Source organism: Phaseolus vulgaris, chromosome 1, assembly GCF_051622355.1.
Source record: "Phaseolus vulgaris cultivar YP4 chromosome 1, ASM5162235v1, whole genome shotgun sequence".
Taxonomy (NCBI): domain Eukaryota; kingdom Viridiplantae; phylum Streptophyta; class Magnoliopsida; order Fabales; family Fabaceae; genus Phaseolus; species Phaseolus vulgaris.
Genome location: NC_143498.1, coordinates 18,549,509 through 18,621,597, shown reverse-complemented (window position 1 = coordinate 18,621,597; position 72,089 = coordinate 18,549,509). Strand labels below are relative to the sequence as shown.

The 72,089-nt window shown below is 37.2% G+C and overlaps 1 protein-coding gene across 2 annotated transcripts; it reads right to left on the bottom strand.

Moving 5' to 3' along the window:
* Nucleotides 1–56,793: 56,793 nt before the first annotated feature.
* On the bottom strand, nt 56,794–61,040 carry LOC137813652 (Tetratricopeptide repeat (TPR)-like superfamily protein). Of its 2 annotated transcripts, none has more exons than XM_068616018.2 (2): nt 59,123–60,980; nt 56,794–57,356 (listed from the first exon to the last, which is right to left on the bottom strand). In XM_068616018.2, exons 1-2 carry the CDS (start codon nt 60,852–60,854, stop codon nt 57,343–57,345), a joined length of 1,746 nt encoding a protein of 581 aa, XP_068472119.1. In that variant the 5' UTR covers nt 60,855–60,980; the 3' UTR covers nt 56,794–57,342. The 2 variants fall into 2 exon arrangements, with proteins under 2 accessions (XP_068472119.1, XP_068472118.1); XM_068616017.2 differs by lacking the exon at nt 56,794–57,356 and adding an exon at nt 58,576–59,016 and having other exon boundaries at nt 59,123–61,040.
* Between the last annotated feature and the right edge of the window lie 11,049 nt (nt 61,041–72,089).

The window sequence follows — 72,089 nt, the reverse complement described above, 5'->3', positions numbered from 1 at the left end:
AAAATGGCTTTAATCTTCATCAATTTTTGTCTGCATGCAAACCTGTCCACAACATCACTGCTCTTGCTTTTTTTTCATTAAACTACTAGAAAATTATTGAATAAAAACCAATTTTAGAGACAAAAAATAATTAGTTACCATATTGACTAATTAGATACTAATTTATAGACTAAAAAATTATTGGTATCTAAAATAGTTTCTAAATTTATAAACTAGTTTCTAATTAACATTTAATTGGTTAATTAGTATCTAATATTAACTACCAAGATTTTAGCTACAAATTTTAGAATTTGAATTAGTTGGTAGCTAAAATCTTGTTAGCTAATTAGATACCAATTTAGAAACTAATTTATAAATTTTATTAATAATAGAAACTACTTTAGATACTAATACCTCTTTTAGTCTTTAGAATAGTATCAAATTTAGTCAATATAGTGACTAATTATTTTTTGCCTCTAAAGTTAGTTTTCATTTAATGATTTTCTTGTTGTTCTTCTTTGTGTTTGATTCCATTTCCTTGTGCATTTAGGTTTTCTTATTTGTTCTTAATCAATTCATGTCAATTGTTACGTTGTAATTTTGCTTAATTTTGTCAATTTGATACAAGTCTTCAACTGTATGCAAATTGTTTGAAAAACTGTTTCTAGCGCACACCTTGTGTTTGTGATAAGTCCTTTGCATATTTTCTAAGTTTAAGCTTTGGTGCCTTTTTGTTGTCACATTTTTCAGTCTCTAAACTTGCCATTTGTTCATTAGTAAGTCTCTTACATCAATTCCTTTACATGTCTTGTAGTTTTGTTCATTAATTCATTGGATTCTTTAGGATTCCTTCATTTCCAGATTTGTAATACTTTGACCTAGTTTAAAATTTTATTTTGAACTCATTTTACGTCCAAACATTGTGGATATTTTTATCTGAGAGCTTTGACATGTTGAAAATATCTAGCTAAAAGGGAATACTGAATAACAAAATACAAAAAAAGATAAAATTCATAAAAGCCAAGACGTTTTGTGCTGAACCATATTCTAAGCGAGAAGACTTTTGCTCTCGGTTTTTCATTTATTAGTTCAATGCCTCTTTTATTCTGAATTTTTTTTTGCAAATATATTTATTATTTTTTTAGGAAGACATGGTTAAAATTTGGGACCAAAATTCGTTATAGAAAAATTTATGTTCTTGATTCAACATTGTTAGACCGCTATTTTAATTAGCAAAAGTTGAATGAGTCTCTATAATTAACTCGGTTTGAAAATTACTGCACCTTATTCATTGTTTTTTTGCACTGAAAGTTTTACCACATATTGCTTATTGTGTTACCTTGTTTTGATTAAAATTTGAGCATCAAATTTGTAGTACAAAAATCGCAATAATATATAGAACAACCACTGCCAACGTTGAAAGTAGGCTTTATTTCTAGTAACTAACGCCTTGTTATACATGAAATTGTTTGATTTGTTTCTCAGTGAATACACATCTGTTTGACCTCAATTTGTTGAGTTTTGTCACTTGTTAAGTTGAGATTATAAGACAAAAATTTCACCAAAAAAACACTTTGGAAAAATTATTACAAATTCTATATTAGTTCTTGCTAATCACTGTAGATTTTCTTGTTTTGTAATCCATTCTAGAGTATTTCATAGGTTCCTTTGGATTGTGCTAGCTTTTATTTGTACATTTAATTCTTGATTGTCATTTTTGGACTTCATTTTCTTTTTTTCACATCTTATTCCCTTTGAGTTAGCCTTTCAAATTTAGTTTTTCTTGTGTTTTTCTTAGCTTCTTGGTGGAAGAATTTGGTGAATTTTGGTGCACACAGAAGATTGTTCAGCCAGCTTTTGGAGGTGAACCTTTGGCCTTGTGGATCTTTATCAAAAGGAGACGAAGGACCAAAGAAGATTCAGCTTGTACTTGTTGAAGTGCCACACCAAACACAAATTTGAAGCTAAGTTTAAAACATTTCAACAAACAATTTGCCTTCAATTAATTTTATTCATTTATTATCACAAAATTTTGAGTAATTTTGTATTTTGTATAATTTTATTTACTTTTCAGCTGTTTGGGAAAATGCTCCAAAGGCAATCCCAATAAAATCTATAATAATCAACGTGTATTAGTGTGTCAATGTGTAAGTAAGCTCTAAATGTTCACTGCAAGGTCACTATAGGACTTGTCTGGTTTTAATTTGCCCACTTGCATTTATATTCTTTGCTTTATTTTCAGTATTATATTCATTCCTTTAATTTTCTTGAATTTTACGTCTCTGGGATACGTAGGGTTTTTCTTTTCTTGCAACTAGTACACATTCTTTTGGTCTTAAGATCATCCATGCATTCACACACACACTTTTTTGTTTCAAAAGTGTTTTAGTCGGTTGAGTTTAATGACCGTACTCTTTCTTGTTTTAAAATTGTTTCTATTTTAGCTTCTATAAAGGGGTGAGTTTGTTTTCTGAAAAAGGTTCCGATCATTGCTTACACAAAATACACTTTTACAATTTTTTAGAGTTCAAGAGTGAGTTGTGTTTTTGAAAGATGATCCTGCCTGTTGACCAGAACGTAGGAGCTTGCCTCGTCTCAGGATCGACTTGCGCACCGCTTCAAACGTCCGTCCTTCTCCAAGATCCACTTCAAGAACCTGCAAAAGAACAGAGCGGCGCCGCTGCGGCCGATCGCACTCCAACGCCCAAGTCAGTAACCGAACCACCAAATACTGAGAGCAAGAACGCTCGAGAAACCTCAAGGAACCGTGCAATGTTCTCTCTCACAGTGTGCTCTAGAACTCGCAAGCGTAAAGAGTATAATCTGAACGTGCGTACCTCAGAAAGTTCGTTGAGAACTCTTATATACCTGGTTACTTTCTCTCTCCTGGCAGTTACAGACTTGGACACGTGGCTCGCATCTAGTCGTACACGTGCCTTCATCTGGAGCCTCCTTGACTTGGGCGCTGCTTCTACTCTCGTTTCGCTAAGTTACCTATGCATGGTACTGCCCAGTACATAGCTAACTTGGGAGCGCGATCTCTACTGGAACTGGCGAGTTAGGGTGCCTTCGTACACCTTCCCTGTGGTCTCGTCGACCGCCTTCATAATCTGCACGACCTTCATCTCTGGCGATGTGCTTTCTCTGGCGATCTCCAATCACTAGGTCGCCTGAGTTTACATCTGGCGACTTCATCTCTAACCTGGTGATCGCCGGTTCTGGTATGCTGGAGATCGGAACACGCCAACTTAACAACTGGCGATTTCACGAGCCCCCCGACTTCCTTCCCTTCTGCCAACCTGGCGCCTTGTCAACACGCCTATACTGTAGCTGGATGCCACGTCATCACTTCCGACTACCAGGGCGGTACACAAGCCCCCCAGTCTTAAGCGAAGACTTGTCCAGCGAAAAGACTAGAAGAGTCACGTCAACACCGGTCTACGTGGCACTGACGCAGAATTCCAAGCGGTTGTACCTTCTGCTTCTCTGACGCTCCACCAAACCCCTCACCCATCGTTCGACACGTGGCTTCATCAACGGTTACCTTCAGTTACCGTTTGCGCTTCCCAAACCCATTTCGAAAAAACTCTTAAACCCATTTTCACTCCACACTGTTCCATCACCTTTCTTCGTATTCACAAACGCTCTAACTTCCTCCTGCAAAAAACTCTCAACGCTTTCCAACATTCTGAATCACCATCATCCTTCATCGTCTTCCTGATCATCAAAAGGTACCTACTTTCCTTCTTCTGCTGGTTTTTCTTGCATTTTAACCGATTCACATCATCCTGTAACTGTCTGGTGCATACCCTGTGGGTTGCTTTTTCCATTTCTCCTTCTGCGTAACTTAGGGCTTCGTCAATCGTCGCAACGAACCTTCGTTCGTTCGCTTTTCACCCTTCTCCCACGATCGAGTCAGCCTCTGCGAACCCTGATCATTTTTCCTTTTCTTCTTCCTTTGCAGCTTCGAGAATGACCCGCTCAAAGATCACCCCGAATCCTCCTCCTTCATCGCGACACCCCTCTTCTCAAGCACTCATCCCACCGCGAGCACGCGGTGCTTCATCTTCCCAGGCTGAGAGGCCTGCACCTTCCCGCCCCAACCTGGCCCAGGCGACTCCACCTATCGCCGGAGGAGCCCCCGTTCCCCCGCCAGACTTCGAAAAACTCTACCCCTGGGCCAACTCGACCTTGTTGAGGGAAACGTCTTCCGTGAACACTGCTGGAGCAGTCTTGCGGTTGACTAAGGGGGATGAGCCTCACCAATCATTTCATAAGGAGCACGATGAAAAGATGATAGTGCTACCTTGCCCCCCCGATCTGCCCGTTTGTGCCGACGATAAGGTGAGCGCTGACGGGCCCTTCTGCTTCGTCTACACAACCTTATTCAAGAAAGTGAAGCTCAAGTTCCCTTTCACCCGTTTCGAAAGGGAGCTCCTTACCGAGCTCAACATTGCCGCCGCCCAGCTTCATCCCAACAGCTGGGCGTTTGTGCGAGCGTTCCAAGTGATGTGCGACCATCTAGGGTTGCCCGCATCCGTAGACGTATTTCTATTTCTCTTCGAAGCCAAGCACCCAGGAGACCGCCTGTGGGTTAGCTTGAATGCGATTGCTGGGAGGTCAATCTTCTCCATCTTCCAGCAATCCTATAAGGACTGGAAAGGGAAGTTCGTCCAAGTGCGCCGCAACGACAAAGACGACTCCCTACTCGACGGCTTCCCCTTGTACTGGGTGGACAAGGGGAAAAAAGAGTCCAAGAGCTGCTTCAGGAGACCCAGAAGTCCTGATAGCATGGGAGCGTTGGACAGAGATCTCTGCCTTTTCTGGAAAAGGGTGGCGGATGCCAACATCACCTTCCTTACCACCACCCTGATCTGCTTCGAATTCTACGAGGACCAACTCGAAATTCGAATAGGTTAGAACATTTAAACTGTTGTTTCAATACTGCTTCTGTTTAACTGTTTCTGGGCGTCTTGTGCGTTATGCGCAAGACTTTGGTTTTGTTTTTCTGCACCGATCATCTGCTTTGCTGCACACTGCCTTATGCACTTATTTTCTCTTTGAGTTAACCCATGCATTTTCGTTCTATGCAGATAACATGTTGGGCAAGGGTATGCTCGCTGAATTGAGGGCGCTCGCCCGAACCCACGGATTGGCGACGGGCTCTCAAACAGTGCCAAATTCCATGGTGGAGATCGCCGCCACTCAGGGCCGATCGCCACCTAAGGGCCCGGCTCCCTCCGACGTCCAACCCGCCGCCCAGCGAAAGAAACTTGTCCTCAAGAGGCCTAAGAGGAAAGCTCCCCAGATAGTCCACGAGGATGAGGAAGAAGATGACGAGGTCACCGAAGATGGCCTCGTTACAAAGAGGAAGAGGGTGACACCTTCTTCACCACCTGCCCCGCCCCCTCTTCCAACCTCAACACCGCCATCCACACCTGCTCCGCCTCCAACAATGCCATCTCCACCAGCTCCCGCCTCCCCAGTCCAAGCCATTCCATTGGCAACTACGCCACCTGCGGTCGAGGCCGCCGAAGACAATTTCTTGGAGGACCCCCCAAGTGCCTCCACGCCACATGTATCAGCTGGAGGGGGTCCTCCCTCTAACGCCTCAGCTGCAGATGCCGCTCCAATCGGGGATGAGGTTGCCCACACCTCTCCGATTCTGATCACCGAGTCCCCGACGTCGCCACCACGAGCAGAAGCACCCATTGAAGAACCAACTAAAGAGGGTGGCGACGGAAACCAACAACAGGCCCCACCAGCGCCTCTCCAAGCAGCAAACCTCCCTCTCGAGGTCACGAGGATGTGGGAGCCTTTGTCTGCTAAGCTGAAGACGATAGCGGAAGACATTCCCGCCATCATAACTAGGGCGGTGCAGAGCTCCACCAGGAAGCTCCAGGACGACCTCTTCAACCTCAAAACAGAGAACAACACCATGAAGGTTGAGGTGGAGAAGTTGTCCTTCAACTTGACGCTCGCGGAGATTGAACACTCCCGAGTAGAAGACGCAATGAGCACTGAGCTCAGATTGGCGCGCAAGGAGGCCACTGATCTCCGCCATAAGGTGCAGCAACTGGCTCAAGAAAAGATTGAACTGGAGAGCAAGATTGTGCCTTATCGCGTCAAGGTGGCTGACCTGGAGGCTCTCATAAAAACTGACGCCGCCAAGGTGAAGAAATTGGAGCAAAGGTCAGCCGACCGAGAGACCCTCCTTGGACAGGTGGAAAAGGCGAGGGATGACGCCATGGCTGAGCTTTCTGAAGCCAACAAGAAAAAAGGGGAGCTGGCCGCCGAATTGGGACAAGCGCAAGCAGAATCCAAGAAGGTTGCTGAAGACCTTCTCCAGGCTCAAGAAACCAATGAACAACTCAAGAAACAAGTTGAAGAGCTGGAGCAGCAGAATAAGGAGCTGAAAGAGCAAACTGAAGATCTCAAGAAACGGATTGAGGAACTTCAGAAACAGATTGAAGAACTCAAGCTGAATCCTGCTCAAATTCTGGCTGCTGGATTCGAAGCTGCGCGGGAACAATTTGCCTGCTTGTTCCCCGACCTGGACCTCAGCATGGTGTCTCTTGATAACGAGGTAGTGGATGGAAAGGTGGTTCCTGCTAAAGACTAATCGATTCTCTCCATCTGCTACCTTCGTGCCTTTCCCTTGCATATACTTCTGTAATAAACTCGTATTTTCTTGGACATGTATTTTTGAACTGATACTTTACTTAATGAAGTTACTTTCGCATTTCTTCTTGTAACCTCTTCGTCTACCTTTAACTTTCCTTGCGTGATTTACTTCAACGAAATAACTTAGCAATCTCGTAGGCACGATCTTGTACTTAGCTGTTTCGAACCATCTCAACTTCGAATAATAATCACATTTATCAACTCGTAAACTTAAGGCAACGAACCTTAGCGTAAAATGATACCTCAAGCAATGGACTTTAACTCAACCCCTGGCTTTATAACGTCGCTACACCCGATCTGCTTCATCAAAACGGGTTTTTGACTTCTCTCCATTGCTTGATCGTTTCCTGGTCGCCAGAGACTCTTGGCAACACCAGCTTCTTCCTGCCTTCACACCTTGGCCATTGCTCTTTCATCTGGGGGTAGAGGCGCCTTTCGGATCCTTCTCCACCTCCTTATGCTTCAGAGCAAGAGACCGAGTGGCTAGGCGTTCTCTTCGAACCTGCCTTAGCCACCCTCAGAACTTCTTCCACCCTCTACACCATACCTGAACTCGTTCGAGACGAGAAGGATTTTATCTTGCCTGAACTCGCTCATAGGCGAGAAGGTCTTTAACTCGCATGAACTCGCTCATAGGCGAGAAGGTCTTTTGCTTGCCTGAACTCGCTCATAGGCGAGAAGGTCTTTAAATCGTGCCTCTACATTGCCCCAGGGGTTACATCTTCTCGCCCCCAGAAACACTGAGGACTTTTACTGGTGCCTCTACACTGCCCCAGGGGTTACATCTCCTCGCCCCCAGAAACACTGAGGACTTTTACTCTTTCTCGCCTGCACTCGCTTCGACGGCGAGGAGGTCTTTTACTTGCCTCTACATTGCCCCAGGGGTTACATCTTCTCACCCCCAGAAACACTGAGGACTTTTCGCTCTTCCTTGCCTGCACTCGCTCAGCGATGAGGAGGTCTTTAACTTGCCTCAGGACGCGCGAGGGCGTTGAGGTCTTTTAACTGGTGCCTCCGATCGCCGAAAGACGATGAGGACTTAAAAACTTTAACTGATGCCTCCAATCGCCGAAAAACGATGAGGACTTAAAAACTTTAACTGACGCCTCCAATCGCCGAAAAACAATGAGGACTTAAAACTTTTTAGAAAGCATGCAATATATCTTTAACTCGCCTTGAGTCACGTACAAGTGACAAGGTCTCTCTTCAAAACTTTTTTGGAAAACAGCAAGCATGCAATCTGAAAACGCCTTATACTTCGAAAACTCTTCTTTTATTGGGTGGCCTCATTAAAAACCCTCCTTAGGGAAAAAAGAGTGCCCCCTTCAAACTGTTTTATCAGAGACATTGTAATATAACTTTTGTGTTTGTCTTTACTTACAAAGCTCTTAACTATAGTACAACTTCAGGTGCGTGGCGTTCCAAGTGCGAGGAATCGCCCCTCCTTCCAGCGTCTCTAAGCGGTAGGCGCCGTTCCCGAGCGCCTCGGTTATTCTGAACGGTCCCGTCCACTTAGGCGACAGCTTATTCTCCATCTCGTACTGGTGGGCTTTTCTCATCACCAAGTCGCCTTCTCTAAATTGTCTTGGCATCACCTTCGAGTTATATCTTCGTTCAATCCTTCTCTTCACCGCCTCAGCCTTCAATCTCGCCTCTTCCCTGACCTCGTCTAGTAGATCCAGGTTCAGCCTTCTCTCTTCATTCGAGTCTTCTTCTACAAAGTTCTGGAATCTCGGCGAGCTCTCCTGGATCTCTACTGGAATCATCGCATCACACCCATAGACCAAACTGAACGGGGTCTCATGGGTTCCTGACTGCTCGGTGGTGTGGTATGCCCAGACTATACGGGGTACCTCCTCAACCCAACTTCCCTTGGCTTTCTCGAGCCTCCTCTTCAATCCTCTCAGCAACACCCGATTGGCTGACTCCACCTGGCCATTCGTCTGAGGGTGCTCGACGGATGCAAACACTTGTTGAATTCCCACCCCTTCGCAAAGCTTCTTCAACAGGTGACTTGCAAACTGAGTCCCATTGTCCGACACCAGGCGCTTAGGCACTCCAAACCGGCACACGATGTTCTTCCACACGAAACCTTCGATCTTGTGTGCGGTGATCTGGGCCACTGGTTCTGCTTCGATCCACTTGGTGAAATATTCAATTGCCACCACCAAGTACTTCATCTGCCTGATCGCCAGCGGGAAAGGTCCCAGGATGTCGATTCCCCACGTATGAAACGGCCACGGGCTGTAAATCGACTTCAACTCCTCGGGAGGCGCCTTGTGCCAATCGGCGTGCTGTTGGCAATGTTTGCAACACTGCGCATACTTCTTGCAGTCTTCTCTCATCGTTGGCCAGTAGTAGCCTGCACGGAGAGTCCTTGCGGCCAGAGCTCGACCCCCGACGTGGCTTCCGCATATACCTTCGTGGAGCTCTGCCATGATTCTCGTGCACTTCTCGCCATGTATACATTCCAGGAGCGGGTGAGTGAACCCAAACCTGTACAGATCGCCATCAATCAGGGTGTACTTGCTAGAATTCTTCTTTACCTTCCTAGCCTCAGTCGGATCCGGTGGGAGAAGGCCATCTGCCAGGCACCGCTTGTACTGGGTTATCCAAGTGTCTGGCTCATGGGTAGCGCAGACCTGCATCACGTTCACCTTCTCTCCCCGACATGCTCTGATTCTCGACGATCTCAGAGTTTCTTGCGTCAGGGACTTATGGCTTCTTGCTGCTTTCTCCGTCGATTTGCTTATCTGAAGGACCAGGTGATCTGCCACAAATGCTCTCGGCGTCTTCAGAGTTTCTTGAATCACCGTCCTCTGCCTACCCCCCTTGCCTGAACTGGCGAGCTTAGCTAGCAAGTCAGCTCGGGCATTCTGCTCTCTGGGCACATGCACTACTTCGAAGGAGGCAAAAGAACTCTTCAACTCCTGCACATATTCCAGATAGGCCGCCATTTGCGGATCTTTAGCCTGGAACTCACCTGTTACTTGCCCTGTGACTAGCAGCAAGTCACTCTTAGCCATCAGCACCCTAGCTCCCATCTCCTTGGCCAGCAAAATTCCGGCGATCAGCACCTCATACTCTGCTTGATTGTTACTGGCTTTGAAGGCAAATCTTAACGATTGCTCGATCAGCACGCCATTGGGCCCTTCTAAAATGACCCCAGCACCGCTACCCTGCTGGTTCGACGATCCGTCCACCGAGAGTACCCAACGGAAACCGTCCCCCTCAACCCGTGTCGCCTCAAATGAGAGCTCGACCACGAAGTCTGCAAAGATTTGCCCTTTGATCGGGCCTCGGGGCTCATACTTGATGTCAAACTCTGACAGCTCCACTGCCCATTTCACCATCTTTCCCGCAACGTCGGGCTTCTTCAAGACTTTCTGGATGGGCAGGTCAGTCATCACCAGTATGGTGAAGCTATGGAAATAGTGGCGCAACCTCCTCGCCGAAAACACCACAGCCAGCGCAGCCTTCTCCAGGGCCTGATATCTCGTTTCGGGGCCCTGCAACACCTTACTAACAAAATAAATAGGCTTTTGAGCCTGATCTGGATCCTGGGCGAGCACCGCACTCACCGCCCTCTCAGTTACAGCAAAATACAACCTGAGAGGGGTTCCCCCCAGCGGTTTGCACAGGACCGGCGGGCTCGCCAGATATTCCTTCAGCTTGACGAAGGCTTCCTCGCACTCCTTCGTCCAGGCAAACTTGTTATTGCGTCTCAAGCATTGAAAATAGGGATGTCCCTTCTCTCCGCTAGCTGACACGAAGCGAGACAGGGCTGCCATCCGTCCTGTTAGCTGCTGGACCTCTTTCACCGTAGCTGGGCTCCTCATCGCCAAGATGGCGGCACACTTATCGGGGTTGGCCTCTATGCCTCTTTCAGTCAAGAGGAAACCCAAAAACTTTCCAGCCTCCACGCCGAAAATGCATTTCTCTGGATTAAGCTTTAACCTGAACTTGGCGATCGTCGTGAACAATTCTTCCAAGTCTGCAACGTGCTTGCTTTTTTCCGGCGAGGTCACGACCATGTCATCGACGTACGCTTGCACGTTCCTTCCCAGCATCGGTGCAAGTACTCGATCCATCAACCTCTGGTACGTGGCCCCTGCGTTCTTCAGCCCAAACGGCATCACCTTGTAGCAGTAGCACGATCTCTCCGTCATGAAGGCTGCCTTCTCTTCATCCATGGGATGCATCTTGATCTGGTTATACCCCGAGAAGGCATCCAGGAAACTCAGCAACTTACACCCTGCGGCACTATCTACCAGGGCGTCTATGCTTGGTAAAGGATACGAATCCTTTGGACAAGCTTTGTTCAGGTCGGTGAAATCGACGCACATGCGCCATTTCCCGTTACTCTTCTTCACCAGCACAACATTCGCCAGCCATTCAGGGTACTGGACTTCCCTGATGTGGCCTGCAGCAAGGAGTTTCTGTGTCTCATCTCTAATCGCCTGCCTCCTTTCTTCGTTGAACTTTCTTCTTCTTTGTCGCACTGGTCTCACCAAGCTGTCCATCGCCAGATGATGGCACAAGAAGTCGGGATCAATTTCGGGCATGTCCGAAGCGGACCATGCAAACGCGTCCAGATGCCGCTCAATCACCTTGGCGATCTGGTCCTGGAGCTCGACCTCCAGAGATCTTCCCAGCTTGAAGATCTTTCCCCCGATCTCTTTCTCAAGCCACTGCTCGACAGGTTTTGGCCTGGATTCTCTGGCGATCACCGCCCTGGCGATTCCCTGCTCTCTCGCTTCCTCAGGGTGATTCCGCGCCTCTTCCTCCTCCAGACCAGCGTTTCCCTCCCCCAGCTCAGCGTCCACCATCTCCACGTCCCTTCCGACGGTCTCTTCTGCTACCGTCGATCTGGGCTTCATACCGGGAGGTGGGGTGGTTGTTACATAACTCACTGATCTCTTGTTTTTCAGGCTATTCTCATAGCACTTTTTTGCTTCTTTCTGATCAGACTTGATCGTGATCACCACCCCCTCCATAGATGGCAACTTCACCTTCATGTGCCGAGTCGACGGTATAGCGCCTATCCTGTTAAGCGTGGGCCTTCCCAACAGGATGTTGTATGCTGAAGGAGCGTTTACAATGAGGTACTTGATTTTCTCCGTCCTCGAACCAGCCTCATCTGTAAACGTGGTTCTCAACTCAATGTACCCCCTGACCTCCACCTGGTCACCAGCGAACCCATATAGGCACCCTCCATAGGGCCTTAGCTGGTCAAGGGGCAACTCCAGCTGCGTGAAAGTCGGCCAGAACATCACGTCTGCCGAGCTTCCCTGGTCCACCAGAACTCTGTGGACCTTCCTTCCCGCCGTAATCAACGAAATGACTATGGGATCGTTGTCATGGGGCACAACGTCCCGAAGATCCTGCTGGTGAACGTAATGTCCACCTCCGGCGAGTGATCTTCGAACATATCCACTGTCATCACCGACCGCGCGTACTTCTTCCTCTGCGATGCGGTGCATCCACCACCTGAGAAGCCTCCTGCAATGGTGTGGATTTCCCCGTGGATAGGCATCTCGTGTTGCTGGGCTTCTCCACCTGCTGGCTGGGAACTCGACGCTCCCCCGTTCTCCTGTCCAGCAGATAGTCATTTAGGAACCTGCTCTTAACCAGATCATCGAGCTGATACCCTAAGGACAAACACGAGTCCAAAGTGTGTCCAAAGCCCTGGTGAAACTCACACCAGGCGTCTGGCTTTGGTCCCAGCACCTTGTCGCCCACCTTCTCAGGCGCTTTCAACCTGGCAGATATATTGGGAACGGCGATCAGGTCCGCCAATCCCATAACAAACTTGTGCTTAGGCGGGCGATTGTATTCCCGGCGTGCTGGTTGCTGGCGTCCCTGGCCCCTCCCCTTGTTCCTCCTATCATAAGGATGGCGAGTCCTCTGGTCCTTCCTGGCCGCCGCCGCTGTTTCCAGCACCCTTTGCGGCTGGATCCTGGTCTGGGCGCGTGGCCTAGCGGGAGCCACGCTCCCTCTCTTCTCAGCGACCTCACTCTCGTCGGCGATGTGAGCCACCGCAAGTCGCCTGACCTCAGCAAACGTTGCAGGGTGAGCCCTGATCAAGGCCTCGCAGAATGGTCCTAGCAGCACGCCCTTCTTGAATGCATAGACCAGCATTTCTTCATCTTTGGCCGGCGATCTGACCATCTGCGCTCCAAAGCGATTCAGGTAGTCTCTGAGGGACTCTCCCTAGTACTGCCTTATATCAAACAAATCATAAGACACCCTGCTTGACGAAGACCTTCGAGAACTGCTGAAAATTGGTTATGTGACCGTTAGGTAGGCTCACAAACCACTCCAACGCCGTTCCCTGGAGCGTGCTCACGAACATCTTGCAATACACGGCGTCTGACCCTCCCGACAGCATCATCTGCGTATGGAACGTGGTCAGATGAGCCTCTAGATCCTCCACGCCGGTAAAGACAGCCTTGACCACGCTCGTAGGAATAGGCGTGTCAGTAATCGTCTGAGCGAAAGGCATAGGAAAAACACGAGGTGGCGACGACGGCGCGACCTCTTCAGCAATAGGACGCCCCTGCTGCTCCTGAAGAGCTTGACGCAGCTCTTCAGTCACCTTGGTGAGCTCATCATTCCTGGCCCGAGAGGCGGCCAGGTCCTCATGCATTCGCGCCTGCTCTATGCGCGAGGCTTCCACAGTCGCCTGCAACGAGCGCATAATATCTACCATCTGCGCCATGGTCATGGCAGCGTCGCCTTCAGCAGCGACAGGCGCCACGGGGCTTGAACGATTGCTTCTCATTTTTCTCATGAACTTAACGAATCACAAAATGCAGCGAACAACACTTACTTCAGCTACGATCGATTCAGCGATCAATCGGAAGAAACTATGCGAAACTTCGCAAGGAAACTCAAGAACACCGCAACCTCCAAAGAAACCTGCAACTCCACCAGAAACCACTGCTCTTCCCACGGATAACTAATTGAGCGAAAGAACTCAACTCCACCGAACAAATTACGCGTAAACAGCAGGAAAACCTCCTTTCACCGATCGAAAACCCAAACGAACGGTATAAAATGCGAATTCACCGAACAAATTTCAAGCAAGCAGCGAACGATGGTTGCACCAGCACACAACCACGCAGAAAACTTCGAAAACCTTCAAGAACTCACGCTGTGGATGGGAGCAAGTTTTACACGGCCCCACGGTGGGCGCCTGATGATCCTGCCTATTGACCAGAACGTAGGAGCTTGCCTCGTCTCAGGATCGACTTGCGCACCGCTTCAAATGTCCGTCCTTCTCCAAGATCCACTTCAAGAACCTGCAAAAGAACAGAGCGGCGCCGCTGCGGCCGATCGCACTCCAACGCCCAAGTCAGTAACCGAACCACCAAATACTGAGAGCAAGAACGCTCGAGAAACCTCAAGGAACCGTGCAATGTTCTCTCTCACAGTGTGCTCTAGAACTCGCAAGCGTAAAGAGTATAATCTGAACGTGCGTACCTCAGAAAGTTCGTTGAGAACTCTTATATACCTGGTTACTTTCTCTCTCCTGGCAGTTACAGACTTGGACACGTGGCTCGCATCTAGTCGTACACGTGCCTTCATCTGGAGCCTCCTTGACTTGGGCGCTGCTTCTACTCTCGTTTCGCTAACTTACCTATGCATGGTACTGCCCAGTACATAGCTAACTTGGGAGCGCGATCTCTACTGGAACTGGCGAGTTAGGGTGCCTTCGTACACCTTCCATGTGGTCTCGCCGGCCGCCTTCATAATCTGCACCACCTTCATCTCTGGCGATGTGCTTTCTCTGGCGATCTCCAATCACTAGGTCGCCTGAGTTTACATCTGGCGACTTCATCTCTAACCTGGTGATCGCCGGTTCTGGTATGCTGGAGATCGGAACACGCCAACTTAATAACTGGCGACTCACGAGCCCCCCGACTTCCTTCCCTTCTGCCAACCTGGCGCCTTGTCAACACGCCTATACTGTAGCTGGATGCCACGTCATCACTTCCGACAACCAGGGCGGTACAAAAGAAATAGTCTTTATTGATCTTTGAGAGTTCTTGGTGCCTAATTTTCATCATCTAGCTAGAGGTCAAAGGTTCTTCAAAGTGGTGTCGTGAATTGTCAGATCCTATTGTATTTCTTGGTTCACAGTTAAGGTGAACTCTTTCCTTTTCATTATTGTTTTGTAATTCTGTGTTTGTAAGGGCCAAGATAGGGCTTCTTGGTGGGAATCATAGTTGTGACAAGGTGTTGCAGTGAGTGGTTGGTTCTTGTAGTGTTCAAGAACTGTTTTGTTGTTCTTTTTGTAGGAGAATTTTGTTTATCTAGTGAATTCCATCTTGGTGTGAGGTGGGACTGGAAGTAGCTCTATTGTGAGTGAACCAGTATAAAATCTTGGTGTTCTTTAAGCTTTCTTTATCATTGCACTTTAATTTTTCTGCATAATTGTCTGTACTGGTTTAAGCAATCGGTTGTTTTTAAAATCAATCATTTGTTTTTGTTATCTGCAGATTTGTTTGTTTTTTTGAAGTAAACAAAATTGTTGTGCTAAGCAATTTTGTTTGGAATACTGTGTATTGATTCTGTTTGTATACACTTGCATTCATTATTGGGTTTACAAGTTTTTTTAATTAAAAAGTTTCTGTAAAACTTTGTTTGAATCTATTGAATTCTGCATTGTTTCTTGAAAGCTGTAATCTCTTTTCCATTACTGTAACCAGAAAAAAATTGTTGTTTTCAAATATAATCATTATTTCTTAAAAAAGATGTAAATCTTTCCTAAGGGTGATTTTGATTTACAAATTTGTTAGCAAATTGAGATTAGACATCATTTTTTCGTGAGCATATTGCAAATGGAAACTGTAAAATAAAATTCATTGGAAATGAAAAACAATTGATTGATTTGTTTACCAAATCACTTGCAAGAGATAGGTTCAATTATCTTAGAACTCAATTAGGCATAATCATTTAAAGTAATAACTAATTAATAAAATTTTAATTGATTAAATTGTATATTAGTTGATTCTTTTTAAATTGTTGCTTATTTTTAACTGATTGTTTCTATTTTTAATCAATTCAATTTGTGTATCTTGTGCATATCTATGTGACCAAAATATTCTACAACATTTTTTCATATCTCGTCAATCAAAATTGCAAAGTACATTGATTAATTTATCTCTTTCCAATAAAAATGGGTTGAATTTCCTTTGACACAAATTGTTTTCTGTATGCTTTATCCTTTATAAAACTTAACACTGCACAATATCAAGCACCAGTCATCAAAGCATATGTTTTTCTTTTCTTTTCTCTGCTTGGATTCATTTTATCACAACTTTCTCAAATGGCATCACCATCACAAAATAAAAAGAGATCTAGAGGATCATCCTCCACTTCTACATTAGGATGTTTGGAAACATGGTTTGTTGGAGATGAAGAAGCTATGAGAACCTTTCTGCACGAAATGAGCAGGACACAAATTAATGTTCCAAAGGTGCTACAATGTGTTAAAAAAGATGGCTTTAAACTAGAGGGGGGGGGGGTGAATTGTTTAAAGAGGGTTTTCGCAAACTTTTCAAAACTAGAATGAATTTATCTCAGGAAACAATTGATTCAGAAATTCAGTTCGCCAAAACAGCAAGCAAAAGTTGTAGTACCAGAAAAACAATCGGTTGTTTCCTCGAATCAATCGGTTGTTTTGGTACTTAACAGTTCAACCATTTTAAAAACAGTTTTCAATCTTTTTCTCAAAACACCTAAGTATAAACAATCGGTTGTTTCGACAAAACAATCGATTGTTTTAACTTAGTTTGAAAACATTTTACTTTAATAAAGATTGAGAATGCTAATGCTTTAGATTTAATCAAAGGGTGGATTACAACATATAAACTATCCCAGAGCTAAGCTAAACCAGCACAGCAACATCAAGCATAGCCGAGGCTTCAACATCCTTCAATGGATTTGGATTCTTCAAAACTTGAACACCACTTGGTTCAACAATCTTCCCCTATTTGATGAAGACAAATCCCTGATGCTTGTGTTGTACCTGATTAAATCTGAAGCAGTTCCTGCAATAGAACTTTGAGCAAAACATTGAACTTCTGATATTTTGTTAGCGCACTGATAAACAGTTAATAACCTTCAGAACTAAATAACAGAAAAAATATTACATAACCCAAATTGTTTTAACAACTGAAAACAGAAACTTAAAACATAGCATATATCTCCCCCTATTTGTCTTCACAAAATAGACAAAGATAAGATATAAAACAAGATATTGTTTGGATTACATCAGAATTAAAGCAGCAACAACAGAAAGAAAGAAATTTAAAAACCAGATGTAACAGCAAGAAAACAATCGATTGCTCTGATAACCAATCAGTTGTTTTCCCTTCATTCTTCTTCATCAGCAAACTGAAGATCAAAGATTTGATTCTGAACAGCTTCAATCTGTTCATCCAGAGTCACGAATCTTGCATCCATGTTGTTGAATTTGTTATCAATGTTCTGGAAGTTGCTAACACACAGATCATGAAGATTTCTTTGATTCTCCCCAAAAGTATCAAGCCTATTGATCATGAATCTTTCAAAAGAAGACATGGTTGACATTCCATCTTCTTGATCTCTAGCACCAGCACTAGGTCCAACATCTTGATAATCTCCAGGTTGATCTTCATTTTGAACATCCATATCAGCAGGTTCATCTTGTTCAAGATTAGCAGCACCACTAGATGAGGCAATATGATCACCATCCTTGCTTATCCATTTTCCACCTACTTTTGTGAAACCCATCTTGCTGAGTGATCCATTGCTCAACTCTTGAGTTTACTTGACCAACTCAGAAGTTTCATCTCCAAGATTAACTTCAAAATAGAGTAGAAATTTAGATATCAAAACAACATATGGATAATGATAATTTCCTAACCTCATGGCTTTTTGCATGTGTTCTTTGATGATATGGATCCAATTGATTTTGATTTTCTTGGTGATGCAGAAGATATATACCAGATCTTCTTCAGTTAGCACAGAATGATTACTCCCCCTTGGAGTTAGAATCCAAATTACAATGAGAGCAAGCAATCTCTCATCAAGCTTCAAACCTCCAACCGAGCATGTACTAACTTGAGCATGTTTATTCTTCAAGCAACTTTTGTAGAATTGGATTTTGTTAAAATCCTCCACCACTCCAAGGTTTCCCTTGTTGATTCTCAGACCAGAGAACTTAAGACCAGCAACAGCAGTCCATACTTCATGAGATATCTCCATTTCTACACCCTTCACATGAGAAACTAGATTGTTTCCCTCAAACTTTAGGTTTGTGTAGAACACCCTCACTAAATCTGGATAAATGTTTCTCTTCATCTCCAGGAACTTTCTGAGAGATTGATCCTTGAGTAGCCTTCTCACATTATCAAACTTTTGACTTTTCAGCCAATCAAAGCATACAACCTTGGGGTTGTTTATCTTCTTCATACTTGTTTCATACCTATACTTCTCAATGAGATCATTGTCTCCAGAAAACTAGCCTTCTAGCCTTCCTCCAGACCTTACAGCCCTTGTTTTGACTCTCTTTGAGGTGGGAGGAGTTGATTCCATGATGGCAGAGACAAAAACAGAGGAGAACTCACTTCACAGATTTTTGCAAGAGCTGTTGCAAGAGATATTGCAAGAGATGTTACAATTGGTTGTTCTTGTGGAAGAAATCTGCACCAGATTTTATAGCAGTAAAAGAATCAATTTGAATTTAATTTCATTCAATGGGTACCTGGTTTTCAGAGAGAGAGGACTTGACTCTGCTCTGCACAGAAAATGTCAGAAAAAGCTTAAAATCACATGGTCTTCACATGTGATCTTTGACTAGTCATTAAGGCTCTTGAAATTCCAAGATTTTGGAATATATTCCTTTATGACTGTTGTAACTTCTCTCTGAACATAATCAGCTTTCAACACAGATTCTTTGACGAAGATTCTCTCTTTTAAATTGATCTGCAACGGATAGAAATTCAAAATAGCAATTAAAACAATTTCTTCATAGTGCTGTCAGACCCAAAACAATCGGTTGTTTTTCTTCAGCAGTTAAAAACTTTTTTGAATTTTAACCATGAGCAGAAGGAGTTCAAAGAAGATGATATTGATTATAAAAAGATATTTTAACCATGAGAAAGAACTTTGAAACAGAAATTAAGAACAAATAAAGGAAAGTCTTATCCTTATGTTGATTCTTCAATGAGCCATGTGCTTTATGATCAAGAAGCCTCTTTTCACTGTTGAGGTCTTTTGCATAACATTGATTCAACTTCAATGACTGCCTTTTTCTTCAACAGCTTGATCAGATGACTCAGTCCTTCCTTTTTCTTTAGTTTTCCTGCATAAACGATTTCAAGTAGTAAGATTTGGTCCCCTTACAAATTTGGGTCCGTTTGGCTTTTCTTTGCAGTTAGAAACATCACTTCCCTTAGGAATCCATTTCATAAAACCTCTTGGAACAAAATATTTCCTTATTTAACAGAACCTAACAGAGTGGCCTTTCTTCATGCAGTAAAAGCATGTAACAACCGGTTGTTTCGTCTTAACAATCGGTTGTTTTTCTGATTTTCTTGAAAAACTTTTTGAAAACTTATCTTGCTTGTTTTGTGGATTAAAGCCTAAACAAGCCTTTCCAAAAACACAGCTTTGAGATGCCAAGACATTCTCAAAGTTTGATTTCCCCTTTGAAAGCTTGTCCACAGTTTCAACAAGATAATGAACCTTTTTCTCAAGATTTTCACAATTTTCGCAAACGAGAGTATCATACTTGCAAGAGGCATTTTTGAAATGATTTTCCAATTTTTTAAAATCACTTTTTGCTTTTTCCAGATCCTCTTCAAGTGATTTACCTCTCTTTTCAAGCCAACTGTTAAGATCTTTCAATCGGTTGTTTGAAAGAACCATTCTATTAGCTTCATCATGTGTTTCTTGAAATGCTTCAAGCAATTCACTATAATTTTGTTCATTTAAGGAAGCACATGAACTTACCTCACTTGAGCTGCAAGATTCATCATCATTTTCAGCTACCAAACATATGTTTTCTTTTTCATCTTCACTTGATGAAGAACTTGATGATGACACCTCATTTTCATCCCAAGCTATGTAGGCTCTTTTTGTCTTGCCTTTCTTCTCCTTGTAACTAGCCTTTTTCTCTTTGCTCTTGTTTGGACAATCTGCCTTTATATGACCTTGCTCACCACAACCAAAACAAGTATAGTTATTTGAATTGAATTCATTGGGTTTCTTGTTTCCATACCTATCCTTGTTGTTGTCTTTGTTGCGGTTTCTCTTTAGGAATTTGCTAAATTTTCTTGACAGCAAGCTAAGGTTTTCCTCATCACTATCATCACTGGAATCTTGCTTTCCCTTGTGTTTGGATGCTTTCAGGGCTATGCTCCTTGTGTGCTTATCTTCACTCTCTTGAACATTGAGTCTATTCATCTCTAGCTCATGTTCCCTAAGCTTTCCAAACAAAGAAGCAACACTTAATGATGTTAGATCTTTAGATTCAGAAATAGCATTTACCTTTGGTTGCCATGCTCTATCAAGACATTTCAAGATCTTGATGTTCAACTCTTCTTTATCAAAGGTCTTGATGGAGGAGGGCCAAGCACAACCTCCCATGAAAGGCTAGACCCCAAGTCAAGAGCGTCTAGACCCAAGCCAAGCATCTAAGATCAACCTAGGAGCGTCTAAGATCAAGCTAGGAGCGTCTAAGACCAAGCTAGGAGCGTCTAAGATCAAGCTAGAAGTGTCTAAGACCAAGCTAGGAGCGTCTAAGATCAAGCTAGGATTGTCTAAGATCAAGCTAGGAGCGTCTAAGACCAAGCTAGGAGCGTCTAGGACAAGAAGACTTGGATCAAGCTATGAATGCGAGAATGACATATTGGTACATGTTCCGTGAAGGCCCATCAAGTGTAGCCTAGTTTTAATTGGGGTGTAAATAGCATAGCCATGTGGACAAATGTTTATTTTTCTGCACATTAGAATTAAGGAGGAGTTAACCTTGATTAGCTAAAGGTTTCTAGAAGCTTTCACTAATCAAGTTCGGCCATGTGTAAGTTGGAGGGCCATGTGCACCCATGTGCCATGTGCTCCATGTGCCTCCATGTGCCTCCATGTGCCACTTCTTTACATTTCATTTGGCTTACATTTGTGTAGCATTTAGGTCATCAAATCTGGTCCTCTTTAGCCTATAAAAAGAGGAGCCTACACCTTGTATTTTCAAGATTAAATTGAGTAATGTTATGCTGCCCATTTAGTGCCATACTTTGCTCCTTGCCTAGTTTCTAGGTTTTAATCTTCTTTCATCATCTATCAAGGGGCTGGCCGAACCTCCCCTCTTTCCACACTCTTCATGCACCTTCAAGGTCACCACAACTCCTAGGAGGACCTTGCCCATCTCCTACATTGAGCTTCCGCACCATATTACCAAACATCCAAGAAGAGCTCCTTGAGAATGCCATCATTTGGTATCATGAGCTATGGTTCTTCAAAGATGAGTATCTCTTTGTCATTTTCTTTTTGAGTTCTTCTTATTTCCTAGTTGTTCATGTTGATTCCATATTGTCTTGCTGTTTTAATTTTCATTTTGAATTGGTGTGCTGTTTGGAATTTCCAATCGGTGCATCTTCTTCAATTGTTCTTGAGCAATCTTTGTGCAATTTTTGGTAGGATTCCATATAGTTTGTGTTGCTGTTTTTATTTTAGGTATTTGAGTCCTTATTGCAATTTTAATTGGCTCATATTGTGTTCATTTGAGTCTTTTAATTTCTGAATCTATATGTGTTTTGTCTAGTCATGTTCTTCCAAAATGTCATCAAATCATAGTAGTACTTTGTTTGGCTTATTTGTTTCTTGTTTCTGGTATAAATGCTTGATCTAAATCTGTTGTGTTTTTGATCCTTTGCTGCTTTTTATTTTTAGCTTGAGTTCATATTTGTGTTTAGATCTACACAAATTTCATTTCAGCAATTCCATTGTGTTTTTCTTTTGGTATATCTTGCTGTTTTTTCCAGATTTACAGAATCCCCTGTTTTGCATAACTCTGGCTGGCTGTTTTGCTTAAGAAAATTATTTTCCCACATAAGCAAATTCTGAGCCTCTGGATTTTGCAAGATTGAGGTGTTAGAGAAAAGGCAAAAAAAGAATCATTTCAAAAAACTCAATAGAAAAAAAATGATAAATATTATAAAAACAGTGTGCAATCTTGACGCTACAACTGGCGTAACTGAACACTGATTTTGGAAAATTTATTAAAACAAAATGGTGCATGCGTTTGGAGTGAAACCAACGCCAGAATTTTGTTAAGATCTTGAATTATTTGCATATAAATATTCAGAAGCAAATTCTAAAAGGCCATTTCAGTGAAAATCACGCTCTTTGGACCACAACAATTATTTCAGTGGTGCTGTTTTTTATTTTGAAATCAAATCTAGTGCTATTCTATAGGTTCCATTTTGTGTGCCATCCTTTCTTTGAGTACCTTTTTATTTGCTTGTCTATTTTCATTGGAACTCTTTCTAGTTGTCACATTTAATTCCTTTTGTGTGGTACTGTTTTTCAAATTAATTTGTTTCTTGCTTTAATTCTTTGACCTCTAAGCTTGGTGGTGGATTAATTATCAATTGGTACTTGATTGAGTGGGATTTGACTTGAGGGGAGTCTAGTTTGCTTGATAGGTGCTGGATTGAAGAATTAATTACCTAATTCCAAGAGGAACATAGGCAAGGGGCAGAAACAAACACCTTCTAAATACACCACATACATTAGAAGGCCCAACAAAGAAGAGACAATAAAAGAAGTGCAAATAGAAAAATCAACAAAAGGGAGTTCATCTAATTTCTTTTGAACTTAACTCTTGTTAATTACTTGTTTAATTACGCAATTAGACGGTGAGTGTGTCTTCAAGGGCTCCAAGTGTCCAAGAAGCCTCACCTAGGGCCGACTAGTTTAGAACTATCTAGTTTAGCAATTGTTAATTGTTTTGTTAATTGCTTTTGTTTAGTCTTGTTTAAAGCTTTGATTATTTGTTTTGTTTGTTAAATAGTTTGCATTGTTTTCTTGCCTTCAAAATTTGATTTCTACATCCTCATTGTGTTTCAAGTGATTTACCTAAAGAAAGATTTTGTGAAGGTCTTGAGGGATAGTTTTTGGCTAAGGCAAAGACTTGGTATTTAAGTAGTCCACTGTGACTCACCTCTCTTACCTGGAAAACTACCTTCATTAGCTTCCCTCCTCTTTCTTAAAAGTAAAACATTTCTAAACACAAAGCTTTAATCATGTCTTCTCACTCCTCTAAATCTCTTAAAAGTGAGGTGAAATCCTTGAAATCTCTTTGGAAACAACTTTCCAAGGATATTCAATCAATTTCATCTAAACAATTGGAGAATAAGGCTAAAACTAATGAATTGACTAAAGCAAAGGATGAGAATCTCACATTTTTAAAAAATTACCTTCTCATGCATCTATCTCTAAAGATCATGATTCTTTTGGGGAGGGAAGCCTTAGAATAAATGATTATTATCAAGCACCCCCTAGAAGATATAGAAGAGATAGAAAAGAACAACAAAACCCAAGAGAGGTTAGGGTAGACCAACCCCATTTCCATGAAAAAGAAAATATAGAAGCTTGCCTAGATTGGGAAATGAGGGTAGAAAAATTGTTTGCTTCCCATAAAGAAAGAAAGGAAATAAAAATACAAAAGAAAAGAGAGGAAGTCGAAAGGGAAGCTAAAGAAAAAGAAAAAAAAGAAAAGCATGAGAAGACCCTTGAGAAACAAAAGGCGTGGGAAGAGAGTGTTCCTTCCCACAAGGTCATTCAACAAGACAAAAGATTTAAAAATACCTTTGAAAATATGTGTCTTGTTGAACAACCTCAAAGCCTTATCCTTTGTAAAGGAACACTTGCAAGCATAGAAAAAAAGAAGAATCCTTAAAAGAGGCTTGCATAGATTATTTTACATATATACCAAGATATCCCCAAGTGAAGGTCAAGTTATCTATAGGTAACTACCAAACCAATTTTTTATGTGAGGTAGTACCTAAAGAAACTTGTCATGTCTTATTGAGACAACCCTTGCAAAGCATTAAAATTTTCATGAACCATGGTTGTATCAACGAGACTACCTTCACACATAAAAGAAAAACTCTTCATATAGGAGAACTCATGGGACAAAATAGAGTTGATAAAACTCTAGAGCTTTTAAAGGGAAAACTTTTGTCGCCCATTAGAAAAGAATTTCAAAGACATTACCTTACATACATTTCTTGTTTTACAAATACGCCTAAGGCAATGTCTCATGAACTCTATACTCCTTTACCTTTTGCAAATGATCTTTGGGAAGACATAAACCTCGATTTTATCTTAGAGCTTCCTAGGACAACAAAAGGTTTTTCCATGGATATGGATAAACTCTTCTCTAAAGAAGTGATCAGTCTCCATGGTTTATCTTCAAGCATAGTGTTGGATAGAGCTCCAAAAATTGAAAACCATCATTCGAGGATACTTTTAGAAAAACTTGAAATTAAGTTGTACTCTTCAAATTTTTATCCTCAAAAGAATGGTCAAAATAAAATTGAAAACATAGCTCTTTCCACTATGCCTAGAGTAATCATAAAAGACAAACACAACTCTAGAGATGAGCATGCACACCATAACGTAGTTCACAAAACTACTTATATTTCTACTTTTGAAGTTGTATGTGGGCTAAATCATCTTTCTTCTTTTGAGTTGTTACCATCTCCTATAGGATTTGTGCCTAAGGAGAAAGTAACCACAATTGAAAATTTTAAAATGCATAAGATGATTAGAGAACACATACAACAATCAAAAAAGAAATATTGTAAAAAGTTGCCAAACACAAAAGAAAAACAAAAATGGCAACTTAGTGAAATTAATTTTCAAACTAACACCTCTGCTTTATTTGATGATTTCCGTAGGTACACGTTTGACCCGGGAGGGCAATCCTAGTTCTCAAAGCAAGAGGCTGCTATCCAAGATTAAGTCTGAAGATCTGAGGATAGATCTTCTCAAGAAGGAGGAGATGATGGACACCATCCAGCCACAACCATTCCCCTAGGAAGCAAAAGCATTGGATTTGAGGACAAATCCTTTTCAAGAGGGAGGGGATGATGGAGGAGGGCCAAGCACAACCTCCCATGAAAGGCTAGACCCCAAGTCAAGAGCGTCTAGATCCAAGCCAAGCATCTAAGATCAACCTAGGAGCGTCTAAGATCAAGCTAGGAGCATCTAAGACCAAGCTAGGAGCGTCTAAGATCAAGCTAGGAGCGTCTAAGACCAAGCTAGGAGCGTCTAAGATCAAGCTAGGAGCGTCTAAGATCAAGCTAGGAGCGGCTAAGACCGAGCTAGGAGCGTCTAGGACAAGAAGACTTGGATCAAGCTATAAATGGGAGAATGACATATTGGTACATGTTCCGTGAAGGCCCATCAAGTGTAGCCTAGTTTTAATTGGGGTGTAAATAGCATAGCCATGTGGACAAATGTTTATTTTTCTGCACATTAGAATTAAGGAGGAGTTAACCTTGATTAGCTAAAGGTTTCTAGAAGCTTTCACTAATCAAGTTCGGCCATGTGTAAGTTGGAGGGCCATGTGCTCCATGTGCCTCCATGTGCCACTTCTTTACATTTCATTTGGCTTACATTTGTGTAGCATTTAGGTCATCAAATCTAGCCCTCTTTAGCCTATAAAAAGAGGAGCCTACACCTTGTATTTTCAAGATTAAATTGAGTAATGTTATGCTGCCCATTTAGTGCCATACTTTGCTCCTTGCCTAATTTCTAGGTTTTAATCTTCTTTCACCATCTATCAAGGGGCTGGCCGAACCTCCCCTCTTTCCACACTCTTCATGCGCCTTCTAGGTCACCACAACTCCTAGGAGGACCTTGCCCATCTCCTACATTGAGCTTCCGCACCATATTACCAAACATCCAAGAAGAGCTCATTGAGAATGCCATTAGGTCTTGTCTAGGCTCATAAGGTGATTGATGATGTGCGTAAATCTTTTCTGCACCTCAGCAATTGTTTCTCCTTTAAGCATTATAAACATCTCATACTCTTGGATAAGAGCATGCTTTCTAACTCTTTTCACCTCATTTGTTCCTTCATGAGTGACTTCCAAAGTGTCCCACATTTCTTTTGATGATTTGCATTGCGAGACCCTGAAAAACTCGTCAGAATTTAAAGCAGAGGTTATAATATTTTTGGCAATGCAACCGAATTTTGCCTTTTTGCTTTCTGCATCAGTCCATTGAGACCATGGTTTCTCAATGACAGATCCATCCTTTTCAAACTTTGGATAAAAGGACCATTTTCAATTGCATTCCATATTCCTTTGTCAAGAGATTCCATAAATATTTTCATTCTTACTTTCCTAAACTGGTAGTTCAAACCACAAAACAAAGGTGGTCTGTTAATTGAAGCACCTTCCCCAAAAGGTAGTCTATCAGCCATTAAAAAGATTTTTAGGATCAACTTGAATAACTTTCAAGAACCAAGCTCTTATACCAATTGTTAGAAAAGATGGCTTTAAACTAGAGGGGGGGGGGGGTGAATTGTTTAAAGAGGGTTTTCGCAAACTTTTCAAAACTAGAATGAATTTATCTCATGAAACAATTGATTCAGAAATTCAGTTCGCCAAAACAACAAGCAAAAGCTATAGTACTAGAAAAACAATCGGTTGTTTTGGTACTTAACAGTTCAACCATTTTAAAAACAGTTTTCAATCTTTTTCTCAAAACACCTAAGTATAAACAATCGGTTGTTTCGACAAAACAATCGGTTGTTTTAACTTAGTTTGAAAACATTTTACTTTAATAAAGATTGAGAATGCTAATGCTTTAGATTTAATCAAAGGGTGGATTACAACATATAAACTACCCCAGAGCTAAGCTAAACCAGCACAGCAACATCAAGCATAGCAGAGGCTTCAACATCCTTCAAAGGATTTGGATTCTTCAAAACTTGAACACCACTTGGTTCAACACAATGTTCCTGGATGAAAGTGTTATAATTAGAGGCCTTAAACAAGAGGGGAGGGTGATTTGTTTTTTAAATATTTTCACAAGTATTGAAGGTAGAGTGAAAGGCTAAAAAGAATCAATCAATTTAAAATTTGTTCAGCCAAACAGAAAACTGATTTTAAGTGTGATTTAGAAAATTAACCTGTTGTTTTTACGAAACAACCGGTTGTTTATACCAGCAGAGTTGAAAACCAAAGATAAAATAGTTTAAAGAGTGTAGGGATAGAGAAATTCACACAAGATATTTGTACTGGTTCACTCTTAACCAAGAGCTACATCCAGTCCTCAGCTAACCACTAAGAATTCACTATGTAATTAAACCTACATTACAAAACACACACACCAAGAGTGATGATATTGAACCCCTCGAGAACACACACCACTCTTTGGTAAACCACACAATTTCTAGAACAACCTTTTGAAATTGCACCATACCAAAACACTCAGAAATACAATGTTCAAGAAAGAAGGGAACAAAATACACCTGGATAATCAAAGATTAAATTTCATATTTACAAGACCCAATCTTATTCCACACTTGAGATGACCCAAAATCTCTTTGAAATCTTGAAAATTGTTTTTGATTAATCTTTCTTTCTTTTTTCAAGAATATGAACGTAAGACAACCTTTTTATACTCCAACTAAGTGGTCAAAACAGTTAAATCAAAAACCAAAAGCAGTTAGGATCATTAAAAAACAGTTTAACCAACTTAACAAAATTTTGTTAAGGTTTTCAGAAAAACATTCATGAATCAATTGATTGAACTAGTTTGACAACAAAGTCAAAACAAAGTAAATCTTTTCAAACTCATTTTAAAAGCCACCACTTGTCAAACAACCGGTTGAATCGACATTTCAAAAGGTTAAAATTTCACACTCTTTAGAAAACTCATATTTTCAAAAAGATTAAGATCAATTAACCTTGGATCATCTTAAAGAGTGAATTAATAATTCCAAGACTAGTAGACACACACACACAACCAACAGCAAGGTCTTCATGCATTCCTCTTGGATTTGGAGACATCAAAGCACCTTGTTCAACAGAAAGAACAAAAACTGGATGAAGCAAGGGAACTTCTAAAACTTCAGAGGCTGAAACCATTTTTGGAAATGATAAGCAATTTATACCATAATTTAATTAAATTATTTTACACTAACCTTGGTCTTAATGGAAAGAATTTAGTGTCAAATGTGAAATGGGTCAAAATGTTGATAACTCCTGTTGTGTGGAGTAACATTACTGGGCTAAAACAAAATGGAGTCAAAGTGGGCAAAGACAATACCTCTGAAATTAGTGAATTCAACAAGATACAATTCTAACGCTCTTGCTTGAGGGGTCAAAACACTTATTTCAATCGGTTTCATGTAGTTAATCTTAATATAACTTCAAGTTTTTTAGCCTATATCATTGCATGACAATTAACACCGAGGGGGAGCAACCATGCTATGCTAAATGAAGAAGACTTGATCTTAATGTACTGCCTCGTGAACAAGATAATGGTAAATTGGGTTAATGTGATAAATGAACACATGATCAAGTTCAAGAGACTTGTAGACTAAAAGTTTCCCTATGCTATTATGGTTTCAAAGTTCTTGGATTACTTTAAGGTTGATGTGAAAGATGAGCTTACTAAAACTATCAAAGATGGAAGTGAAATAGATTGCTCCACCTTACTGAAAATGGGATTTCAGAAGAGCAAAAATTCATGGATCAACAAAAATAGTGAAGCTTCAAGTTCAGACGTTATAAAGTCAAGAATTGTTGTAGATGAGTCTCAAGCAAATGAAATGAATGCTCTGTTGTTTTCTATTTGTAATAGGTTTAAATTGTCATATTTGCTTAACTGTTTAAATTTCTGGTTTATTTTGGGTTGTTTTGGTGCTAGTTATCTTGAACATTTTCTATCCTCCCTAAGCATTATTATTACTGTTATTACTACTATTTTATGTATGCTTAGAGCTTTTTGATGTATGTTATTACTACTATTACTGTTGCTTTTGAATTATGTGTTTGTAAGGGCCAAGATAGGGTTTCTCGGTGGGAATCACAGCTATGACAGGGTGTTGCAGTGAGTGGTTGGTTCTTGTAGTGTTCAAGAACTGTTTTGTTGTTCTTTTTGTAAGAGAATTTTGTTGATCTAGTGAATTCCATCTTGGTGTGATGTGGGACTGGATGTAGCTCTGTTGTGATTGAACCAGTATAAAATCTTGGTGTCCTTTAAGCTTTCTTTATCATTGCACTTTAATATTTCTGCATAATTGTCTATACTAGTTTAATCAATTGATTATTTTTAAAATAATAATTTTTTTGTTATTTACAGATTTTTTTGTTTTTGTGAAGTAAACAAAATTGTTGTGCTGAGCAATTTTGTGTGGAACACTGTGTATTGATTCTGTTTGTATACACTTGCATTCATTACTGGGTTTACAAGTTATTTGAAAAAAAAAATTCTTTAAAACTTTGTTTGGATTCGTTGAATCCTACATTGTTTCTTGAAAGCTATAATATCTCTTTTCTATTACTGTAACCAGAAAAACAATCTGTTGTTTTCAAATATAATCTGTTGAAATTAATTCTGAAATTTATTTACTTAAAACATATTTAAATCTTTCCTAAGGGTGATTTTGATGGGTTGTGCCTTCATTCTAATTTGTTTTCCTTGGAATTTTGAGAGGATTGGCGAAAGGTTGATGTAGGAAATGGAACAAGGATGGCTCCAATGGAGTTATGGATTCCTTGAAGGTGCATGAAGAGTAGGGAGAGTGATTAGTTGGGTCATATCACTTGGAGAGGTGAAGAAGAAAACCAAATGTGTCTATCCTATAGAGGTTTAAACTAGAGAGTGTAAGAGCTAGCAACTTAGCAGCATAACACTCATAAAATTTATCTTATTAAAATGTGAGTTGAACACCTCATTATATAGTGAGAGGTCTAGCTATTTTCTTACAAGAAAGGGTGGGAAAATTCAAACTAATTTAGTTTGAATTAGGCGCCTAAAATGAGGTCACATGGCAAGCATGTTCAAGTGTGCTTTGTGTGACCTATTTAGGTCTAAATGACCAGTCTAGGTTAATTAGGAGTCTTCATGAAACCCTAATTTAACCTAGGTTTGTTTTTAGATGACTAATTTCAACCCTAATTCAAAATAAGAAAATTTACAACTAAATTTCCTATTCTACTTTTAGCAAGAAAATAAATTCTACTCTAGAGAAATTACACTAGGTTATGACATTTTTGAACATATATAAAAGGGTGTCTCTACCATCAGTAGAAGAGTCACAATCTTCTTGAATCTTCCTTGCCATTGACCTAGTGGTTGGTCCTGAGCTGGGCATTCTGCCATCAAATTTTGATTTACAGATTTGTTCTTTAAGAATTGTGTGTTAAGAAATTTAATCAATTGTTTTTTATAAAAACATATTCATTTTTCTTAATCAATGTTCTTTTGAAAATATGAATTTGTTGTTTTGAAAAAAAATTAGTTAAAATACTATTAGGATTGTTATAAACCACTTATTGCGAATATTTAACTAGGTACAATTCACCCCTCTTAAACTTAGTTCCTATTATATCAACAAATGATACATTCCAATGTACACAATTATACTAAATGGACACATTTATTGTTTTCATACCTTAATCACAAAGTTTAGAGCTCGGTTTGCTACAAGTCGTCCACACCATTTTACTTTTATTTCCTTAGTCAATATCAAATAAAAGAAGGGACAATCCCTTAGAACTTTCATGGAACGGTTTGGGAAAGTAGCCTTCAACATATGCGATTTGAGTCTTTAAGTTACTATGCATTATATTGTACTGCATTACGACTTGGACCATTTATCGACAACTTTTGTAAACGACTTGTGACCAATTTGGATGAACTGTAAAAAAGAGCTGTTAAACTTATGTAATTAGAAGAATTAAGAGATTTTAGAAACAAGATGAGAACTAAGGCAGTAGGCAACAAGAAAGAAAAAGAGAGTTCCAATACCATGCAACACATGAAAAAACCAAAAGATGTACATCGAGGACCAAGTTTCACACATTACACTCCTCTCAACACTAACCGAGCTCACCTCTTAAAAGAAGCACTTAATGTCAACCTGATTCCAACCCCAGGGAAAAATCCTACCCTAAACAATGATGATGATAGCAAGCATTATCGATACCATAGAAATTATGGTCATAATACAGATGAATGCATTCCATTACGTGACAAAATTGAACAATTGACCCAAGTTGGATATTTGAAGTGTTTTGTTCAAAGGAAGGAAGGCCAGAGAGTACTAAGAGAGAGAAGTCAAGAACCAAGAGAAGAAGATACAAAGATCATGAAAAATGAGAAAATCAAGATGTAGGAAAAAGTCATCAAAGACGAGATCGTGAGAAAAGTGTCGAAAGACTGCTAAGAGGAGTGATACACACAATATCAAAGGGTTTTGCTTGAGGAGGAACATTGTCATCCACAAGGAAAAATTATCTTAGGGCAACCAACTTTTGGTAGTACAAATAAGGAGTATGCCACCAATAACCTTTACAAATGGTGATTTTCAAAACATTGATGCAAATCAAGATGACCGAGTGGTTATTACAATTGAGGTGGCAGATTTTGCAATAATGAAAATGTTGGTGGATTAAGGAAGCTCTGTAGATATATTGTATTAGGATACTTCCTAAAGTTAGGCTTATGGGAAGAAGACATTCGGCAACACCGTGAGCAAATTATTGGCTTTTCTGGAGAAAGGATGTATACTCGAGGCTATATTGATCTCAGAACAACTTTTGGAATTGAAAGATTAATCAAGACCAATAGTGTTTGATATCTTGTCGTGGAAGCGAAAACGTCATATAATGTGTTATTGGGAAGGTCGTCTTTGAATATGCTCGAAATGATAGTATCCAACCCACTCTATGAAATTTCCTACAGATAAATAAGACATATTAATATTATTATTATTTATTAATAATAAAAAATAATAATGATAATAATATTATTATTAATGTACTGGTCAGGAATGCTCGTGACCTCGGCCCACGCACTTAGGTATGGTCAGTTTGGTAGTATAAGTCATGCCTAGCTCGGTCTAGGCCAGGTATGGGGTCCAATAACTCGTTGAAGGGTTAGCCCAAATATTTTGTTCGGTATACGTGGAAAGATAATTATAAACAACAGGAGGAATAACTGAATTAGTTGAAGCATATTAGTAAATGCAAGTAAAAGCGGTTAGGAATGTTCGTACCCGAAAAATAATAGGTACACGTTAACCGAATATTCTTACTCTTGAATAATGTTGAACTATTCTGTGTCGAAGATTATATTCTGGTTGTTGAGATTATGTTCTCACTGATAAAATTTGTTGAAGGAATGTCTATAAAAGGGGTTTAAGACCCTGGGTATAGGTATGCTTTTTCCAAGCCCTACACTAATATACTTATCTTTGAATGTTCTCACTGACTTGATCGTCAGAATCTTGTCAACATGTGGATCCCCCCTCGTTATCACAAGGAGCTCATCCAGATTGACAGTTCAGTTATACCACGCAGTGAAAACTTTCAGTTTCGATCTCGTCTCTAAGCTCAACCAAGGTGAACCGGCGAGAACAATTAATATTAATAATAATGTGATTCATATTATAATTAATTTTTTTATTCACATTATTTTTAATATTAATACTATTGTTAATATTATTTTTATTATTAATTTTATGAATATTTATAATAATAATATTATTATCAATAATATCAAGAATAATATGAAGAGTAATAAAATAATAATAATAATAATAATAATTATATTTTATAATTATTATTAGTAATTATAATTATAATTATAAGAAATATTATTATTATTATTTTTATTATAATATGACAACAAAGTTCTTTTTTTAATGGTTATAGAATCTACGTTAACTCATGGAACGTATTCCCTTGAACAACAATTTTTTAAAAGCATTTAGAAAAGTAATAATGTTTTTATTAATGATAATGAATATATCAGTATGCATTACATAGGGATTTTCTTTTGTATCGGCATTTACGTACGAATTTCTTTTTTATGTAAAACTAGTTTTTTTTTAGTGTGTTAATTCTTTTGCCTAAATTTTTTTTTTGGCATATTGTTTATATCAAACATCATTCAAGCCATTTTTTTTGTAAAGAGGGATTTTTTTTTCTCTACAATATTATTATTTTGTTAAGTGACAAACGTGTGAACCAACTTAGGGTACCCCTTTTAGAGCAGTTGGGAAAACCCTTCTCAAAATTGTGTCATTTGAAATGTATAAACTAACTTGAGCTATGTAAGCAACTACATGTTCATCTGGATCAGTGCTTTCGTTATATTTGTTTTAATGTTGGATTCTTCCAGTTGTCGGGCAATGATGTCTCCATAACGCCCTTAGAAAAAGAATGTTTCCTCGTTGAAGTTCCATAAAGGTTATGATATGCCGTCACTTGCTTTCCTTGCGAAGAACAAAAGATGTTATCAAACGTGCTTTGATGTAACTGTTTACTTGATTCATTCAGGTCTTGTGACTAAGTGACAAGAATAGTGTCACCTCTTTTTGTTGAACATTGGCTTTGATGTCTCCAAATCTCTATGGATTGCTTGAAGGCTTTGATGATGGGTTTCTGGGTGTCTTTTGGGTAGTTTGAATTTGTAATCCCCACTCATAGCATTGATCCAAAGTGTTTTGACTTGAATCCATTTGAAAAAGAGTTGTTTTCAAAGAGAAGTGGAAAAACAACCAGTTGTTTTATCGTTTCCACCGGTTGTTTTACACTTAGTGTTTTTGAAAGGATTTGAAACTGGTTTGAATTTGGTTGACTTTGCTGTCAAACCAATTCGATCAGTTATTTCCACAATTCAACCATTTGATTTTCGAAAATCCTTAACAGAATTTGTTAAATCTGTTAAAACTATTTTGATTGATTTCAAACTGATTTGGCTCTTGCTTTAAATGTTTTTAACAACTAATTGGAGCCTATATAATTTTTTTACGTTCCTGGTTGTTATACAGTTAAGAGATTAACAAGATTGATTTTGAAATCAAGTTTTCCAGGATTGCTTAAGGCTTTAGATTATTTCTAAGAGTGGAATCAGACTGTTGTGTAATCTTTCATTTCATTCGTGATTGTATCAGGTGTGATCATTCATTTTTCTCTCTTTGATTTGTATTTCTTAATAGAACTGGTGTGACACAGAGTCAGAGGGTGTTCTGATCTGTGGTATGTTGTTTGCCAAAGGAAGTGTGTTCTTAAGGGAGTCAAGATCATTTCTTAGGTGTGTGTGTGTGTGTGTGATTTTTAATTTGTGGTTGATTGCATAGTAGAATTCCCAGTGGTCTCTAGGGACTGGATGTAGCTCTTAGTATAAGACTGAACCAGTATAAATCTGTTTGTGATTCTCTCTTTCTCTTATCTCTTTAATATTTGTTTTAAGTTGTTTTTATTAATTGCTGATAAAAACAACTAGTTGAATCGCATAAACAACTAGTTGATTTTCTGGAAATTAACTAAAACAAATTTATACTTTTGTTATCTTGGCTTCTTTCTTTGTGATTCCTCATTGGTTTTCATTATATCATCAAATTTTGCGAAAATCTTTTATAAACAATTCACCCTCCCCCCTCTTGTTTAAGACCTAAAATTCTAACACTTTTAAGGCTCTACTTCATATATGTGTTTTCGGCCTTCAAGGCTTCAATATCTTCAGTGCTTTTTCTCTTTAATGTCTTCAATTCTTTTCATAATTCTTGATGACAGAGCCCTTGACAAAGGCCCAACGACAAGGGCAATGGCCAGAAGAATTCAAGAAGAGTGAGACTCAGCTACTTCGAGCAGAGACATTCTCTTATACATATTTCAAGGAGCCATAACATAGTGGTATAAGCTAGAATAGGATTTAAAATTTCTTGTTCAAAAGTAGTATAGATTTTTGGCTTGTATTTGGCCTTAAGTAAAATATGATTAAGGTTAGGGTTTCTAAATCTACATAAGGTATAATTGGGCTCAATTACAACCCACATTAAATCCTAAGTCGGTCATAAACCTAGATTAAGTCACATTGTTCACACACCTCACTTGCCATGTGACTTAGAATAGGCATCACTTTTGAAAGTTCTAATTTCAAATTTTCACACCCATTTCTTTTTAACCCTTGGTTGTCCCTTCTGCTATAAATGGAGGTATTTGGCTCTTCAAAATTCAGATTAGTGAATATAGAGTTATGTTGCCATATTGCTAGCAAATCTCTCCTTGTCTCCTCGCTTTAGGGTAAACACCTCTTTGATTTCTCTCTCAAATTCTTCAAGTGATTAGGCCTAACCTATCACTCTTCACACTCCTCATTACACTCCTAGGAGCCAAGGGTTCTTTGCAACTTCTCCTTGACCTCCATTTTCCATTGCTTTCGCACTCCATCAAGCCAAGATCTAAGCCAATCCATGGAGGTTTCAAGCTATCATTTGGTTCATGAGCTCATCTATGATTTAAGTTACGTGTCTAATTACTATTTTACGGCAAGTGTACCATGTCAGAAATAATAATTTGTCCCTAAGGACAGATATTGCATCCACAAGGAACAATTGAATTCTCAAGTATAAGATTCAATAAATAGAAAATAATATAATAAAGTTTGTTGCAAGTTTGTTGTATATGATTTCAAGAATGTAAATAAAGAAAAGTAAAGAGTTGTTAATTCAATTGGGAAAATTGGGATTGGGGTTCATCCTTCTCACTCTTTTGTATTTTGAAAAGCATAATAATATTATATATTTGATTGATATTGATGCCCATATAAAATTCATTTATATTAATTCCTCGCATATAAAATTATTAAGATAGTCTCTTAAATATCTATTCCTAGGATATTTATAAAAACCCTTTATCATTACGAGCAAATGTTGATAGTAATTAACATTTCAAATCTATTCCTAGCATTCAAATATGTTAAGCATGATCATTTAGGTTGGATGCTTAGAAATACTTTTCAATTAAATCTAAGGATCAAAATCATGATAAAACAAACGTTAAAAATAGAATGACAATACCAATCATAAATCAAGAACATAATATTATGTTTAAATATCACCTCAATACATAACAGTTTGAACATATTACTCCCAATTCACAAGGGTATAATTAGCCACTCATGTTTTCCATTAAAAGCATGGAAAGCAAGAAAAGAATATCCATGATGTTCTCTTTGATGACTGCCTCATCTAGGGTTTTCTATCACCTTATATTCTCCTAATGATGTTTAGGGTTATGCCTCACGCCTCATGTTAAACCTAGTTGGGCTTGGGCTAAGTGACTTCTCGCCTAGGCATGATTAAGCTCCCCTGGGCGAGTTAGACGACAAAAAGCCCAACTTCTATAGAGTGATCACGCCTGGGCGTGATTAGGCTCTCTTGGGCGAGTTCCTCTAGAGTGATCTAGCTTAGGCAAGTTTTTGGGCATTTTTTTAGCGTTCCAACTTTCCCTTTTGATCTTGTCTATTATCCTTTAGCTCTTTCATCTCCATTTTCCCATAGAATCCTAAAATTAACATAAATATGAGAATAAATTGTTATTATTCATATTATAATCACAAAATATGTAAAAACGTTTAAATTCATAAATTAGGGGTTAAATTATAGTCATTTTATCAATAAATATTCATAAGTGCATGTCTTTTAATATGAAATATTACTAAAATATAACACTTATAAAATTCCTTGAATTTTGATTTTTTGTTGTTTAATTCAATTTTGTGTTTTTAATTTCTTTGTTCGATTCAATTTCATCCATTATATTTGACCATCCATATTTTCAATTTAGGAATTCAATTGAGTAAACCGTGACGTTTGTGTTAATTTTTGCTTAAGTCTCTTTTAATTTTTCGGTTAAATGCTTTTTGTTTGAGTCATTTTTTTTTAATCCATTTCAATTCATGTTAATCCATATGTGTCATCAATTCTAAGTAGTACTTTCATGCAATTTTTAAGTGTTTGATTTTGAATTTCCGCAAGAATCTTAAGAAAAATTGAAAAATATTGCAATCTATTGTGCCTTTGATTTCAAAAATTGAGTTCTACACTTGTTAATTAGTTGAGAACAAGTTCATATAGTTAGAATTTCTATTGTGTCTTGAGTTTTTTTCCCAATTTCATTGCATTCCTTTAGGTATCATATTTTGAAAAATTTCCATAAATTGAGTGTTGACTGAAATTATTTGTTATAATTTGATCCGTTATAAAAATATTCTGGAATTTTGGATTTAAGTACCTTGTTGTGTTATCAAATAGAAAAAAAAGTATATCAATATTCAAAATAGAAAAAAAAATATGAAGAATCAAATACGAAAGGATGTCATATGAACTTCGCCCAACGCGATGAACTGACCAGAAAAATTTCCAGATTTATTAAAATTAATTGTTGTGGAGATTTGATGAAATTACAATTCCATTATTCAGCTAATTGATCATATTTTATGTGATAAAAATTTCAGAAGCCGAAACCAATTACATCTTTTATGATAAATCATGCAATTGCATTAGTGTTTTGACTTCAATTCTTTAGTAATTTTTATTTTATTAATCTACTATAGTTCCAATCTTACGTTCAATCTTTGTGTGTCAACTTTTAATTCAGTACCTTAATTTCAGTTTGTCATTTTATTTTTACTCTTTTGGTGTTTTTCAATATTAATTCCTTTTGAAGTAGTACAATTTCAAATTGAGGTTTTGTTACCTTTTTAATCTTGTTTGACCTTTGCTTGGAGTGTTGGAAAATATTTGGTGTTGTAGAGCCGTGTTTGGGTGAAGAAATAGTCACTAAAGGAAGTAGAGTAGCTAAACATTGAAGGTTGAATACACTAAGGAGAGCAAGGCAAAGGAAGAGGCATCATAATTTTCCAAAAAATAAACACTTGGAGAGCATAGTTTAGAAGAAATTTGTATAAGAAAATACTTGTCATTATATTTCTTTGAGTTGTATTTGCTTTAAACTTTCAATTAGTAGATTAATAGTGTGCGTTAGTTCAGTGAGTGTGTCTTCAAGGTCCAAAGGTGCCAAGAAGCCTCACCTAGAAAATTCCTTGTTTAAGCTTTCTAGTCTTAGAAGTTTAATTGTTTTCTTTTATTGCTTTCAATTTCTTGCTTTATAAGTGTTCACATCATGTTGTGTTCTAATAATTTGCTTAGAGAGAAATTTGTGAAGTTTATTGGGATAATATTTGGCTAGGAAAGGCATGGTACTTAAATGATCTTTAGTGGTCCACCTCCCTTTCTTAGGACCTAGTGCACTGAACTTAGCTTTTGTCTTTGGGAATTGTTCTTAACAGAATCTCTTATCATGTATAAACAAACTACTCACTTTAGTGAAAGTGACTTGAGTTCTACTAAAACTCTTTTACAAATGGCTTAATATCTCTAGTCAATTCAACTAAGGAAATTACAACATGAGAATCAAATGATTGAAGATAAAAGAGAAATAGATTCTCATCTTGCAATTTTAGAGGAGGAGTTAAGAATGATCAGAGAAAGAGATGATTATATTGGAAAACTTAAAAAGACTCAACCCTCTAGAAGTTCTAGGTCTAGTGATTCCCACTTCTAAGAAGGGAGTCTTAGAATACATGATTAATATCAACCTACACCTAAAAGAATTAGAAGAGAAAGCACTAGAATAGAAACCAAAGTTGACTTACCTCATTTCTATGGGAAGGAAAATGTTGAAATCTACTTAGATTGGGAAATGAAAGTAGAACAATTATTTGTCTGTCCCCATGTTAGTGAGGAAAGAAAAGTACTCGTGACAACCTTAAGCTTTCAAAATAATGCAATGTACTGGTGGACAATCCTAGAAAGGGATAGACGCCTCCATAAGGAACCTCCCATTACATATTGGAATGACCTTAGCGGAGCCTTGAGGCGTCGTCATATTCCTTCTTACTACAATAGAGAGTTAATGGACAAGCTCCAAAGACTCCAACAAAAGAATATTAATATAGAAGAATATAGGCAGAAAATGGAGTTATATATGATGAGAGCATCCATTAGGGAGGAAGAAACAACAACCATATCTAGGTTCTTAAGTGGTCTCAGTCTTGAGATAAGGGATAAAGTAGAACTTCTGCTCTACAGGGATCTTAATGACTTGGTCAAACTTTGTATGAAAGTTGAACAACAAAATTTAAGAAAAAGATTAAGTCGTACAGAAAGTTCTTACTCTAATTCTTATCCCAAAAAAGAGTATAAAAGAGAGTACAAAAGATAGGAGAGTTATCCTAGAGATAAAACCAAAATAAAAACTCCCAAGAGCCTAGATAAAGGAAAAGATGTGCAAATCCCACAAACACACACTAGGGAAATTCAATGTTTTAAGTGTCTTGGTAAAGGTCATGTAACATCTCGATGTCTCAATAGAAGAACTAGGATCCTAAGGGGAAATATATATATATATATATATATATACATATATATATATACATATACATATATATATATACATATACATATATATATATATATACATATATATATATATATACATATACACATATATATATACATATATATAGTAGCCAAGATGAAGAAACTAATGATGGTGTAATGTCTGATAAAGAAAAAAGTGAGGGAGCATATCCGTGTGAGAGAGAATTATTGATGATCTGTAGAACCCTTAACAATCAACCTATTGTGAAACAGGAGTCATAAAGAGAGAACATTTTCCATAAAAGATGCAAAGTTTTATAAAACACTTGTTCTCTCATTATTTATAATGGCTCTTGCTGCAACTGTTGTAGCACTAGGTTGGTTGAGAAACTTAACCTTCAAGTTATTCCCCACCCTAAGCCTTATAAATTACAATAGTTAAATGAAAAGGGGGATTTAACCTTAAATAAACAGGTAAATATCAAACTTTCTATAGGTATTATAATGATAACATTTTATGTGATGTAGTACTCATGGAAGCTTGTGATATCTTATCGAGAATGCCTTGACAATTAGGTAAGAAAATTACGCACAATGGCCTTACCAACGAGATTACTTTTACCCATAATAATAAAAAGGTTGTACTTTTTCCTTTAACACCTTCACAAGTAGTAGAGGATCAAGTACAAATGAAAATAAAAAGGGATATTGAAAAAAAATAAGTTCTTGAGAATCAAAGGGTAGTCCATAGGGACAATGCTGAGGCGTGGGAGAAGAGTGCTCCTTCCCATGAGGTCATTCAAATAGAAACAAAATTAATAAAGAAAGATATTAAGAAAATTCTTCTATCTAAACAACCTCCAAGCCTCATTCTTTTTAAATAAGCACTTACATGCACTGCCACACTTTCAGGACCCAATGTTCTACCTCCTGGAGTTAAAAACCTTTTAAAAAAGTTTGGTGATGTGTTACCTAAGGAAGGACCAATTGGACTTCCACCTTTCAGGGGCATAAGACATCCAATAAATTTAGTGCTTGGAGCTAGTCTACCAAACAGACCAACATATAGAACTAATCCAAAAGAAACCAAGGAGATGGAGTCCCAAGTTCATGAATTGTTGGAGAAGGATTGTGTACAAAAAAGCCTGAGTCCTTGTGTTGTACCTGTTTTGTTGGTGCCTAAGAAAGATGAAAAATAAAGAATGTGTTGTGATTGTAGAGTCATCAGTAATATCACCATCAAATACAAACATCCAATTCCTAAACTTGATGAATTGCATGGGTTCATTGTGTTTTCTAAAATTGATCTAAAAAGTGCTTATCACCAAATTAGAATCTGATGGAAGAGGCCCCAACACCCAAAAGAGCGTCTAGGACCAACCTTGCATGAAAGGCAACCAAGAGAGCGTCTAGGACCAACCTTGCATAGAGGGCACCCACAAGAAGCGTCTAAGAGACACAAGGAGCGTCTAGGCCACACAAGAAGCATCTAAGAGAGATGACATCCAAGAAGGTTGACGTCCAAGAAGGCCCAACAAAGTGTAGCTTAGTCTTAATTGTGGTGTAAATAGCATAACCTTATGAACCTTTGATTAAATTCTGAAATTTAGGATTAAGGAGGAGTTAACCTATATTAGCTATGGTTTCTAGAAGCTCTCCACTAATCTAGGACGTCCATGTGCTAGTTAAGAGGCCATGTGCACCCATGTGCCATGTGCTCCATGTGCCTCCATGTGCTACTCTTTTGCATTTCATTTGGTTTGCATTTGCTCATCATTTAGGTCATCATTTCAGGTCCTCCTTAGCCTATAAAAAGAGGAGCCAACCTCATGTATTTCAAGATTGAATTGAGTATTGTTATGCTGCCAAATTTGTGCCATACACTACTCTTTGCCTAACATCTAGGTTTTAATCTTCACTTCATTACCTTCAAAGGGGCTGGCCGAACCTCCCCAATTACCCACTCTCATGCACCTTCAAAGCACCCATACTTCCTAGGAACGCCTTGCTTCATCTCCTCCACAAGCTTCCGCAAGTTCATCACCAAAACGCAAAGAAGAGCTCAAAGGAATGCCATCATTTGGTATCTAGAGCTATGGTTCTTCAAAGATGAGTATCTCTTTGCATTTTTCTTTTTGAGTTCTTCTTTCTCCAAGTTGTTCATCTTTATTCCAAGTTGTCTTGTTATTTTTGTGTTTTAATATGATTTGAATGCTTTTTTATTCATTTCAATCGGTGGGTTTTGTTCAAAATTGTGCTTGAACATCTATTTTCAATTTTGTGTAGGATTCTTGATATCTTTGTGTTGCTGTTTTTTATGTTTACGTATTTGAGTCTTGCTTGAAATTTCATTTGGTTCATATGATGTTCTTGAGTCTTTTCATTTTATGAATCCATAACTTTTGTCTAAGTCATGTGTTTCCATATTTGTCAACAAATCCTAGTAGTACTCTTCTTGATTTATTTGTTTCTTGTTTTTTTTTTTTCGAATGCTTGATCTGCAATCTGCTTTGTTTTGATCCTTTGGTGCTTTTTTAATTTTAGTTTGAGTTCTTATTTGTGTGCTAGATCCACACAAATTCCATCACATTATTTCCATTGTGTTTTTGTTGGTATATCATTCTGTTTTTTATTCCAGATTTCAGAATCCCCTGTTTTCACAAATCTGTTTTGGCTGTTTTGCTTTATGAAAATTAAATACATCATAAGAAAATTCTGAGCCTCTGGATTTCACTAGATTGAGGTGTTAGCAAAAGAAAAAAAAAATCAGTTGAAAAAAAGATAAATCTTACAAAAAAGTGTGCAATCCTAACGCTACATTTGGCGGTTTTGAGCACTGATTTTAAACAAATTATTAAAATTAATTGGTGCATGCGTTTGGAGTGAAACCAACGCCAAAAGTTTGTTAAGATCTTGATTTGTTTGTGTAACAATTTTTAGAAGCAAATACAAAAGAGACAGCTCAGCATAAATCATTAAAAGTCATGCATTCTGGACCACAACATTTTTTCAGTGGTGCTGTTTTTGGTTTTTAAATTAAATCTAGTGCTATTCCTTAGGTTCCTTTTGTGTGCCATCCATTATTTGAGTGCCTTTTTATTTGCTTGTCTAATTTCATTTGAACTCATTCTAGTTGTGTCACATTTAATTCCATTTGTGTGGTACTGTCTTTTCAAATTAATTTGTTTCTTGCTTTCTTTCTTTGACCTCTAAGCTTTGTGGTGGATTAAATATCAATTGGTACTTGTTGAGTGGGAATTGACTTGACGGGAGTCTAGCTTTGCTTAATAGGTGCTGGATTGAAGAATTTAATTACCTAATTCCAAGAGGATCAAAGGCAAGGGGCAGCAACAAACACATACTAAATACACCACACACCTTGGAAGGCCCAACAAAGAAGAAACAACAAAGGGAGTGCAATTAGAAAAACAGCAAAGGGAGTGCCATTTAATTTCTTTGCAATTTAACTCTTGTTAATTACTTGTTAATCTCGCAATTAGACGGTGAGTGTGTCTTCAAGGGCTCCAAGTGTCCAAGAAGCCTCACCTAGGGCCGACTAGCTTAAACTTTCAAGCTTAGCATTTGTTAATTGCTTTAATTACGCCAATTGCTTTTGATTAACTTCACTTAATTGTTTTTGTTTGGTCTTGTTTAAAGCTTTGATAATTTGCTAGATAGCTTGCATTGTTTTTGTTGCATAAAATTTTTGATTTCTACATCCTCATTGTGTTTTAATTGATTTACCTAAAGAAAGATTTGTCTGAAGATCTTGAGGGATAGTTTTTGGCTAAGGCAAAGACTTGGTATTTAAGTAGTCCACTGTGACTCACCTCTCTTACCTGGAAAACTACCTTCATTAACTTTCCTCATCTTTCTTAAAGTAAAACATTTCTAAACACAAAGTTTTAGTCATGTCTTCTCACTCCTCTAAATCTCTTAAAAGTGATGTGAAATCCTTGAAATCTCTTTTAAAACAACTTTCCAAGGATATTCAATCAATTTCATCTAAACAATTGGAGAATGTGACCAGAACTAATGATTTGACTAAAGCAAAGGATGAGAAGTCTCACATTTCAAAAAAATTACCTTCTCATGCATCTATCTCTAAAGATCATGATTCTTTTGGGGAGGGAAGCCTTAGAATAAAAGATTATTATCAAGCACCTCCTAGAAGACATAGAAGAGATAGAAGAGAACAAGAAAGCCCAAGAGAGGTTAGGGTAGACCTACCCCATTTCCATGGAAAAGAAAATGTAGAAGCTTGCTTAGATTGGGAAATGAGGGTAGAAAAATTGTTTGCTTCCCATAAAGTAAAGAAGGAAAGAAAGATACAAAAGAAAAGAGAGGAAGACGAAAGGGAAGCTAAAGAAAAAGAAAAAGAAAAACCAAGTGAGGGGTGGTGTGAATCTAGAAAGAATGAGGAATATCTTATAACTCCTTACAAGCATATTAAAAATAGAAAATCAAGAGAAAACCCTTGAAAAACAAAAGGCAAGGGAAAACAGTGTTCCTTACCACAAGGTCCTTCAACAAGAAAGAAAATTTGAAAATACCTTTGAAAATATGCTTCTTGTTGAACAACCTAGCCTTACCTTTTGTAAAGGAACACTTGCAAGCCTTGTCAAAAAAGAAGAATCCTTGAAAGAGGCTTGCATAGATAAAGATGAAGTAGATTATTTCTCATATGTGCTAAGATATCACCAAGTGAAGTTCAAGTTATCTATAGGCATCTACAAAGACAAATTTTTATGTGAGCTAGTGCCTAAAGAAACTTGTCATGTCTTATTGAGACAACCATTTCAAAATGTACAAATTCTCATAAACAATGGTTGTAACAACAAGACTACCTTTACACATAAGAGAAAAATTCTTCATGAAAGAGAACTCATGGGCCAAATTAGAGTTGATAAAACTCTAGATCTTTTAAAAGGAAAACTTTTGTCACCCATGAGAAAGGAGGTTCAAAGACATTACCCTAGATACATTTCTTGTTTTAAAACTACACCTAAGGCAATGTCTCATGAACTCTATACTCCTTCACCTTTTGCAAATGATCCTTGGGAAGACATAAGCCTAAATTTCATATTAGAGCTTCCTAGGACAACAAAAGGTCTTGATTCCATTTTTATGGATATGGATAAACTCTTCCCTAGAGAAGTGATACATCTTCATGGTTTACCCCCAAGCATAGTGTTGGATCGAGCTCCAAATTTCGCAAACCATGATTTGAGGATTTTCTTGGAAAAACTTGCAACTAAGTTGTTCATTTTAAATTCTTATCATCCTCAAAAGAATGGTCAAAATACAATTGAAAACCTAGCTCTTTCTACTATGCCTAGAGTAATCATGAGAGACAACCACAACTCTTGGGATAAACATATTTTCCTTTCCATAATGAGCATGTATACAATGGAGTAGTCCACAAGACTACTAATATTTCTACATTTGAAGTTGTATATAGTCCTCTTTCTCTTTTTAAGTTGTTACCACCTCCTCAAGGAATTATGCCTAAGGAAAAAGTAACTACTATTGAAAATTTTATAAAACATAAGAGGATTAGAGGACAATATAACCATCAAAAGGGAAATATTGTGAAAAGTTGCCAAAAACAAAAGAAAAACAAAAATGGCAACTTCATACAATTAAGTTTTCTCCAATTGCTCACACTAACTCCTTTGCTTTGTTTCAAGATTACCATAGATGGACATTTGATCCGGGAAGACAAACCTTGACGAAGCAAGAGGCTGCTATTCGAGATCGAATCTGTAGATCTGAGGATAGATCTTCTCAAGAAGGAGGAGATGATGGACACCATCCAGCCACATCCATCACCCTAGTTGAAGACAAGGCATTGGATTTGAGGACAAATCCTTTTCAAGAGAGAGGGGATGATGGAAGAGGCCCCAACACCCAAAAGAGCGTCTAGGACCAACCTTGCATGAAAGGCAACCAAGAGAGCGTCTAGGACCAACCTTGCATAGAGGGCACCCACAAGAAGCGTCTAGGCCACACAAGAAGCGTCTAAGAGACACAAGGAGCGTCTAGGCCACACAAGAAGCGTCTAAGAGAGATGACATCCAAGAAGGTTGACGTCTAAGAAGGCCCAACAAAGTGTAGCTTAGTCTTAATTGTGGTGTAAATAGCATAGCCTTATGAACCTTTGATTAAAGTCTGCAATTTAGGATCAAGGAGGAGTTAACCTAGATTAGCTACGGTTTCTAGAACCTCTCCACTAATCTAGGACGTCCATGTGCAAGTTAGGAGGCCATGTGCACCCATGTGCCATGTGCCTCCATGTGCTACTCTTTTGCATTTCATTTTGTTTGGATTTTCTCATCATTTAGGTAATCATTTTAGGTCCTCCTTAGCCTATAAAAGGAGGAGCCAACCTCATGTATTTCAAGATTGAATAGAGTATTGTTATGCTGCCAAATTTGTGCCATACACTACTCTTTGCCTAGCATCTAGGTTTTAATCTTCACTTCATCACCTTCAAAGAGGTTGGCTGAACCTCCCCAATTCCCCACTCTCATGCACCTTCAAGGCACCCATACTTCCTAGGAAGGCCTTGCTTCATCTCCTCCACAAGCTTCCGCAAGTTCATCACCAAAACGCAAAGAAGAGCTCAAAGGAATGCCATCAGAATCAAAGGGGGTGATGAGTGGAAAATTGCTTTTAAGACCAAATTTGGACTATATGAGTGCTTAGTAATGTCTTTTTAGTCTTACTAATATGCACCTAGTGTTAAAATGAATGGCTTTAAACTAGAGGGGGGTGAATTGTTTAAAGAGGGTTTTCGCAAACTTTTAAGTCAAGAATGAAATTCTCTCAAGAAAACAATTGATAAAGAATTCAGTTTGCCAAAACAGCAAGCAAAAACTACAGTACCAGAAAAACAATCGGTTGTTTCACAGAAACAATCGGTTGTTTATACCAGCAAACAACAAACAAAATTGAATTTAAAGAGATTAAGGATAGAGAGATTGCACACAGATGTCTATACTGGTTCACTCTAAACCCAAAGCTACATCTAGTCTTCTCAAAAACCCTTAGGAAATCCACTAAGCAACCACACCTTGATCACTTACACCACAACCAAGAAAATGACCTTGATCACCTCAAGACACACTCTTCTTGGCCAACACACCAACACTAAGATTGTTGATCTTGATCCCCTCAAGAACACTCAGCCAATCTCAGCAAACACAGAAACAAAACTTGTTCAGCAGAGTACAAGGATTACACTTGTTACAGAAGATAATCTGAAATCAATACAAGCAAAATCCTATTCCACACACTTTGATCAATCACAAACTCTAAGCAATCTTAGCTCTTTGAAAAACTCAAAAACTCTATTCAAAATCTTGTTTCACAAATCTGTTTTTATGAATTTATTCAAAGATGTTGTTTGTTATTAAATCTTAACAAATTATTAAATTGCATTTAAAGATTGGTCAAAGCATTTAATAACTGGAGCGTAAGCAATTAAATCATTTAAAGCTCAGTCAAAGATAAAACAGTTTTTCTATTATGGTCCCAAAACAAACAATCGGTTGTTTCCTCGAATCAATCGGTTGTTTTGGTTTTAACAGCTCAACCATTTGAAAAACAGTTTTCAATCTTTTCTAAAAACATCTAAGTATAAACAATCGGTTGTTTCGACAAAACAATCGGTTGTTTTGACAAAACAATCGGTTGTTTTGACAAAACAATCGGTTGTTTTTAACTTAGTTTGAAAAGCATTTTTCTTTCAAAAAGATTGAGAATGCCTATGCTTTGAATTCAATTAAGAGGTGGATTACATACACAATCTACCCCAGATCCTAACTAAAACAGCACAGCAACAGCAAGCTCAGCCAAGGCTTCAACATCCTTCAAAGGGTTTGGATTCTTCAAAGCTTGAACACCACTTGGTTCAACAATCTCCCCCTATTTGATGAAGACAAATCCCTAATGTTGTGTTGTACCTGATTGATCTGAAGCAGTTCCTGCAAGGTACAATTTTAAGAAAAGCATAGAGCTTTTGATATTTGGTTAGAACAGAGACAAATACAGAAATCCAGAGCATAATATCAGAGTAAACAACATTCACAAATAGCAAACTGTTTTTGCAGAAAAACATAAAACTGAAATCAAACACAAACAACATAAATCTCCCCCTATTTGTCTTCACAAATAGACAAAAAGAAGAGATAAAACAAGATAATTGTTTTGATTACATCAGAATTAAAGCAGTAACAGCAGAAAGAAAGAAAAATTTGAAAACCAGATATAACCACAAAAAACAATTGGTTGTTTCGATACATCAACCGGTTGTTTTTCCTCATTCATCATCATCAGCAAACTGAAGATCAAAGATTTGGTTATGGACAGCTTCGATTTGTTCATCTAGAGTCATGAAGCGTGCATCCATGCTGTCAAACCATGACTCTCTCAAAAGGAGACATGGTTTGCATCCTTTCTTTTTTTTTTCCAGCATCAGCACTAGGTCCAGCATCTTGATAATCTTCAGGTGGATCTTCATGTTGAACATCCATATCAGCAGGTTCATCTTGTTCAAGATCAGCAGCAGCACTAGATGAGGCGCCAAGATCACCATCTTTGTTAATCCAATTGCCACCTACTTTGGTAAAACCCATTTTGCTGAGTGATCCATTGTTCAACTCGTGAGTTGACTTGACCAACTCAGATGTTTCATCTTCAAGGTTCACTTCAAAATAGAGTAGAAACTTAGATACCAAAACAGCATATGGATAGTGATAGTCATTTAACCTCATAGCCTTTTGCATGTGCTCTTTGATGATGTGGATCCAATTGATTTTGATCTTCTTCATGATGCAAAAGATATACACCAGATCTTCCTCAGTAAGCACTAAATGATTTATCCCCCTTGGAGTTAGAATACAAGTCACAATGAGGGCTAGCAATCTTTCATCAAGCTTTAGACCTCCAACCGAGCATGTTCTAACTTGAGCATGTTGATTCTTCAAGCAACTCTTGTAGTATTGGATTTTGTTGAAATTCTCCACTACTCCAAGGTTTTCCTTGTTGATTCTAAGACCAGAGAACTTGAGACCAGCAACAGCAGCCCATACCTCATGAGTTATCTCCATTTCTACACCTTTCACATGAGAAACTAGATTGTTTCCCTCAAACTTAAGATTTGTGTAGAACACCCTTACCAAATCTGGGTAAATGTTTCCCTTAATCTCCAGGAACTTTCTGAGAGATTGATCTTTGAGCAGCCTCCTTACATTATCAAGCTTTTGACTTTTCAGCCAATCAAAGCACACAACCTTGGGGTTGTTTATCTTTTTTATACTTGTTTCATACCTATACCTCTCAATAAGATCATTGTCTCCAGAAAACCAGCCTTTTAGCCTTCCTCCAGACCTTACAACTCTGGTTTTGACTCTCTTTGAGGTGGGAGGAGTTGATTCCATGATGGCAGAGAAGAAAATAAAGAAAAGCTCACTTCACAGATTTTGCAAGAGATTTTGCAATTGGTTGTTCTTGTGGAAGAGATCAGCTGCACCAGATTTTATAGCAGTAAAAGAATCAAATAGCATTCAATGATATGAGTGGGTACCAGATTTTCAGAGAGAGAGGACTTGACCCTGTCCTGCACAGAAAACGTCAGAAAAAGCTGAAAATCACATGGTCTTCACATGTGATCTTTGACTAGTCATTAAGGCTCTTGAATTTCCAAGATTTTGGAATATATTCCTTTATGACAGTTGTAACTTCTCTCTGAATGTGATCAGCTTTCAATCACAGGTTCTTTGACCAAGATTCTCTCTTTGAATTGATCTGCAACGGATAGAAATTCAAAATAGCAATTAAATTGGTTTCTTCACAGTGCTGTCAGACTTAAAACAATCGGTTGTTTTTCTGCAGCAGTTAAAACTGATTTTGAAACTTAACCATGAGCAGAAAAAGATCAAAGCAAATGACATTAAGCATTTTAAAGAAGATTTTTAACCATGAGAAAGAGCTTTAAAACAGAAATTAAGAACAGAGAAAGGAAAGTCTTATCCTTATGTTATTTCTTCAATGAGCCATGTGCTTTATGATCAAGAAGCCTCTTCTCACTGTTAAGGGCTTTTGGACAGATGCAGAGCATTGATTCAGCTTCAATGATGGTCTTTTTCTTCCAAGAACTTGATCACATGACTTATTCCTTCACAATTCTTTAGAAATCCTGCACAAGCATGAGTTCAAGCAACAAGATTTGGTCCCTTCACAAATGTGGGTCCAATAGATTTCTTTTTCTCATTTGGCACCTCACATCCTTTAGGAATCCGTTTCATGTAGCCTCTAGGAACAGAGAATTTTCTTATTTTACAGAATCTAACCGAATGGCCCTTTTTCATGCAATAAAAGCATGTAACAACCGGTTGCTTCGATTTAACAATCAGTTGTTTTACTGGCTTTCTTGAAAAAAAATTTGAAAACTTATCTTGTTGATTTTGTGGATTGAAACCTAAACCAGCCTTTCCAAAAACACAGCTTTGAGATGCCAAGACATTCTCAAAGTTAGATTTCCCCTTTGAAAGCTTGTCCACAGTTTCAACAAGATAATGAACCTTTTTCTCAAGATTTTCACAATTTTCGCAAATGACAGTGTCACACTTGCAAGAAGCATTTTTGAAATGATTTTCCAGATTTTTGAAATCATTTTTAGATTTTTCAATCTCATCTGCAAGTGATTTCACTCTCTTTTACAGCCAGCTGTTAAGTTCTTTCAATCGGTTGTTTGAAAGAACCAATCGATTAGCTTCATCATGAGTTTCTTGAAAAGCTTCAAGCAATTCACTATAATTTTATTCATTTAGAGAAACACATGAACTAACCTCAGTTGAGCTACTTGACTCATCATCATCTTCAGCAACTAAGCATAAGTCTGCCTTTTCTTTCTTACTAGATGATGAGCTTTTATCATTAGAAGCTCTTCTTGATTTACCTTTCTTATCATGCTTCTTGAAGTTTCTCTTCCTTCTGTTGGGACATTTAGTTTTAACATGAACCTTCCTTTTGGATTCTGAAGAGAGAGATTCAGCAGAAGATTCTTCTTTTTCCATCCATGCACTCCTTGGATTCTTGTGATGCTCTTCAAGGGTATTCTACATTTCTTTAGCAGACATACATTCTGAAACCTTGAGCAGTTCATTAGAATCAAGTGCATATACAATGATGTTCATAGCTATACAATCAAGATGTTCAGTTTCAGAAGAATCATTTTCAGATATAGACATGAGATAGTTCTTTGTAATGACATTCCAGATTTTCTTATCTAAAGATTCAACAAAGAATTTCATTCTTATGCACCACAAACCATATTTCATACCACAAAACAAAGGTGGATTGTTTAAACATGCACCTTCCCCAAAAGAAAACTTTTCAGCCATTTAAAAAAAAATTTCTGGATCAACTTGAATAACTTTCAAGAACCAAGCTCTTGATGCCAATTGTTAGAATGGATGGCTTTAAACTAGAGGGGGTGAATTGTTTAAAGAGGGTTTTCGCAAACTTTTAAGTCAAAAATGAAATTCTCTCAAGAAAACAATTGATAAAGAATTCAGTTTGCCAAAACAACAAGCAAAAACTGCTGTACCAGAAAAACAATCGGTTGTTTCACAGAAACAATCGGTTGTTTATACCAGCAAACAACAAACAAAACTGAATTTAAAGAGATTAAGGATAGAGAGATTGCACACAGATGTTTATACTGGTTCACTCTAAACCTAGAGCTACATCCAGTGGTCTCAGAAACCCTGAGGAAATCCACTAAGCAACCACACCTTGATCACTTACACCACAACCAAGAAAGTGACCTTGATCACCTCAAGACACACACTCTTCTTGGCCAACACACCAACACTAAGATTGTTGATCTTGATCCCCTCAAGAACACACAGCCAATCTCAGCAAACACAGAAACGAAACTTGTTCAGCAGAGTACAAGGATTACACTTGTTACAGAAGATAATATGAAATCAAGACAAGTAGAATTCTATTCCACACACTTTGATCAATCACAAACTCTAAGCAATCTCAGCTCTTTGAAAAACTCAAAAACTATATTCAAAATCTTGTTTCACAAATCTGTTTTCCTGAATTTATTCAAAGATGTTGTTTATTATCAAATCTTAACAAACTCTTAAATTGCATTTAAAGATTGGTCAAAGCATTTAATGACTGGAGCGTAAGCAGTTAAATCATTTAAAGCTCAGTTAAAGATAAAACAGTTTTTTTGTTATGGTTCCAAAACAAACAATCGGTTGTTTTGGTTTTAATAGCTCAACCATTTGAAAAACAGTTTTCAATCTTTTCTAAAAACATCTAAGTATAAACAATCGGTTGTTTCGACAAAACAATCGGTTGTTTTTAACTTAGTTTGAAAAACATTTTTCTTTCAAAAAGATTGAGAATGCCTATGCTTTGAATTCAATCAAGAGGTGGATTACATACACAATCTACCCCATATCCTAACTAAAACAGCACAACAACAGCAAGCTCAGCCAAGGCTTCGACATCCTTCAAAGGGTTTGGATTCTTCAAAGCTTGAACACCACTTGGTTCAACACCTAGCACATTCATGAGGCTTATGAATCATGTCCTTAGGGATTGTATAGGTAATTATGTAGTTCTTTACTTTGATGATATTCTAATTTATAGTCATAGTTTAGAATCACATTTAGTTCATCTTAGGGAAGTTTTATTAGCTTTTAGGAATAATCATTTGTTTGCTAATGTAGAGAAAAACATTTTTTGTGTTGATAGTGTAGTTTTTCTAGGTTTTATAGTTAACATAAATCGGGTACATGTTGACCCCGAGAAAATCAAAGCCATTCAAGAGTGCCTAACACCACAAAATGTAGGAGATGTTAAGAGCTTTCACGGATTAGCAAGCTTTTATAGACGCTTTGTTCCCAACTTCTCTAGTCTAGCTTCACCTCTCAATGAGTTGGTAAAGAAAGACACTCCATTCTGTTGAACTGAGAAACATGAGCAAGCCTTTCAAAGGTTGAAAGCTCAACTCACCAATGCACCCATTCTAGCACTTCCAAACTTTTCAAAAACTTTTGAGCTAGAGTGTGATGCACCGAGAATAGACATAGGTGCAATGTTATTGTAGGGTGGATACCCAATTGCTTATTTTAGTGAAAAAATACACAGTACTACCCTCAATTATCCCACCAATGATAAAGTGCTCTATGCACTTGTGAGGGCCCTGTAGACTTGGGAAAACTATCTAGTTTCTAAAGAATTTGTCATTCATAGTGATTATGAGTCTTTAAAATATCTTAAGGGTCAACATAAGTTGAACAAACATCATGCAAAGTGAATGGAATTTCTAGAACAATTTCCTTATGTTATCAAATACAAGAAGGGAAATATAAACATTGTGGCAAATGCTCTATCTCGAAGACATGCTTTATTTTCTAAACTTGGAGCCCAAATTCTTGGACTTGAAAACATTTATGAGCTTTATGAGCATGATCAAGATTTTGCATCCACCTTTGCTAATTGCAAACATAGGGCACAAGGAGGTTTCTATATTTCTAAGGGGTATTTGTTTAGAGAAGGAAAACTTTGTATACCTCAAGGAACATATAGAAAATTCCTTGTCAAAGACTCACATGATGGAGGTCTCATGAGCCATTTTGGAGTTGATAAAATTCTAGATCTTTTAAAAGAAAATTTTTTTGGCCCCATATGAGAAAATATGTCCAAAGATATTGTCATAGATGTATTTCATATTTAAAAGCTAAGTCTAAGACAATGCCTTATGGACTCTATACTCCTCTACCCCTTGCTTGTGCCCCATGGGAAGACATCAATATGGATTTTATCTTAGGGCTTTCAGGACACAAAGAAGTTTTGATTCCATCTTTGTGGTAGTAGATAGATTTAACAAGATGACTCATTTTATACCCTGCCTCGTCCCGGAATCGCTCTTGCTCTCTACTAGATTCCTCGTTCCTCTCCTAGAGAGCCCACACGACCTCCATGAGTTGTTGTAAGGCGGAGGCCTCACTACCTTCAGATCCCGACTGCCCTTGTCTGGTGTTTCTCATCACATCGGAAGGCTCAGTCACGAATGTGGATGGAATATTATGTTCACATGTGCACCATTATTCTCGGGTGCTCACTCTTTTATTTTCAACAGCTTTTAACTCATTAACACACGTATGATAAAAGAAATAAATATCTCTATCTTTTATCTTAATTTTACCTTCCCCGAGCCAACCAACATCTGGCCCGAGCTCATGATTCACCCTTTCGGCCCAATCACCAAGCTGACCACTACAGATGCTTGAACCGAGGTGGTGAGCACTCTTGCCCAGTACAGTTTTTAATGAAGTTGATTGGGATGGCTTCACCTAAGAAAAGATATATTTCCTAATCAGAAGAAGTCTAAACTTAGTCCTTGAAGAGATGGTCATTTTCATATCCTCAAAACATAATAATGCATATCCGTTAGATTTGCTTGAAGAATATAGAGTACATGCTACTTTCAATGTTATTGATCTAACAGCTTTTGTAGGTAGCACATATGATGAGGTAGAAACTATTGATTTGAGAAAAAATCTTTTTCAAGAGGGAGGGGATGATGGCAAAGCCCTCAACAAAGAACCAACCACTAGGGCAATGGTTAGAAGAATCCAAGAAGAGTAGGACTCAGCTACTCCAAGGAGGGACATTCTTTTATACATCTTTGAAGGAGCCATAACCTAGTGGTATAAGCTAGAATATGATTTAAAATTTCTTGTTCAAAAGTAGTATAATTTTTTGGCTTGTATTTGACCTTAAGTAAAATAGGATTAAGGTTAGGGTTTTTAAATCTACGTAGGGTATAATTTGACTCAATTACAACCCACATTAAATCCTAGGTCAGTCATAAACCTAGATTAAGTCACATTGTTCACACACCTTCACACTTGCCATGTGACTTAAAATAGGCGCCACTTTTGAATGTTTTAATTTTAAATTTCCCACCCATTTCTTTGTAACCCTTGGTTGACCCTTCTATTATAAATAAATGTGTTTGGCTCTTGAAAATTCAGATTAATGAATATAGAGTTATGTTGTCTATATTGTAAGAAAAACTGTCCTTGTCTCCTCTCTCTTGGATAGACACCCCTTTTATCTCTCTCTCAAATTCTTCAAGTGATTAGACCTAACCTATCACTATCCACACTTGATGTGATTCCACTAGCACAATTAGAATGATTCTTGACATTCTTAGGAATCATCTTGAGTTGGTTATGAGATAGACACTTTATCATAGAATTGGATCAAGGTTCTATGAACAAGAACTCACCAAAACTAGTGCCAAAACACAAACTCATATGGAAGTTCCAATTATTGTCAAATTGAACCGATTAAAATGAAAGGAAAAGCAATTGCACCGAATAGAATTGACATGGAACTGAAATGAACCGATTAAAATGAACTAAAAGGCAAGAATACTGAAAAGAAGTGCTGGAAATGTAAAAGCACCGAACCAAAATTCAAAATAGAAGAAGAACAGCTGCTGGAAAATGAAAGTGCCGAACCAAAACACAAGAACACAAGTTTAAGACATGAATATCAAAAGAGAAGGAAGGAAGGAGAAGAGAAAGCTCATGAAGATGGATGTATGGTTGGATGATCACGCCACTAGGAGGATGGAGACTCCAAGATAAGTGTGCAAGCCGCCACTTGAGGTAACCATGGAACCATCAAGATAAGACTAGTGAAGAAGGCACAAAGCTCTCCAATGCTCTCTCAAAATTTGAGTACAGTTTCTTTACTCTAAATTCCAATCTGAAATGTACAAGGGCAGCACCTTAATTTATAGCCTAGAGGTGCTGAAAAATAGGTGGGAAAATTCAAATAAACTCATTTGAAATTCCCACAAAAAACAAGTCACATGGGAGGTGTGACTTTTTTCTACTATGACACCTCCTAAAAACTACACCTACACCACTCTCCTAAGTCACATGGACAATGTGACTTTATTTTACATTTTTCACACTTCTTTATTTAATAACCACACCTCCTAAAACTATACAAGAGTATTTCAAAGCTTGGCCTTGCCCCTCATGGGATGGACATGGGCTCTTTGGGCTTTGGCCTTCTTGGGCTTGGGCTTGGGCTTTGGGCTTGGGCCTCATCTTTATTTTATGTCTTCTTTTAATTTTGAGAAGACTAGAAGGAAGAACTTCAAATGTGAGGGTGGATGTCCTCTTCCTCTATTAATAAAAGCCTCCTTTATTTGATTCTCATCAACACTCCTCAAAACACTTCTAGGAGCCAAGGGTTCTTTGTAACTCCTCCTTGACTTCCATTCTCCATTGCTTCCGCCAATCACTTCATCAACCAAGAACCAAGCTAATCCATGGAGGTTTCCAACTATCAATTACGCTAGCATAGCTATGGTTGAATCCGCATGACCATCTCCCATCTCCTCTGCTTGATTCTTTCCTCTTGTAGCTACCATCTTGATTCGATTAATTCTACTCATGTTCCACAGTGGGCGCCAAAATTTTCTTACAGGACTGAAGCAAGACTGAATTCAATTTGTATCCTTAATCTCTTGCTCTTCAATTTATCTTCTCAACTTCTCGGTACATGATCACGATTGCACGGCTTTACAGACGAAGTAGGTGTACCTACAAATATTCTTTGAAGCTTAAGTTAGTTTAGCATTCAATTGTCTTAAATTATCTCCACCTACTAAATTAAATGACTACTATTTATACTAATAAATAATGGGCCTATTTTTAGTGTAGGTCGAGTGTCTTTACCACTTAATATCAATTGTAGATATCAATGATTAATTAATATTTTTGTCATTAAACTTTAATGTTTGGCTTCAACTTTGTTTTATTGACTTTAGTCATTAATTCCAAACATTGCTTACGAGTGTGTCGAGGCATAGCAATATGGACCTATAGGCCTACCAGTTCACTAATCATACACTCCCTACTAAATCAACCTTTTCCTCAAGGCGGGAATAGTGGAAACTTAATCCCATGGCTCGTTTTCACGATACTTTCCTGACATAGGAAGGCCCACTAGCTACGGCATGCAAATTCAGGTGTAGAGGACTAGGGGGTAGTAGGAATTAGGGTGGATTTTGTACAAGAGCCTTCGAACCTTCCTTCTGTGTTGGCACCATTACCAAGCGATCATCCATAGATTTAGTGAAGTTTAATGCTAAAGGCTCACCCAATAGTGTGAAATTCCAAGATTCTAATGCCATTGATGTTCCAACCACTTTCATTATCAAATTTGGGTCCAACAATGAGTTCTGATCATATTATGGAAATCTAAACTTGGGAAAAAACTTGTGTTTGGTTGCTTCTCCACCTTCAACTTTCTCATTCGTTAACTTAGAATTGAGTTATCAAGAAACTGATCTTCATGACTCATAATCTTCACTTCTTTATTGATGCATAACTTCTTCATCCATCATAATATTTGTTTCTCTTACAAATCTCACTTCATTTTTGGTTTCCTCTACATTACAAAGGTTGTGATTCTTGAATATTAAAACTTCTTTACTTCTAATTTTTATTTCAAAAACTGCAATTAATTACCATCACACTTACAACTGCTACTCTTTGAATCAATTTCCCCTTCTATGGCTCCATCAATTTCCACCTTTCTTGTCCACCAACTAGCCTCCGCTTTAATACATTTTGAACCACTTCCCTCTGCTATTTTTGTCCTGCTCAATCAAATATCTTGTGCAGCATCTGTTTTGGGCAGCATTTGTCCACTTCATTCAATGTCTTGTGCAGCATCTGTTTCAGCTTTAAAATGTTGGTCCTCTCTTTCAAGGACATTGTGGAAGTCTCCATTTCTTTGCTACAAGGTTCCATCTTAGTTTGCCCTTCTTGCTTCATGGAAGTCAGTCGTTCAAAGATGTGGCTACCATAGATATCTTTGAAAAATGATTCCCTATCTGAATCTAGGTTATCTTGGCACCAGTTATGGAACCAAAGCATTGTCACGTTTTCCATGTTCACGAATGCATATTATAACTCAAATTAATGATGTTTTTGCACCTCAGAATTTTCAGCCCTAGTAATCCAACCAATTGGATCTAGCCCCAGAACTGCTGGCAACCTCCCCATGGCCCAAATTTATGCTTCCTCCATCTCTAACACTAACTGTCCCTGGAAGATCCGGCAAATCTGACCAATTGGTTAGGAACCGAGAACTGAAAAGAGAAAGGAAAGAAATATTTTTAGAATGAAAAAAGAACAAGAAATTGAAAAGTACTCTCTCCTTGAAGGGTTTCCCCTTCACAAAGAGCTAAAGCTCAATCCAACAAATTAACATCACCTTTTCCCTTATTTTCTACCCCTATTTATATCTCACTAACACCTCAAGTAACTAACTCATTAATATTATAATTATCTGAACTAATTTCTCCCTCCTTATATCCTAACACAAGTTCTAAGTTCTGAATTCTGACTTAGAAGAAAGAAACATATAGCTTCTTATTAATTAATGGTTAAACCGTGAAACTAACCACAACCAGCGTACCCCAATTTGTTCCCTAAACCCCTACTTACTATAAGTCCATACATATACAGGCAAACAAAAAGATATCAATCATAAGGAAAAATAAGATACCTGAAAAAATGCATCTCAAATAGTTTCCTACTTAAATGGTTAAATGAAAATAGGTGAGTTGTTATATATCTCAAACAAGTCTAGTAAATTAGGAGTGCTTATTATTTAGCTTGTTCATATGCTACACATTGTGCAGAAACATAAAAATAAGGCTAACTATTTTGTCCTATTCATTTATATAAATCTCTATTTATAAAACATGATACTATTATAAAATTCCTAGTAAATGTCTATACAAAGAAGTACCACTGTTGTAGGCAAGAAAAGAAATTGCATTCAATTTAGGTTTGAAGTCTAATCTTTAGTAATATTGATGAACTTGGGGTTTCAAATTTGCACCTCAAATAAGGAAATATGTTCTTGGTCCAATATAAAATACCAGGGAACAACTTAAACATCACAATAAAATAATTCATAAGAAAACAAATGCTAATGTACTCTTTCTTTGATATCATATTACCATGATACTTTCACTGTGTATAGTAGAAGTATAAACCCTGATATTGATATCTGTTTTTCACATGACTTATTTCATCAGAGGTGATTCTTAACATATAAATATCAGGCAAAAGAGAAATGCAAAATTGAAGTCATAAATTGAATTGAAACATACATAAATATCAGAGAAAAGATAATGCAAATAAATGAAATCAAACAATAAAAAACAATCGAATCATAAATCAACATGAAAAACGAAACTCAAATCCAATCAACAAACTCTAAATCATGGAGATGAGATATATGATAAAAATATTATAAAAAATTTATTTTTTTAAAAATTCCTAATTCAAACAATATAATTCACCATATAGAACAAATATATTAAAAAATAATTATTCTCAAAATTTCTCATCCAAATACACCAATCCTGTAAAGGTTTTGTTACTAAGTTGCACCTACACCTAACCAATGACACCCAAAACTGAGAAGATCATCTTCTCAAATTGTAATAATCTGTCACACATATCCTTCAAAGTACGGGAAATCAAACACATTTTGTATTCTTTGAAGGAACTGTAACATTGGCTTTGGGCGTGTAGCAGAAGAAAGAGAATCCAAAAGTGCAGTACATATATCTTTTAGTATCAAAGGTGTTTTTTCCTGAACCCACTTCAAGTGCTCAATGGCAATTGGAATCTCTTGTGCATCTGACAAACTTTTCAACAAAATTATATGGGATTCTGCACATCCTATATCATGATTAAGACTGCAAAGTAATTTGGATGCAGCCATAAGATGTCCTGCTTGAAAAACATACAGCATATGTTAAATTGAATGAAGCAGCAAGCTGACAAGCACGCATTAGCAGTGCATTAAGTTACAAATATTTGATTGAGTGAATAATACCTTTCTTGCATAGTGATAATGTAAACGAGCTCAATATGTCTCTTGCATGGACTATGTCCTGTTTGACAGACCTGTTATAGAGCTCAAAAGCTGCTTCTAGCTTGTCTTCTTGGCAGAGTCCTTCAAGAAGAAAAGTATAACTTGTAACATCAGGTTCCACCCCTTTGTCTAACATGTGGTAGAAGAGCGTTTGAGCCTCTTCAGCTTGTCCCACTTCAGAGAATTTTTGTATAAGAATGTTGTATGTTTTCAAGTTCCCGCAACAGCCATTCGAAAACATCTCATCCCAGAGCTTCCTTGCAGGGAGCAGTAGGTCCTCCTTACAACATGCTTCCATAATGTAATTATAAGATGAGACATTGGGCTGGAACCCTTTCTTCTTCATCTCCTGCAGAACAGTGTAGCCTTCTCTCACTTTCCCAGCTTTGCACAAAAATGACATCATTACATTGAAACCCTCCACATCTTTAAAGTAGTTTTGAGAATTCAAAACATGGAACACCTCCAATAATTTATCAACTTTGCCATGCCTACACAGATTGCTACTCAATTCGCTGACGGCCAAAATAGTTGGGAACCTCTTTTTCTCAACCATGAAATTGAAAAACACAGTCGCTGCACTAGGATCAACACTTGATACAGATCCTATCAATGCATTGAGAACATCATCATCAACAGGAAAATTACCACCAACTATGACCTCCCCAACGTCTTTTGCTTCATAGATACGCCTCTCCCTAACCAAGCCAAGTATCAAGTCCCTATAATCACTTCTTCTAGGAGCCACCCCTAACTTCCTCTTCTTCTTCAAAACCTTCACCTCATCAGCCACATTTCCCATTATCCGGAACACTGCTGCAACAACCCAGTAAGCCATGAAATCGGGTTTCCAACCCCTACTCCTGAGTTCATCCAACATCCACAAAGCCTCTGATACCTTAGAAGCCCGACACAACCCATGAACAATCAATAGCGCCACAACAGAACCATTAATCCCAGAACCATGTTCCTTAACCTCGTCCAACAAGCTCACAACCCTCTCCAAATCACCCTCTCCACAAACCCGCCAAATAAACACCCCAAATCCCAGCGTGCTGAAACCAATACCCCTCTCAGTCATTTCATCAAACAGCTTGCAGGCATCTTCCAAGCACCCATCAGAGGCAAGGGCCGCCAAGAGTGAGTTACAAGTGGGCCCTCCAATTTCGGCACAAAGGGGAGCAACACTGCCCAAGAGCGAAAAGGCTTCACGAGCACGGTTGTGGGAAACATGGGATGCTATGATGGAGCTGAAAAGAGAAGGGTGGATGGAAAAGTTGAGGGCTTTGGCTTGTTTGAGAAGTGAATGAATGGCAGTGAAGTGGTTGGTGTGTGAGAGGGATTTGAGGAGTGAGTGGTAGGTGAAGGGTGTGTGGACAAAGCCAGGCTGCTGAGAGGCCCAATTGAAGAAGCCAAGAGCAAGAGAATAGTGAGTGAGGAGGAAAGGGTCAATCACATTGGCCACCAATGATGGGGTCAGGCATTGGCGCCAACCCAACCTGTGGAGTGTCTCCTCCACTTGAGAACCCCACAAACATTGCCTTCCCCTCTTTTTTGAGGCTGAGATCACAGCCTTGCTTAGCCCTATTGCCAAATCAAATGTTGCTGCTCCACCTCTCATCATCAACTTTACTAACAGGCCCTCCAATAAACAAATTTTATGAATACTACTCCTACATGTGGAATGTAGCATGGAGAAAACATGAACATGTGGAACCTTAATTACTAAGTGAAACCTAGATTATTTAAAACCAGAGTTCAGGAATCCACACGAGTAGTATTGAAAGATGGGTGGGAGGGCTTATAGTCTCATATTTAAATTTTTTTGTAAATGTTTTCATAAATACAAGTCTCCAACACGGTTCCATCTTCTCAACCCTTTCTAATTTTTCTAATCCATCAATATATATGGATTCACTATTTGATATTTTATGTAAAAGATAGAAATTTATACATATGCATTGGAGATGTGCGCTCGTATGACCTGTATGTATTCTTAGACCTAGATAATCTAGTAGTGACAATCTATTCCTACTATGATTAATCCCTAAAACAAATAAGTTACCTCTAAGCGGGGGTTAATTAGTGTTTAGAAATGTTTTAAATATGTTTACAAGACTATGGTTAATAGATAGTTTAGGGATGATCATTTACTAATTGAATAAACAACTTGTGAATAATATGTATAATAAATAAAGTAATGAGACACTTGATTTTATTTTGATTTTATATTGTTCTACCTCATTAACTAATTGATTAAATACATTTTAATTTTAAAAAAAAATATTTGACATTCACTGTGAGATCTAGGTCAAACTTTTCCATCATACGAATAAGATAGACTACACTCTTGAAATCATTTTTTCAATCATTTAAATTCTTAGTCTCCAACATGTCTCTAGAAAGGCGATTAAATAAAGCTTCAAATGTTTTAAATATTTTCGCAATACGATGGTCAATATACACTTCAGAGTTGATTATCTACTCATTGAAAACGATTTCTAAAGTGATTCTCATAAACAACTTTGGAGGATAGTCAAAGCTTGTACATATGTAATAAACGAAGCAATGAGATACTTCAATTTTATACAGGTTCACCCTAATATTCGGTTACGTCCAATTCTCCTTTTCAAATCATAAAGGTTTCACTAATCAAATTTGATTACAACTTTTCTGTCATTTATGATATACAACGAGTACACAATCACTTTTAACTATCCATTAATATCTCCTTGAGATTAAGCACAAATAGACGCATCATTCCTTATACAACCCAATTAGTCAAGCAGATGACCTAGGACACAAGAGACACTTCACAAATTGATCATTCATCTTAGCATACAAGACACAACCCTATCAAACTTCAGAAGGACCTCAGCAAAAGAAGAACTGGACATAGGCCAAAACATCATATGTTCTTTCTTCTGGTTTTTTAAAAGGCAAGTTTATGTAAATAAATTGGGCTCACTTTGGGGGTCCAAATAGAAGAATAAGCTAGAATAGGGTGTGCTTAGTAATTTGAGTAGGGTGTTTTTAGTAATTTGAGTCGGGTGTGCTTGATAATTTGAGTAGGGTGTGCTTAGTAATTTGAGTAGGGTGTGCTTAGTAATTTGGGTTTGTGTCAAGCCCACCTTTCATGACATGTGTGCACCTAGGTTTAGAGTTTCTTTGACCTACCTTCTAGAAGGTTTCTCACAAATGACACCCATATCCTCTATCTTACTCTCCAAGTCACTCTCTCATATATAAAGGGTGTCTTGCCTCATGTATTAACACATTGAATTTTGAAAAGAAAAGAAACTCTACTTGAATGATTAGTGAGCTTTGTCTCCTAAATTGTTTTGGGTCTTATCTTAAGAGTAGTAGCACCTCAAGTGGCGGCTCCTCACCACTCATCTTGGAACCATCCACCATTCCAAGTGGCGTGATTACTTGCTCCTTCTCCATAAGCTTTCTTCATCCCTTCATCTTTTTCCTTTCTTATTTGCGCCACTTCCCATTCCCTTTTTATGTTCTTGTGTTACTCTTTACCATTCGGTTTTTATCTTGTTTCCTTCTATCTTATATGTTCTTTATTTTCACACATCATCATCTTCATCACCATATAATTGTGTTTTCTCTTTGCCCTCTAGATGTGAACCTTCACACTTACTTAACCACTTGGTTAAGTTCGTGTCCAGTGAGAATCTTCTTTGGGTTTCTCACCATATTTTTGCTTAAAAATAAAAAATCATAAACAAAGTACAACCTATAAAATGTGCAATCTTAAAATCAACTCACATCAATTGTTGTCTAACTACACAAAGTCGCTCATGGTTGTAGAACAAAAGTTGTTCAGAATATTATAAGGAAAACTCTCTATGAAAGGGTATATAAATTATCACTTCTTACTCTAAAGTATAACTTCACATTAGTGAAGGATTTTCAAATAAAATTCACTTTAAACGTCTATCAAACAAACTAAAACTATTGCACTTAGAAACTTGAATAATATCATGCATGTAGCGTTTATGTTAAGTAATAATAGATTATTTTGTTCTTCATTATTTATGGAATTTCTGAAAGTAATAACTTGTGAAAGTAATTTGTATTTATCAACAAATCTCAAAAGACTTTTTTATAGAAAACATATATAAGAATACTTAATCGATTATGCTAAGTAATAATTGATTATTTTGTTTTTTTTTCCTAAAAACACAGATAGAATAATATAATTGATTATGCTTCCACCAAATCGACTATTAACAAGTGCCAACATTTCTTTTCATTTTATCTAATTTAAGCATTTTATTTACACAATTCCAAATCTTTTTTTTCAAAATATAACTCTTAACTATTCTGAACTATGAAGGCCATAATGTCTTTTATAAGAATGTTGAGATAAAATCACCTAAATAATATCTTCTTAGTCTAAGTATCCTTACATTTACATTTTGGAGTTAACAAATATGAATAAATTTTTTAAAACTAATGGCTCCATTAAGAACATATCAGGTATTAAAATTTGGAGGATAATTAACTAGAAAAAGCTACAATGATAAGCTCATACAAGTATCAGTTGTTGTAAAAGATTGTTTTCAATCTATATGCTAAGCCACAAATGTTGGAGATCTTGAAGATTCTACTCAACTTTTATGAAGAAGCGTTTGATGAAGAAAATAAGCTTGAAGATGTATGAGTATGGATGTTGTCATATGAAGTGTGTTTTATAGTCTTAGTTAGTATAGAGTTGATTAAGTGTCTTTTGCATTTTGACTCAACTTCATATACCAAAGTCATGGTAATGATCTCAAGCACAAGGGCTTTTTAAAAAGATGTTTTAAAATATGTTAAAAATTTTCCAAACAGGTTTCACTTGACTAAATTTTTAATTTGTTGTTTGGTAAAACAACGGATTTAATCTTACAGCACAAAAACTATTTTGATTTTTTTTTAAATCTATTTGTATCCAAAATTCAGTTTTGTTCCCACATTATATTTTCAACTACTCAAAAGGTGGTTATGTTTCCATCAAGTGTATTTTCAAAATACAATCTGTTTTTTAAGCTTTTAATTAATTGTTTTTTTTAACAACTTTTGAAACTGTTTTGGGAAATCTGTTATGATTTGAATCCTATAAAAAGGATAGTTGTATCACATTTCAAATCATCCCTTGCAATACAAATTGCTTACTGTTTTCAAAGAGTTTTAGAGAGGTTCACAAGTGGGTTTAGATTTTGGAAAGTTTTTCTGAAATTTTTTTGAAGTTCTTGTGCTGTCATTTTCACATTGGTGGGTGATTAGGACCTTCTTCAAGGTGTTGCAGCTGTGGAGATCCGATTTTGAGTCTCTAAGTCTGCATACAAGGTGTTCTCTTTCCTTAAATTTTTTTCTTTGTAAAGGTGTACTCATTTGCTGAAATAGTGTTTTTCAGCTTGTATCTTTGGTTCTTGAAGGGTTTAAGAATTGATTTTTTGTAGTCTTTTGTAAAAGATTGTTGTGAATTAGTGGAATCCATCTTAGTGTGACATGGGACTGGATGTAGCTCTGTTTTGAGTGAACCACTATAAAATCTTGTGTGTTTTTCTACCCTTATACTAATTGTCTTTAAAATCTGGAAAAACTGTAAAATTGGTTTAAAAATGAATTTGTTGTTTCAAGATTAAATCTGTTGTTTTCCTGCAACTCTTAACTTTGTTGTTTTTTGGTAACTAAATGCTAACTGGTTTTTAAAAATTGCAGAGTGCTTTGTTATTTGAATCTTTAATGTTGTGAATCAAGTGACTATTAAGGCATCAAAGATTAAAGAACAACTTCTATTAATTTTGCTTTAAATCTGAATTTAAACAACTTGATCCTAATTGATTTATGTTTTCAAGTTTTGCTTATCAAATCTTTAATAATTCTTTGTGTTTGAGAACTTTGCTAGATCTTTTAAGTTTGAATCCTTCATGGTTTAAATCATATTGTAAACAAGTAATCTTGAACTAAAACAATAAACATATTGTATTAATTCTGAATTTAAATATTTCTTTAAGAAAGTAGGATAATTTGTAAGAGTAAACTAATTTGAGTTTAAATTCAAAGTCCAAAATTTAATCAACTATTTCTTATACTAGCCTGTTATATCTTTTAAAAAGATCTCAGGTTGATTAAATTGAATTTGTTGTTTTTAGAAACAATCATTTCTTTTACTATCAGCATTGCCTAAATAAGTCTCTTGTGAAAATTGGACTAAGTACAATTCACCCCCCTCTTGAACTTAGACTCCCATAAACTCAACAACAAATGCAATACCAGATGAGTCTACACTAGTCAAAATATACAATTCTAATGAACAATTTCCTACATATGACACAGGTAGACAAACCAATTTTCAAGTTTGATTATAACAAAAACAAACATGCTCTATGACAACAATCGAATTCGTACAACATTGATTATTATGCATAAACGGTTTACATAAATTTTATACGTGTTAAATAATAATATTGTCTACTAAACGAATTAGAGAGTTAACGTTATTTGTTATACCTTAGTTGTGTGAAGTAGTTCTCTCATACAAGAAGCATTTGCAAATTATATCTTCACTAGTGAGGATTTCCGTGTAATCGCTTTCATCAAACCTTTGTTATAAGGCTAAGCGTGATATTGTGTACTTAAGAAAGAAAACGTCGCTTAGTATTAAAGAATACTTGTGTTTTTTTCCTTCACCAGGCTGGGTTAAAATTAACACTGATGGGGCTGCTAGGGGATATCCAGGTCTTGCCACTTGTGGAGGTATTTTCTGAGGGCATGTGGGGGATTTTATTGGAGCCTTTTCTGTGTTTCTTAACATTAAGACTGCTCTGGTTGTTGGATTTTATGGAGTTATATATGCTTTAGAGGAAGCTCAAAAGATGGGACTTACTAATCTCTAACTGGAATGTGATTCTGCCTTGGTTTATGCTGCATTTATTGATAGGATAATTGTTCCTTGGATTCTTCGTAATCGATGAAATATTTATCTTAATTACTGTGGAAAAATCAAGTTTACAGTTTCTCATATTTTTCGTGAAGGGAATGTGTGTGCGGATAAGTTGGCTAATTTAGGATTTATTCATAGAGAATCATTTCATTGGTATAATAGGCTTCCATCTAGTATGTTCTTAGAATTCTTTATGAATAGGTATAGTCTACCTATGTATCATTTTTGTTAACATATGAGTTTTGGTCTAGTCCCCCCATATTTTTGTATTTTCTTTCTTTTTTCTTTTAATAATACTTTTTTCATGTGATGGCAAACGATTGTTTTTACTTGAGGTGTCAGCCTAGCTGAGATGTCAAGTTGCATGAGATGTCAAGTTGCATAGCTGAGATGTCAAGTTGCATAGTGATGCCTAACATGAAATCTTTTATAAAAGAATATTTGTGTTTTATCTTAGGGGGGATCAATGGATAACTATGAGTGGTTTTTGCATACTTTTATGAGCAAAAAAGTGGAAGTGAATAATACTTGTAATCAAGATTGATTAGTGTAACCCTTTATAATTTATAAAGGATAACATAATATAACCCAAGCTAGGCTGAACCAGTACAAAAAATAATAGTGTTGCATTATTGTGTATATTGCTTATGTACCAAATCTTGGTTATCTTAATAAGGGTCTCATAAAAATATATATTCAAAATTTTCAAAATATACCACATAACGACTTCTTGTGAAAAAATTTCTAAGGCATTTTATAACTCCATTCAATTCCCCCTTCCAAAGCTAACCTATTACTTCACACAAGTCTCTTGATGAATAGAATAGAGAAGCCTATAAAAGTATGCATCAACTTCATGTAGTGACTATTAATTTTACGTGAAAATTTGTTCTTTCATGTACAAGGTTGCATGCACAATCCTTTTCCTATACAACAACTTATATTAGACTATCAATCAAGAGTTTAGTTTTTATAGGTAGTTTATCTTTATAAATCCTCCAATTAGTGAAGTTGATATTGTAAGGGCACAATTGCAGCAACCTTGTGATTTTGACTAAGTGTTTAAACCAATAAAGCATGAATAATGATGTAGTTGAGCAAATCATGCAAGTGCTTTTAAAGGTTTTTCTTAAAAAAATTAAAGTGCTTGTGTTGTTTTCACATTGGCTTGAGATTAGAAGTTTCATCAAAGTGTTGCAACTGTGGAGATCCGGTTTGAGTCTCTAAAGTCTGCATAACAAGGTGTAGTCTTTCCTAAACTTTTCTTTATAAAGGTGTATTATTTTGCTTCTTGATTGAGTTTCTTGAAGTAGGAATTTGCTGAAATGGTGTTGTTTTTTAAGGGTTTAAGATCTGGTTTATTTGTAAAACATTGTTGTGTTTTAATGGAATCCATCTTAGTGTGAGATAGGACTGGATGTAGCTCAATATTGAGTGAACCAGACTAAAATTTTGTGTGTTTTTTGTTTACATAATCACTACACTCAAAATCTGGAAATTTGTAAAACTGATTTAAAAATGAATCCGTTGTTTTAGAAATAAATCAATTGTTCTGCTATTGTACTGAATTTTTTCATGAAGGTTCTTTGATGCTTAAATAGATTTCTTGAAACCAAAAATTGTCTTGATACTTGATCCTTTCGTATTAAAGATCAAGTAACTGGCAAGTAACTAAATATTAAATAATTAATTCAGTTCTTTTGCTTGGACTTAGAAAACTTGATTTGATTTGGCTCCTGATATAAGGTTGCTTAACCAACTAAAATCAGATCTTTAATAAAACTATAGTCAAAGAAAATCAACCAACCAAAATTATGAATAAAAGTACTACATAGAATTGATGACATTTTAGGAGAAACATGACTTTGACAAAACATATATGGATTCAAAAATCAAAATGACTCAAACATATTAATTTGTACCAATTAAAACAGCAAGAAAGACTCAATTAAAGCAAAAACATAATCAACTAATGCAAAATCATAATTAAAATGCCAATCAACTCAAAAAAAAATGAACACAACCATAACTTTAGATACCACATTATGTGAGTTGATTTGGAGATTCATTAATTTGTGACACTTTAAGAACACAATAAGGAGGCTTAAGGAAACATCAATGGAGTTCAATTCCTTCCAAATGATGAACCAAACTCATAAACATGAGTGTCATCTCCTTACACAACAAAATAACGAATAGGTAACTAGAATAGAATGCGGAAATTGAAAGGAAAGCAAGAACAACACATTAAATCGAGTAGAAACACAATATAAAGCAAATGAACCGATTAAAATTACTAAACATCTTCGGAAATGGAAAATGGAAATGGAATAAGAAAGACTTATATGAATGAAGCCATGGAAGGGAAGAACACGAACTTGGATGGTGATTGATCCAAGATAAGTGCAAGATGCCGCCACTTGGAGCTCCCAAAACTCACAAGATAAGACTAGTAGAAGGAGAACAAGTCTCACACTCACACACAAATGTGTATAGTAACAATACTTCAATTTTCAAATCTGAATTTACATAAGCATAGGACCTCTATTTATAGGGCTGAAATTTAGGTGGGAAAATTCAAATGAAACTCATTTGAATTTGCCACCAAAAAACAAGTCACATGGAAGGTGTGACTTCACATGGGAGGTGTGACTTGGTTTCTTTCTTTGGCACCTCCTAAAACTACACCTACTCCTTTTTCTTATGTCACATGGAAGGTGTGACTTATCTTTGTACATTAACACCCCTTATATCTATATCTACACCTTCCTTTTATATTCTACATAAAACCTACTATACTTTTGTTTATTCTTTACTATTTTGACCTTTTATGTGAGCCTACTTATTTACAAAATTTTGCTAATTATTTTAAGAAAACTAATAGGAAGAACTTCAAGTGCTTTGCCCCTTGTCCATTCCTCATTGTGATGAAGTATTTCTTTGCTTGTTGAGATGACCCTTCAAGTACAACATCCTTGGTCATCTTCATGTATTTTTGGTTTACATCAATAAGTATTTATGGTTTCTAAAAATTGATAATAGATCTTTTTGAAAATACTGTTTACAATTCTTATAGTGTAGCTTTCTTAAAACTACATGTGAAACCATTAAAAATCATCTTTTAAATTCTGGGATTTTAAAATTGATTCTAAGTAAAACTACAGTGAAAATTATAATCATTTGTTCGAAATTCTAGTCTATTGTCTTATGTAATTGCACACTGATTGAGAAATACAATATGTTTTTCCTTAAATAAATTTGTTATTTTATTCACAGGATTTCTTAAAGTTTACATTTGCAAAAATTATCCTAAGTACAATTCAACCCTACCCCCCTTTTGAACTTAGACTCCCATTAATACAACAGTTGGTATTTAGAGTTAGGGCTTGTATCTTAATCAAGTTTTGTTTTCAAAATGGCTAAGTTTAAGTTGCCTTTTACGGAGGGTGCATCTATTAATAGACCTTCTATGTTTGTTGGTGTGAACTATGCTTTTTGGAATATAAGAATGAAAATATTTATGGAATCTATTGATTTGGGTATTTGGGATGCTATTGTAAATGGACCATTTGTACCTATTCATGTTGTTAAAGAAGAAACCGAAAAAAGGCTTGGTCTGAATGTAGTGACAATGCAGTGAAAAGAAAAAAGCACAGTATGATTCTTTAGGAAAAAATATTATCACTTCTGCCTTGAATATGGATGAGTTTTTCAGGGTATCACAATGCAACTCTGGTACATAAATGTGGGAGATATTAGAAGTGACTCATGAAGGCATGGATGATGTAAAAAGGGCAAGAAAGCATGCTCTCATTCAGGAATATAAGCTCTTTAGAATGCAATTAGAAGAGAGCATTGTTGATGTATAGAAAAGATTTACACATATTGTAAATCATCTAATAGGTCTTTGACAAAGAAGAGTTAAATATCAAGATTCTAAAGTGTCTTGATAGGAGCTGGGAGCTCAAGGTGACTGCAATTTCTGAATCCAGAGATCTATCAAAACTCTCCACTACCGCACATTTCGGGAAACTCAGAGAACATGAGTTAGAGTTCAATAGATTGAAGGAGCAAGAATCATTGGAAAGGAAGACCAAAAGCATTGCTCTAAAGACTAGTGTGTAGAAAGAACTGAGTGAAGAAGAAGAGAATTCAGGCTAAGATGAAACTCTAAATCTTCTTACCAAAAAGTTCTATAGATTCCTGAAGAAGAAGAATTAGGAAACAACACAACCAAAAGAGATGTATTCTAAATCGAATTAATCAAATTCTTCCAATTATACTTGTTTTGGTTGTGGTAAGCCAGTTCATATAAAGATTGATTGTCCAAACAATCAAACCAAAGATTGGCAAGTGAGAAAGAAGGTTAAGAGGAGTACAGGCAAGAGGGCCTTTTTTTGGAAGATAATGACATATCTTCATCAAGTGACTCATCAACCGAAAGTGAAGAAGCAAACCTATGCTTTATGGTTAATAATGAAGAATCAAGCTATGATTCGGTTAGTAAATGCTCGACTAATTCTGAAAACTATGATCTGTTAGAATTATAGGGCTAAAACAAGAGGGGGGTGAATTGTTTTTGAAAGATTTTCGCAAGTATAAGGTAGAGTGAAAGGCTATGAAGAATTAATCAATGGAAAATATGTCCAGCCAAATATAAAATTGTTTTTAAGCTTGATGCAGAAAATCAACTGGTTGTTTTTACGAAACAGTCGATTGTTTTTATCAACAGTTTATAAAAATATATTTAAAGCAATTTAAAGAGTGTAAGGATAGAGAGATTCACACAAAATGTTTATACTGGTTCACTCAACACCTGAGCTACATCCAGTCCTCAGAAACCACTGAGAATTCACTATGTAATCAACCCTAGATTACAAGCTACACACACCAAGAGTGATGATCTTGAACCCCTCAAGAACACACACCTCTCATTGGAAAAAACCACACCAAGAATGTTGATCGTGATCCCCTCAACAACACACAACACTTCTTGGCAACACTAGTACAGAAATACAATTATCAAGAAGGAAAGGAATAGAATACACTTGGGTAAATCACAAGATCAAAGATACAAATATAAGACCCAACCCTATTCCACACTTGAGATGATCCAAAAGCTCTTTGAAAACTTGAAAACTGTTTTTGGTTTATCTCTTTTACTTAGTTAATGCATAGGAGCGTAAAACCACCTTTTTATCTTTCAATCAAATGGTTAAAACAGTTACAACAAAAGCCCAAAAGTTGTTGGAATCATTTAAAACAAAAAAACCACTTAACAAAATTCTATTAAGGTTTTCAGTAAAACAATCGGTTGTTTTTTCGAAATAATCGATTCATTTTTGTTTGATAGCATTAAAATCCACTAAGTGTCAAATAACCTGTTATTTCGAAATTTCAACCTGTTGAAATTTGTTTGACAGCAAAGACAAAGACAAAGTTTTTTCAAATAATTTTAAAATCCACTAAGTGTCAAACAACCTATTGATTCGAAATTTCAACCTGTTGAAATTTCACTTCCTTATAGAAAACCCACCTTTTCAAAATGTTAAAGATTCAATTGAGCTTGGATCATCTTAAGGATTGAATCAACAAGTTTCAAACAACTAGGCACACACACACAACAACAACAAGGTCTTCAAGCTTTCCACTTGGATTTGTAGACATCAAATCATCTTGTTCAACATGATCAACTGTTAATTGCTTTTAAAGAAACACATGATGAAGCAAATAGATTGGTTGTTATATGCAATAAACTAAGAAGTTATAATAATCGCCTTGAACCAAAGGTTAAATCATTAGAAAAGGAATTGCATGAAGCCAAAATAGAATTAGTTAACCTTGAATTAATGTGCTTGCATGCTTCTATTAAAACCTGTGAAAATTGTAAAGGTTTAGAAAAAAAGGTTGAATATCTTTTAAAAACTTTATCAAATTTCACCCAGGGTAGAGAAAACCTTGAAACACTTATAGGCTCTCAAA

Coding starts and splice junctions, on each gene's coding strand:
- LOC137813652 (XM_068616017.2), bottom strand. CDS start 60,854: ATGCTACATTCCACATGTAGGAGTAGTATTCATAAAATTTGTTTATTG. Junction 59,017..59,122: donor ATTATCACTATGCAAGAAAG/GTATTATTCACT, acceptor TTTTTCAAGCAG/GACATCTTATGGCTGCATCC.